This window comes from Rhinolophus sinicus, chromosome 16 (assembly GCF_057876585.1).
Source record: "Rhinolophus sinicus isolate RSI-liver-muscle chromosome 16, RSI-T2T, whole genome shotgun sequence".
NCBI lineage: Eukaryota > Metazoa > Chordata > Mammalia > Chiroptera > Rhinolophidae > Rhinolophus > Rhinolophus sinicus.
In genome coordinates this window covers 44,920,894-44,992,982 of record NC_142516.1, presented here as the reverse complement: position 1 = coordinate 44,992,982, position 72,089 = coordinate 44,920,894, and the positions used below count along the sequence as shown (strand labels likewise).

The following is a 72,089-nucleotide window of genomic DNA, read 5'->3' as shown; positions in this document are numbered from 1 at the left end:
TCGCCTGTGATTGACTAGTATCTCACTCTTTTCTGAGAAATCTAGCATGACAGAAAAGTTGACTGGCTTCCCTAGAAGTAGAATGAAGGTGCTATGTTAGGCTTGCGCTTCCAAACTTTGACAGCAAGAGTGATGCACAAATGTTTCCCCTGGACTGTGTGCTAGTTTGCTATGGCTGCCATAACAAAATAACATAGATTAGATACATTAAACAACAAAAATTTACTTTCTCATAGTTCTGGAGTCTGAAATTCATGATCAAGATGTCAACAGGTTTGCTTTCTTCCGAGGCCTTTCTCCTTGGTAGCAGATGGCAGCCTTCTTGCTGTATCCTTAAAAGATCTTTCCTCTGTGTGTCTCTGTCCCAATCACCTCATCGTATAAGAACACTAGTCATCTTGGCACACCCTAAATGCCTCATTTTATCTTAATTACCTGTTTGAAGGCCTTTTATCCAAATAGTCACATTCTGAGGTACTAGGGGTTAGGACTTCAACATATGAATGTGGGAGGGAGGGGAGTGGGCACAGTTCAGTCCGTAACAGATTATGTGTGAACAATACATACGCACCTGAGATAGTCAGGGTAACTATCTTAGAGTCTGTCAAAAAAAAAGAATGAATTACAGAGATTTTATGGCTGTGTTAAGAATAAGGTTCCAGGCATAATGGAAAAAAAATATTCATCTTTTTGAGGGCATGGATGGTATGAGAATCCCCAGCATTGGAGAACTCCAAAGAACCTATCGAAATGCCCACAAGAAAAAGTCAGAAGCAGAGAACACAAGGCAGAATACAACAGTGCTCGGCAATAAGAACTTCCTTACCACCATTCTCCTCCTTCCTTCTCTCTCACCCTATCCTTCCTGTATCTCAGATTTGACCCCAAAGGGTAAGAAATCTGCATACCAAGTTGGGGAAGGAGGAGATAAAGGGATAAGTTGGGAAAAGAGAGAAATAAGGAGAAAAGACCATGTTCCTACTCTACCAATCTGTAAATTTTTATCTGCCACGTCTCTAATTAGGGGAGGAAAAGTAGTTGTACCTTTGAGGACATATGCGCATTTGATTAACAAGTGGGCTTTGACATTCTAAATGCTGAATTACATTTTAAAAATATAAAGAATTTTTATTCCCTGAGAGTGAAAAAAATTCATCAGTCCATTAGAGTTCTCATGAAGGCTTAGAAGAACTTCTCCCACTAAAGAGGACAGTGGGAGATAAAATATAAAACTGTATATCAATGAGATCTTCTAAGTCTCATTCATTCTATATGCTAGGTGTATTAGTAATCATCCTCTGTAAGTCCAGCAATAGTCCCAGATAATGTTCTGACTGGCTGAGCTGGGATCATGTGCCAAACTTGACACCACAATCCCTAAGCCCAAGAAAGTAAGAGCTCTGGTTGACCAGATTTGAATGAATGCCCATCCCAGAAGTTAAAGGAAGTACATGGGTTTCAACTTTCCCAAACCATATGGATGAAAAAGGAGAAAAGCTGGTTTCCAAAGCACATGCTAAGCTGACAAAACAATGACCAGCAACATATGTACCAGACTCCAGTCACTTCCAACCTGAAAATGCAAGTGACAGGTAGCATGATACCGGGATATGTCCTAGTCTACAAATCAGCCATTCTGGATTCCAGTCATGAGGCAGCCACTAACAAGCTGTGTGACGGCAGCCATCCCACTTAACCTCTCAGAGCCTCAATAACTCTGTCTACGTGATAGGTCTGGACTAAGATGCATACTAGGTCCCTTCCCACTTATAACCCTATGGAAGGTTTAGAAAGACTGTCTGATTCTAGAAGAAAGAGTTTGACTTTGCCGTTGTTTTATTATGATTTCCTACTCAAATCTGTGGTACACAATCTATCACAACCCAAAAAGCCCTGGGAAGTTAATTGAAATGTGGATGACTTACAGAAATTTAATTTCAGTGCTTCTCTTTTATCTCTTGGGTATAATCATGTCATAGGTGCCTACATTTCTTTGTCTCTATAAAAACTTATAAACCAGGAGAAGATCAGATGGGACTTTTATAAGCCCAGCAAAACCACTCTCTTTTTTTATTGCACTACCTGTCTTATGGGAAAATCTTATCTAGTTTCTCCCCTCTAGACTGTGACTCAAAATGATTGAAGAAAAAAATGATAATTCAACAATGGCGAGAATATCCTGCGATCTTTTAATATCCTCTGCACAGTCATTTTCTGCCTATTCTTGCAGTTTGAGATCACAGGATGCTTGACAACCTAATAGCACTTCATGCCAATAAAGTCGAGACTGCCTTTTTGTTTGATGTTCAGATCATGCAATTATCCCAAGGGCAGGTTGTAGCTAAACATTTTCATCTACCCCAGTCATTTCTGCCAGGGAGAGGCTATCACAGACCTCTCAGTTTCAGTTATATACAAAGGTCCAGGATTTGCAAGGTTCAGAACTTTTACTTTTAGAATGCTCAATGTTGTAATTCCTGTTTGGGGGAGGTTTTCTAGCTCTTTAATAATGACCATTTTGCTTCCAATATTTGTTTGGATGAAAGAGCCAGACATGTCCATAGTGTTCCACCTCCATCACCATTCAGACCTTCTTTTAGAGCTTTTGTTCATCTTTTAGATATGAAAGGATTGCAGTCAGAATCTCAGACCCCAAGTAGAGAGCGTTCTGTGGGATGTCCAGGTGGCACTCTCCAACTTGTTCCTTTCATTCTTATGTTGTCCCCACCGACCCTGCTCTATCTATGCTCTGAGTAACGTTAAAAATGGTAGGGGAACAGATGAGAGTTAGGAGGCAGACTTTTGAAGGGAAAACACAACATCCTTTTGGGAGTAATGTTATCCTTCCAGTAGCATCAAGACCTGTATCCTTTACGTGCATCCCTCCCCCGGGTAGAACTAACCCCATACAGCTCTCTTTTGAGATTTATGGGCAATCTGAAGGAGAAATGTCATCCTGCCTCTGTGCATAAGAGCCACCCTCCTTTCTTCTTTTCTTCCTTCCCCAACAGTGAACTGACATTCTTTGCCATAGTTGCTTCTTTGGCAGGCTCTGACTTTAAAAGTACAGTGAGAAAAAGAAGAATTACTGATGCGGAGCGTTTTCTAGGAGCCTAGAGTAATAAAATCAGAAGGTTTCAGGATAATCTTTGTGCCATCACACTTTACCTGTTCAAACTTGAACAAGTCAGTAAATCTCTTAGAAGTTAAGATTTCTTATATATCCAGTGGGATAACAATACCTTTCTAGCTCACTTTGTGAGGTGTTACAAGAATCAAATACAAGCATGTGCATGAAAATGCTATGTACCCTGTTTCCACGAAAATAAGACCTAGCCGGACAATCAGCTCTAATGCATCTTTTGGAGCAAAAATTAGTATAAGACCCGGTATTATATTATATTATTTATATTGTGTTATATTATATACCCGGTCTTATATTAATTTTTGCTCCAAGAGATGCATTAGAGTTGATTGGCCGGCTCGGCATTATTTTCGGGGAAACAATAGTAAAATGCAGCAAAAAATGTGACCCGTAATGAATGATTGAGCAGCTAATGATTTCACTGCTATCTTTTATGAATCACAGATGATGGGCTGAAGACTATACTAACTTAGTTACTTACATGGATTAATTCTTACAACCCACTAAAATTTTCGCTCTTATATTCCCATTTCACTGATAAGATGAAGAATACCCTAGAATGGTTACTCTACCCAAAGTAGCACTATTTATCCACATCAGAGTTAGGAGCTGGCTCTTTGAAGCAAGTTTGTGTGATGCTAAAGTTAGCTCGCTCGTACAAAACCACCATAGTATTTCATGTAAGGATCAGTGTGCCTACCTGTGTTAAGGAGGGTGTACTTCTGACTTGCTTAGCTCATTCTCCAGCTGTAGCCTGTGCAAAGACGAGTGTCTCTGGTTCTCTCTTAGTCTCCCTTTCTTGATCACTGGTTTCCAAACCCTTTCCATCATCCCCAAATTTAGAGGACTGGGAAGAGCAAATGGGAAAACCCAGAGTCATAGCAAATCCAATATATGCGTTTTACATGTAAAACCTGGTTATTGGAAGTGTAACCAGAACCTGCAAAATACCATTGTGTCAGAGTGCAAATTCATTCTATAAGTTTTACTTGAACTCCTAATAAGTACTAAACACTGTGCTGGATCTAGGAATGTAAAAGAAAAGCACAGCATCAAATCTCAGCTTGTTGTTTCTCAATCTAATGTGTGAAACAAGCAAGTAAACAGGGTTAGAGTTGAGAACAATAACTTCTAAGTGAGAGATTAACTAGGTGTGCTATGTGACATGTAGGGAAGGCGACCGACTAGAAGGGGGTAGAGACAAGAGTGTAACAAGAAGCCTTCTGCGTTAAGGTGACCAGTGATTTAAGTCATAAAAAGCATCACCAAAGTTAACTCTGTAATAAATGTCAGTTCCCCCTCTCCCTTCAGCATCTGTGTCTACAATCTCCCTGTGCTTTCATTTCTTATATTTCCAACTCTTACCTGATTTTTTAGCCATCATTTAACTATACAAAGTCTTGACTCTAAATTCTTCCTCCTTTACTCTTTTCCTTAAGACTTGATTTGCCTAAAACATGGCACTCTCTTAATTGTTGGAGGAGATGAGCCCTAATGAAATTCTTTTATCTTTGAAAATGATCTGAGAGTTATTTAAAAGTCTTGAAATGTTATAGAAGTATTCTAATCACTTCACTTGGATGAATAAGATCTTGGACACTCAATTTGTGGAGACCATTGTTTTGGACATCACTGGGCAGAGGATTATTTAGGTGAATCTTTGGCTGGTAGGGCCAATAAACGATAGATGCCAGCTTCTCTCACGTGTCCCTTTGTGAAAATGGGTCCTGAGGAGACATGAAAAAACTCCAGCAGCTGTGTCTTCAGGCGCTACTTGTCACCAAGACCACTGACTTGTGGATGTTTTGCTAGCATAGGTCAATAAGTATATATCAGACTTATCTGAGCAGTCTGGACTTAAATATTACAAAGAGGAGAAAAATAAAATATATTTGAAATCCGATAAACCTCAATGGCTTTTCATTCAACATTAATGAAAAAGGAAAAAATTGTTTTGCTAATAATATTCTGTGTCTTGTGATTGCATGACTGGGCCTAATGCCCAGTTATTATGGTTTATCGGTTAAGAATAAGAGGGATTATATAGTTAAACTGCCTGGCTTTGAATCTTCACACTGCTACTTACTAGCTGTGTAACTTTGTCAACTTAGTTAAATTTTCTGAGCCTCAGTTTCTTCACCTACAAGATGAGGAAAGTAGGACTGGTCTAATATGGCTGTTGAGAGGAAGAAATGAAACACTCATTAAATGCACTTAGAATAGTGCCTGGAGTGTGTGGAGAACTAAGTGCTCAGTAAGGGGTGCTGCTGTTCTGTGGTTTTCTGTGGTGTTCCCTGGTGTTCTGTGGTGTTCCGTGGTATTCTGTGGCAGCTGTGCTTTTCACTCTGCAGGGAGCATCTGGAGTGTGTCTGAATGCTGTAGTGGTCTTCGCCTGGTTCAGCAGGTGGAGGAGTGGAGAAAGAGCCAGGTTCATGTGGGGACAATCTAACTTCTGGATAAGGGAGAAATTCACCAGCCCTTTGGGCAGGGTGAGGATGAGCATGTCAAAAGATCCTGGGAGAGATTTCTGGGTAAAAGATCCTGGGCAGAAATCCCCATGATTTCTACCTCAGGCTTTCTGGGAATGACTCATGAATGGAGACGGATGAAGAAGACACATGGGGTTGAAAACTTCCTGACCCATTTGTGCTTGTCTAAGAACATGAGGTACACTCTTGCACGTGGGGACGCTGCAGCATCCGCTTTCAGGCTTTGCTTCATTTCTAACATGGGTGCTGAAAACTTGGTCCCTTTTAGTGTCTAAAAATTGAATTCAGAACTTGAAGGAGATTTAATTACACCTCCAGAAGTAGGGAAGTGAAGCATTCTGTGTTTCCGCCAACAGCTGCTCCTCCTGCTCACCCAACTTTTATTGCCATTCTTTACTTACACTTGGCTGAGGCACAATAAGACATTTCAACTCTATTCAGATGTTTTTAAACAAAACAAAACAAAACAAAAAACCTCTCTGAATATATCTGTCTTAGGACCTGTCAAGATAATTCCCATTACAAGTGATAAAATGAATTTATGTATTTTACATGTATTATCATTTTGTACACACAACAACTTGGATGAATCTCCAGAGAATTCCGTTGTGTGGAAAAAAGTCCAGTCTCAAAGGTTACATACTGTATGATTCTTGAAATGACAAAATTCTAGAGATGGAGTAGAGATTGTCAGAGGTTAAGGAAGAGGTGAAGGTAGGAGGGACATGAGTGTGACAATAAAAGCAACATGAGGGATTTATGTGATGGTGAGATGCGCTGTGCCTTGGCTGTAATGACATTAATGTTCTGGTTATGATATTGTACTAGAGTTTTATAAGTCGTTACCACTGGGGGAAACTGGGAAAAGTGTAAATGGAGTCTCTTTCTGTTATTTCTTAAAACTACGTGTGTATCTATAATTATTTTAAAATTAAATGTCTACTTGAGAAAAATTCAACTTCATTCAACTTCAATGAATTTATCATTCTTTTAAAAACTTATTCTTGTCTTTTTAATTAAGTTTTTATGGTTTAGCTTAGAATTCAAGATTTCCATGGTCATGCTCCAAACTGCCTATTCAGCTTTATGTCCCAACAAAGCAAGATCTTCACTGTTGACCATATAAACCTAGGGCTTTCCCACGTTTCCTCCTGATTTACAGGCCAGAACATCTTTCCTGCTTCATTTGCACTTGTTGAGGTCCTGCTCTATTTCAGGCTGGGCCCAGTGCTGCTACTCCATGAAATCACTCCAGGGAGAAACCACTTTCCTCCCTCCAAACAATTACAGATTTTGTTTCTATTAATCTTATCATACTCTATGTATTCTATCTTTTATTTCCATGATTTTGTGTATATTTTCATCTCTTCTATTATATTTAAGCATTGTGAAAGCAAGATCTTTCATTTTTACTTGAAGCAAATAACCTCTTATTTGCACAGAACAGTACACTATATTTACACATTTAATACACATTATTTCTTTTGCAGTCCACACTATTTTGTACACAGTAGACTTCCAATAACTGTTAAGTAAATAAATACAATGACGTTTAATTTGTGTAGCTACATTACGGCACTCTTCTTTGCAAATGATTGTAGCTATTCATTTGTATTATTTGAAGGCTTACAAAAAATATCACTTAGAGAGAATTTCCTTTTTTTAGACAAAAGGAATAAATTTCAATAAGTAAAATACATGCAACCAAATGTAACAATGGGTGTTACATAATTTTCCTTTTTTAGACAAAAGGAATAAGACATAATAAAGTACAACAATGGATGTTACATATTTAATCAAAATCAATGAAATGTCCACAGTGCCACATGGAAAACAAGCAGGGGCGCAGAACTAGGAATTAGAATACTGAGGGTATTAGCCAAACTCTGCCAATGGCAATTTAGCGACCTTTCAAGTGTCACTTGATGTCTCCATGCCACTATGAAATGACGTTATTGGGCTAGAAGAACACGAGGTTCTTTTCCAGCTCTGACCGTCTGTGGTTACATGAATGTGGAATGACTGAACATTGAATGCAAATGCTAAGCCATGCGCTTTTAAGTTCACTAATCCTTCCCATTGAATTTATGTGGGCTGTCTCTGAATCAGTCACTGGGTGACCAACGTCATTGTGTGCTCCTGTGTTGCATTTGGAACCAGCCTCTTCTGTTTGTTGTTCACTTAGTTCCACTGTCCCTGACTATTAGCTTAAAGATTAATCATGATGACTGGCAACTCGGGTGAATGGCAATTGAGTTCATTTAATCAGAACTAACTCCACTTTGGTATTAACAGTATTTCAATTTATAAACTCAACTCTAAGCCACGTTTTTGCTCACATTCTTCTCCTTCCTGTTCTTTCTTTGATGGTGAATTTTAAACTTATCTGAAGGAAATTAATAATTTTCTTTTTAATGATTAAAGGGATGGGCAAATCACAATGATGAGGTAGATGATTAAAGGGATGGGCAAATCACAATGATGAGGTAGGGACTCACTGAGATTAGCCTAACAGTTAGGACACTGGAAGACTGAGATAAAGAACATGTAGAAGATACAAAGTCAACGTCAGGAGAAAGATACTTTCTTTGGTGTCTAAAGAAGCTTTATTATTTTTGTTGATATTCTTATCACTAATGCCAAGACATTCATCAGTAGATCAGTAACATGTATTGGGCACTTGTAATATTTTAGGAACTCTGATAAGCATTTTACAAACATTATTTCACTTCACAGAATAACCCAGTTAGATAAATACTGTTATTAATTCCTTTTTACAGATAAAGAAGCTGAAACAGAGAAAGGTTGGGGATCTTGTCCCAAATCTCAAGGCCAGAGAGAGCAAGACTGGGATTTCAAGCCAGATCACTGGACTCTAACAGCCCATGTGATTATGTAGAACATTCCTATTGCTTCAAAACATCAATAGCCACCATTGTCTGTTGAATAACTGCTAAACAATAACGATTTAATAATTGACCTAACATCTTAGTGAGTGGTGAAAACAGGATGTAGACTCTCTGACTTCAAAGGTCAAGCTCTTTCTACCACAATGCTAAAACAAAAGGAAAGTCATTTAAAAATGTTTCTATGTGGCTAAGGGATTTGTAACTAATTAAAATTAAGGCGTCTCCCCAGATGTCATTGGAATGTAGGCAACTTGTTATTAAGGAAAAATATTTAAAGAAGTAAGCTAGGAAGTGAAATGAAGAAGGGCAGTATTGCAATAAGACTAGAGACAGGCACTATCACCCTCAAGGGAACATATAGCATTTCTTCCAAATGGCCCAAGGGAGAAGGCATATTTTTCAGCCTATATAAATCTTCTTATTTGTTTATTATGGCAGATGGTAATTAATAGTCAAATCTTGAAATGAGCTATGCATTCTTTAAAGCTACTCAAACCCCTATTCTCTGATTCCTGTTAACTCAGAAACTCTGAGCTTTCTGTCTCTTAGGTTTCTCTCCAGACCAAGATAGTACTAACCAATCTGACTGAATATTAAGTGTGTTTACAAGTTATATTGCCATTATAAAAGAATAGATAGACAAAAGGAAGCCATGATAAGTAAATGCAATGTACAATCCTAGATTAAGTTTTGGATCATGGGGGAAAATGCCATAAAGGACATTGGTGGGACAATTAGAGAAAATTATATGTGGATTTCATATTAGATATTAGTATTCTGTCAATGTTAAATTTCCTCAATTGTATAATTATACTGCGGTTTTGTGAAAATATTACCTGTTCCTAGAAAAAACTACTTAAGTATTTCAGGGTGAAGGTACATAATGTCCAGAAGTTATTCTCAAAAGTTTGTCTCAAGAAAAAAAGTCTGTATATAAAGAATGGGAGTAATAAAGTCAGTGTGAGAAAATGTTAGAAATTAGTAAATAAAAGATATAGGGGGGTTCTTGTCATTGTTATAGCAGCTTCTCCAAAAGGTCAAAATTATTTTAAAATAAAAAGTTAAAAAAAAAATCAGTTACCAGGCTAAATGTCCTTTATGTCATTTTTGGCATTTATGTCCTTTATGGCATTTTTCTCCCATGATCCAAGAAGAAATGCTTTGTGTTTGCACATTTAGTATATTTTTCTAGGCCTGAGGAATCTTTAAATAAGGACTTGACAAAAAGTCAACAAATTGAAATCCTACAACTCTCTTGAAATCACTTCAGGATAGCGCTATGTCAGCTTTTTATGAACACTTCTTAAAAACTTGTTCATTTAAAAAACAACAAAAATTAAAGACTTGTGAAACTCATCAGCACATGTCACTAAAGTGCAGAATACATTACTATACCTTTGGCATAGATATTTCATTAGACAATAAAGCTGGCTTTCCAGGATTTTAGAATTATTCTGAATGTCTATGGATATGACTATTTTCCCCTGGGATAAACCAACTATCCAGAATCTAAGGGCCAGTTAAGAGACATGACATAGAGCAATCTTAAGCCCCCGCCAAGAATTTTGTGGTCTTGTCTTCAGAGAGAAGAGAGAGAAGCACCATCTCCACTCTCCCACAGAATGTCGAAGTGGAAATTAAGCTTTTTCACTCTCATTTGTGCCTTCACGCAGGATATCTTCCAGAATAGCACAGTCCCAGCATGTTACAAGAGTAAGCTTTCATGCTCTCCTGGCAGTCACTAAATTTTTGTATCCAGAGAATGTAGCTATCATTTCCTATTTTCCTTCCTATATATTCTTTTGCCATCAAAATGGGAAGGTTCAAATGCATCTCCAGAGAATAGAAAAAAATCCCAAAGCAAATCAGCAAATGCAATCTAAGAGAACGTGTGCTTCATGTAAAAACATAACGTGGTTGTTTAATGTACTCTGAAAAAGCCACCCAGATATGAGAGTTTAGTTGATGATACATGTGTACTTCTAAAAGTCCAAGTGAAATTATATGCTCAAGTGTTTACACGCACTGCCCAGGGAAAGAGAATTTTGGGTTCATTATACCCTCCTGAATTATGTGAAGAGATAGCTAAGATTCTCTACTTTGTGTTAGCTCTATTTTCTGTTGGCTGCCATAATTTAAGAAAATATCCCCATGCCCATTTCTCTTTGGCTGTTTCAAAATAAATCTATGCATGTATCCTGAAAAATGTGGGGGAATAAAAAGGACACTAGACGTTTGAGAATCCATATCTGAGTTTTGACATTGCCTCTTCCTGAACAGTTCCTTCCAACTTCTGTGACTTACTTTGGTATTCCTGAAGATGAAAATGCTTTATTATGTGGATACTGAGGACAGTGAGACCACATGTGTGACTGCAGAACTGAATTCTTCACGATAAAATTCCTTATTATTTTCCTATAGTACACAGGCTAATAAGATACCCTTTAACTTTTTAAGGTTATAAGAATTATTGCCTGTATGGCTTTATAAATCGGAGGAAAAGGAATACAAATAATGTCTGCAGGCTCAGGATAAGCCAATGTAAAACAGATACTTCTGTTTAATCCTGTAATGTCTTATTTATATAGTGAAGATTTAATTTTCAAATATTTAAACTTGCTTCTGGCTTTTGTCTTGTTCTGTGTTTCAGCCCTCTTTGTTATATATTTAAAATGTCCTGGTGTGATGCCATTACAATATTAACTTGTCTTCCTATTAATTTATTTATGCATGATTTTAAACACATCTTTAAAAAATGTAGACACTGTCTGGTTTTCAGAAAACACAGCTCTCCTCCATATTTGTATATTTTCCCTTCTCAATGCCCAAAGATCTTTCAGGTCTCCTTAAGACGTTGAGTTCTTCAGTTTTCAAAATAATAATTATGTCCCAAAACTTGCAAGGTAGTCCGGATTGCAAATCTTATAGGTCCACACAATTTTGAGAAACTCCTGTAATCGGAGTTGAAATTATTTCAAGTCTAAAGAGCTCATGAATTTCATTTGTTTGTACATTGCACTCTCCTGCGGTAGCTATTATAATGTCCTAATATCAGTGCCACTGGCGTAAAATGATAAAATTATTTATATAAAAATCTAAATCTGAAAAGAATATTATCCTAAAGATTACTAGGCTTAAATTTTAAGTTGTTGAACTAAGAATATTTTAGAATATGCACAGTGATACACAAAAATTTATTCACTTATTTTGCTTGCTGTGTGGGAGCACACGCAGAAGCTCTTTGTAGGAGGGCGTAAATACGCATGTATGGTCCAGTTAGTTTTACACAGAGCACATTGTTCCAGCTGCGCCCCCTTGATCCCCAGATCTCTCCTCAGAACACTCGGTGTCACCTCACTGCATAGAACAGCATCTTCCAACATGGATTTCTTAGTGTTAATTGGTGTTAAATGAGGGTGGGGGGAAGGCAAGTTCTCTGGTGAAATAGATTTGGGGGGAAAAAAGAAGTGTATTAAACGAAACTAAATGGATTGCAGGACTCCTCAGAGCCTGGAATATGCCAATGTGCAATTGGAACTCCATGAGGGGAAAATATTACATATATAAACTTTTTCCAAAATTGTTTCCAATGTTCCATTAGTGACTATGTTGTGGAACCTCTTTTCCCTTTATTCACTACAATTCAATCATCAATTAAGGTTCACATCCAGACAAATTTCTTTCGTGAGGCCATTTCCAATTCCCCTAGTTAGAGGTCATCTAACTTTGGCACATTACTGCACACACTCTCACAGGTCTTAGAATTCGCATTCCCATTATGTGCCCATTCTTTTTTCTTTCATTCTTGTTTGCTTTATTTTTTGTTTGTTTGTTTGTTTGTTTGAATGGTATTTTTGTTCTCCACTAAATTAAAGCACCTTTAGCTAATGCACCACCCACTCTTCACCTGTTTCCTGTAACACTTAACATAGTGTTCTATTCCAGAACTTTGTAGGAACTCAGTAAATGCTTGCTGAAGGACTGAAACCATTTATCTCAAATATTTGTTACTGATTTCAAGAATACCTCCGGAAAATAAAATGTTTCTTTACCCATTTGAGAATGAATAGATTGTACTTTTGTTTTTAAATGCATCTTTATGCTCAAGTTCATACTGTTTTTGAGTGACAGGGAGAGGAAATCACCATAACCAAAACTTCTACGTAAAAAATTCAAACTTAACAAGAATCATGCAAGGTTGTTTTTATTAAGTTTTATGTTTACATTACAGCTAAGTATTTTAGTCATTACTTCATTTGACTAGCAGACATGACATTCTAGGAAACATTTCAACAAACTCGAAGGCCTTCACAACTACTGGGAACAGAGCACATCTACTCTGCAGTTAGTAGATATGTCAAGTATTTCAAGGGGCCATTAATGGAAAGGAGCTAAGTGACAACTGGTCCTCTTCTATAAAATGATTATTCTGGACAGGTAGCTACAAAGAAAAGCACAAGACTATTACAGAGCTAGAGAGATCTTGCATCTAAATCCATCCTTTTTGTTGCAGATAGGATTTAGGGGTCACATATCAGGAAGTACATGATTCAGTATAAGCTACACGTCAAGAATTCTATGTGTAGTATTAATGCTAATATGATTAGCTTATGTTTAAAAAAAATAAAGAAAAGAAAAATTTTGTATTTAAAACCCACTATAATGTATTAGAGACTATAGGAGACACTTAGCCATTGAGGAATCTTCTCTCCATTCTTGTAGCTTCTTTATGAGTTCTTCTGAGAAATCTTCATTGTGACTGTTTTAACCTCTGTATATTCATGGAGACCATATTCTCCCCTAGAGACAGTGAGGGGAAAAACCCACAGAATTTAACGTAGCAATACAAATGTACTATAGTTCATAATTTGGTACAAGTTTATTCTTGCTTATCTGGCTAGGGACAATGGAAGATACTTCTTGTGTACAGAAGCATTTCAATTTCAAAGAGTCTCTAGCCAACGACAAGATATTTGGTCCTACATAAATCTCCTCGTGGGGAGTTTTTTTTCTTTTTCTTTTTGCTTTTTAAATGATTATCATGTACACTCAGTTGATTTTCACAGGAATTGTCCATTTTTGACATTATTCTACTTGACTATAAGAGAGCTTACCCCCCCCCACACACATCAGCCCAACATGAATTTTATTTCTAGTTTAGCTTAAAATAAATAAGACAGACATAGTGTAAGAGAGAAGTAATAATATATAATCAGTCAAGTAGTACAGAAAAACCAGTAAATTAAATATTAGCTTAGCTATTTACCATGTGTGATTGACCCAGAAGTGACAGGGGGACTAGAAATGACCATGCTTCCATTTCATTCTAATATGCCCTAATAGGGCTTGAAACAAAATCTTTTCTAGCTGTAGTTTTAACAGTATCTTTTGATCCTTGATTCTTAGGGGGAAAAATTTGATCTAGTGTTTCTTTCTTTTTTGTTTGTCTCTTTTGTTTTTAAGAAAGGGAAAGAGTTCATTGGCCTAAATTCAGGCCTTTGGACTTTTTGTGGTTGTTGGGTTTTCAATGCCTGCCATTTGCTTATATAACTCTTAACTCTAACCCAAATGATCAGGAATTAACCCGAGTCAATCAATCAGGACTCTGGTATCTTGTTGTCAGGTTTATTGAGAACTCCTACTAGTTTTGAAAACTGACTGTGGTTTATCCTTTGTTAAAGATAACTAAAAAGATTAAGTTAAGTTATTCTCTGTATTGTTTTGATCAGAGGATTAAATTTCATGTACCTAAGAGTACTCTTAAAATCATAACACTAATGCACATGTAGGCTTACAGAGGAAAAAGATCTTGATCTTTTCTACCCCTCCCTTCTGGTGAGGTAGGCAGGTATGTAGAAGACATCTTTTTCTCCTGGGTAACCTAATCCTCTTACACTGATTATTTTCTTGGGCCATTAAGCTTCTGAAAATGCCTTCGAAAAGCTTCAATGAGCATGGTCTTCAAAGTAATTAAGGGGTTTAGCCTCAGTTGTCTGAAACCCATTAAAGGATAATATTTTAGTATGTACTTTAGCTCACAACGTTAGATAAATTAACCCATGATTTTTGCCGATAGGCTTTGAGTTACATGGACACTTGAAACTCTCAGGACAGTACTGTGTGATTATCGTCATACTCAGGCTGAAGTCAGTCCTGCTTCTTAATGTTCCTATAAATATCCTATGTGTATGCTAGAACACAAAAACATCTGTTTACACGTTTCTGTATCTTACTCGTCTGTGGGTGACGAGTTCTATGCTTCTAAAATCTTCAATGTACCAATAACCTGTAACCTGACTGAAATGCTGATTCTGTTCCAGTAGGTCTGGAGAAAGGTCTGAAACTTGGCATTTCCCACAAACTTCCAGGTCATACCCATGCTTCTCACCCAGGATCCACCCTGTACTAACAAGTTGCATCAGTTTTTCACTCTGGACCCAGACAGGAGCCTTAAATAGGCACAGAGAAAATGTTTGCTGAAGTGACTTGGCAAATATAATCAAGCCAAAAATATTCATGTGAGCTCTCGCTATAAGCCCAGTAGTTGATAAAATTTTCATGCTTCCTTTTTCTAAAAGGGACAGGAGGAAAGAAATATCTGTGGGGTGCTGAGAGCTAGTTAAGTTTGAAATAGCATACTAGTAAAGTCTTTACTCACTTCTGTTAACTTAAGTAAAAATTAGTGTAATTACACAAAGGGAGGAATGTCTGCCATTTAACTCATTCTAGTGTTAGCACCGAGATATGAGATGCAAATCTAGGTTCGGACACTCAGTATTACCACCACATTGGGGTCTACATACTATTATTTTTGGCTCTTTGAGAACTCTGTTCCCAACCGATCAGTTCTGCCTTTCTATCATTGAGGATAAATTGTAATTGAACTCTTGGGTGTTGTTTGAGATTATTGCTTCAGTAATTCTCTTTGAACATCTTGCCAAATGACTTCTTTATTAAATTGGCCAAATTTCATTTCAGGTAGACATCAATAGTAACCTCCATAGATGAAATTTTTTAAGTAAAAAATTACTGTATAACTTTTTCCTTTATGTTTTAAAGAAGGAAATTATCTATGACCATATTCCAGATTTTTAAGAAATACTGAGAGCTGATTCCTGTTTTCTATCCCTCTCCTATTTGATTTCCATATGTCTTGACCTTAAAATTTGATCAAATTGAATCAAACAAAATTGACATGTTTGGTCTGCTTTAGTTATTTCATTCCTCTTGATTATTTTATCTTCAATATTCCTAGGGAAATGTGTTAGATAGCGGGGCCAGGATTGAACTAACTGTCTTTCAGAATAATCTAATCTTTGTTATAGCTTTTTGTACAATGTAATTAGTTCTGCCAAGGGGCTCCCTGATAATGCATATTATAAAGAAAAAGAACTAGGAAAGGAAGAAACTGTTTGTTGAGTTCCCACTTTGTGATAGTTACAATCTGGAGAATGAACATGCAGTATATCATTTTACTCTCATACCCATCTTTAGAAGAATGTTAACACCTCTATCTTGAATAGGAGAAAATAGAGGCTCAAAAGTTATACAACTTGAACCAAGCTGCATGGCTAGCAAGCAATGGAGTCAAGACTCAAATGCAAATCAGTGAATCTCCAATTATGTTTTCTTTACTATGCCATGCACTTTTTATGGGTTGATTGATCTTTTGCCATTCTCTACCTTCTTGACAACATTCTAAAGATATCCATGGCTTTTCATTGCTCCACTAATAAAATGTAATCCAGTTTTTTGAATTCAAAACTTCTCAATTTGTATCCTAGTTAAGTCTGAAATAATATTTTCCATCCACATAAATCTCCACCAGCCAGCCAAATTCTGTGAGGTCTTCTTTTATTTTAACAACTGCCATTAAGTTTTTTTTTTTTAATGCATTGAATTCCCACTGGGTTATAACCATAGATTCTTAAGTATAAAAAAGAGCTCATAGACTTTCTACTTTCTTCTCCCACTCCTATACCCACCACAAATGCTAACCGTGTTGGACTGATGAAAATTGTGAGTTAGAGAAATGCCATAAATGTTATACTCTGGTGGTGCCCAGATTTTTTGTCCTTTGATACTGCGGTCTGCACTTTAACTGCTTCTCTACCACCATGAGGCATGGACTCCCAGTCTGTTACCATTTATTTCACAGTGTGTGTAGGTGCATTATATATCTTTTTACATATTCCTCCTGCCACCACAATTATACGAAGGATGGGACATGGTATCATGTTCCTGGGGCTCCCTGGACCTTATAGACATACAAGTACTTAATAAATGTATACTGAGAAAGAGGATGTATCATTTTTTCATTTCCACTTTTTACTGGCTCTCCAAAGATAGTTGTTTCATTGTAATTTTGCTGATTTATTTAAATGACAAAGAATGTGGCTATTTCATGCATTCATGACCTTTAGAAACTAAGACTTATTTTTACATGCTATGTATAAAATGGGAAGCTTTACGATGTTTGATTTCACAAAGTTTGTATATGACATGTCTTTTTTCTATATGGCTTTTGAAATTTATTGATAAATATAAGAAAATTTTAAGAAATGAAGTACTTAAAATAGATTGAACAAAATTCAGCAAACATATTGCCCCTACTTTCTGTGTGTATGTATGTATATGCACATTTAAAAAATTCTATATACCCTGATCTAAAAAGCACCTGAAGGGCCATGAATGCATTTTAATATACATTCTCAATTTAATCATGACTATAAAACATGTTTTCCATAGTCAAATTTCTCTTTCAGTTTAGATTTAAAACATTTAGGTAATTTAAAATTTTGGATTCTACATCAATGTTTTCAACAATAAAAATCATTTGTCTTACACTGATTTTTTTCTTTTTTTTAGATAAAGACACTTAAATTACCTATTTAAGAGATTTCAAATAACCAGAGTGTTCTTATATTTGTACACTTACAATCACCAATTTGTGGTTTCTAGCTCCTTTCAGGAAATGTTGACAAAATAAATTACTTTCACATATACAGCAAGCAATTCTAAAAGTAAGCAATATTTTAATAACCCATGTTAAGTGCTGAGTATGGTCCCTTATGAATAGTAGGAGCCTAATAAGTTATATTTTCCTTCTGTCATTATCTTTTTGTACTTATGGGGTAAATCCAGCATTTAAAAAGCTATTTAGCAGTATGAATCTCAAGGAAGGAACAGAAGCAAGTTTTAATTCAAATAGTGACTATGGGTTAATGCCCTGGAGTGACAACTATTCTTATTCGGATAAGTATTTTTCTTAATAAAAAGTTATTCTTACAATTCTCGTCCATTTCCAGACATCTTGAATCCACCAAAGGGACTCTGGGCAGATACCACGTTATAGCAATTCACCCTGAAAAGAAAAGAAGTACAATATAGATCACACTTAACCTATGAAATCACTTCTGAATATGGAATTTTAGAAATTCAGAGAGCTATTGAAGAACTCCATTAATTTCAATATACTCATTGTGGTAAAACAAAAAAAATAGCACTATAAATTAGATTGCAAAAGTATATGCATATATACTGCCTAAAACAAATAGAAGGGTACAACTCTGTGTGTGGATACCATTTGGTAGAACATTGTGTCCATCAGAAGTTGTAGCTTGAATTACAAAACCTGGAATAGTCAGTATGCCATAGGAGGAAGGGCATGCTTTGCTAGTGACTAGAGTTTGTTGGCTGGGTGTTCTTTACTGCCTATATTCAATAAGCTTTGTAATTCTCTTGAGCGCTGTGTACTTAGCAGGGTAGAATCAATTTTCTTTCACAAGTGTAATATGTATCATATTACTCAGTTCACTTTTTTTCATTAATTGGTTCAATAACTGCTTAAACTGAGGCCTTGGAAGGAGTTGGATTTCATTATTAATTTGTTTACTCCTTGCCATATTTCTGAACATAGTTACAAAAACATGAATAATTAAAGTTAAAGAAAAAAATTACGATAAAAGATCAAGACAAGGGGGAAAATTTAGAAGGGAGGATATTAAAAGTTGTTTAGCTTTAAATTTCCTTGTGGCCAAAGTGAACAACCATATCTAATCACGTGATTCTCATTATACGTAAGAGGAAAAACATTATTTAAAGGAGAAACAATGTTTTTTAAAAATACTTTTCCTTCCCTTCATTAGATTATAATAGGCAAATAATAATGTGACTTCTAGATAAACTGTATTGTGCTTGGAAGAGTTCGGTTATTAATTTGATCCTGAGATAATATTCAGACATGTTTCTCAGTTACAGCACTTACTAACCAATTCCCAGAGTTCCGTATTTTCACTGGACCACAGAATTCTTATCCAGCCTCTCCTTCTGGAGTTCCTTCAATGAACTTACATTTTCAAAAGACAACTTGTCTCAGCTTTGTTTAACTGCGTTTTCAACTGTAAATCGAATCATTACTTTAAAATTATAGGTCAAACCCCCAAAACTCTGGAATTCAATAGTTTTCTTGATAACACCAAACCCCGACCATATCTGGGATAATGCCAGAATATTATTATGTTTGAGGATATACAGTAATAAGAATATGGTTGCCTCTGTTTTAATAGTAGAGAAATTCCTGACGGAGATTCACACGCTATTGGGTGGAATGATAAGCAGCTCATAACAAGCTTCTTAATCAAGCAGGCATATAACATTCTGTTATTCCAAAGTCAAAAACCTGAAACTTGTCTTTGTTAAAAAGCACAGAAAATGAGTTGGCCTTTTTGACTCTACACTGGAAATGAAACTATTTTGGTGTAACTAAACTGAGGACTGAGAAATATTCAATTAAGTTCAAAATGAGCAGCCTTGCTAATTGATTCTCTTTCTATGATTTTTTCTTGTTTTAAAGGGAGGTGCTATGCCCACAAACCCTGGTTCTCCCCCTTAGAACCTGGATGATACTAGGAAAGTTACCTAGCTTCTCTAAGCATATGTTTCCTCCTCTGTAAAATGGGTATGATAATATTTAATAGGGTCGTTTCAAAGTGTAAGTAAGATGATGTATAGAATGTGCTTCATATAGTGCTTGGTATGTAGTAAGTATTAAATAGAGATAATATACACACATACAATAGCAATGCTGAATTTTATTAATAATTTTATTATAGGATAAGTCTACATTAATTACTAGCCATACTGATTAAGAAGAATTCACTTCATTTTATTTGAGAGTCTCTGAAAGAAAATACCCCATTATAGAAAGAATCAGGCTTTTGAGCAGTGTTCTCAGTACTGGTTGTATATTAGAATCATGTGGGAGCTTTGAAAAATACTCTAAAAGAGCTACACCCGGACTCAATCACAGAGACTGGTATAATTGGTAGGTATAATGTACAGGACATCCTCCGCAACCCCCAATCAGTTTATATACATACTATGTTTAAAGCTCCTCAGATGACTCTAATGTACAGCCAGGGTTGAGAATCATGGCTTTAGAATCTGAAATAGGTCTGAATCTCAGCTGTCATATATTGTGTGATCTTGATCAACTACTTAACCTTGCTGAGCTTCCATGTTTTTCATTGGTAAATTTGACATAATTAAACAGTTGTAAGGTAAAATAAGATAATGAACGTAAAGAATGTAGCTCAGTGCCTTGCGTAGAGTACATATTAACTAAATGAGGACTCTCCTGTTGGTTAGGAAGACAGATTCTGGACCTATCAAGAAGAGTGAAGATAGCTTGGCTGTCTCTTAAGGATAAATACTTTTCAATGTTTAAGAAATTTTTAACTGGAACTGATGTGACATTATCAGGAAGGGAAATAGTCTTGGGCTGTTGCAAGGTCTGAGGGCATAACGTGAGGTTTAACAGGACAAAAACTACCAACAAAACAGTCCAGGGACTGGGGGCTAAGTGGGGATAAAACAGCTTGAAAGGCACATCCTCAGCATTTATATCCTCTAAATTAAAGCGAAATGTCAGACAGAAAAAGTCGAGAACCATATGATTTCACTGACATGTGGGATGTAAAACTGAAAGCAACAAAGGAATAAGGTAAATAAATAAAGAATCAAAAACTCAGACACAGACAATAGTTTAGTGGTTACCAGAGGGTAGGAGGGAAAGGGGTGGTAGATGAGGGTAAAGGGGATCAAATATATGGTGATGGAAGGAGAATTGACTCTGTGTGGTGAACACACAATGTGATATACAGACGATGTATTACAGAATTGTACACCTGAAACCTATGTAACTTTACTAACCACTGTCAACCCCAATAAACTTTTTTTAAAAAAGCATTAAAAACAGAGATATAAACCACATCAAAAATGAGAGGGACATACTCCTCAAAACTCAATATGTTTTTCCAAATTAAGACCTTCAGACATCTCTAATAATCCCAGAATAAGAAGCTGATGTAAGAATTAAATGTCTGCATACATAAAGGCACCAAATAAATAGTCTTATTATCTAATTTACTTAATAAAAATACAACTTTTATTTCCCTTGTGTATAGCATAGTACCAAGTACCTAGAAATTACTTAGTAACACTTATATTGTATTATCTAGACATCAATAGAATATTTTGGGCAAGCAATAGGAGGAGGCTGGAAAGAGTTAAAGAAAATACCCTTCTAAAATTCTTCCAATATATAAGGATATTTTTGTTTTTGTTTGTTTGTTTTTTAAGGTAGCAATCACATCAGGCCAGGTGATTCCAAATGAAAAATCGACGTCTGAAAAGGTTCAAAGTAACCTGTTAATGCAGTTACCATTGAAAAGGCAATATTTGTAGGTTTGACTTACCACACTGTCCCGGCCTGCAGCGCAGAGGAGACTGTGATGGCTTTATCAACATCTTTGGTAAAGATACCTGCTGATAAGCCGTAGAAAGTATTGTTTGCTCTCTTGATTACCTCATCTAAAGATTTAAACTTCAAGATTTGCTGCACTGGTCCAAATATCTATACCACAAGAAATGAATGAAATAAATCAAAATAATAGGTTAAAACTAAGTATTTTAAATAACATTGTAGTTTTCTTTCTCCTACAAACTAAAATTAATTAAGATTTTGCTTCTCATCTTAAACCTATGTGTAAGAATCAAAACGATAGCTGCTGGAATGCTAGGTTAAGACGTGTTAAATTCTTTTTGGAACAAGATGGGATACAAATAAATAAGACAATATTCATTTTCTAGAATTGGAATTCATTTTCCAAGAAGTTAATGATTATTCACGAAATCATTAACTACAGAGTTGCTTTTCCATTTAGGAACATTTTAAATTCTCTCCCTAGTTTTCCTCGTTTTCCAAGTCATTACATAAACAGCAAACCCAAGAAAGCAATGCTTGTTCTACTGGATAAATGAATAGGCAATGACTGATACTAATAATTATGTTTTAAATATCAGTTTACCATCACTTGAAATATCAACTATGATATTGGAGTTAGATATTTTCACAATCAGCCACGTTAGGTAAAACCATATGATTTTTGTTCACATTCTTCTCTTCAGCCAAATCTTATTCAACTCACAATACCAAAGAGAATAATTCATTTCTGTAAGACCTTAAATCCTCATCCATTCTGTACTAACCAAGGCATGAGCGTATTGGCAATGACTGTAACCACAGGTTAGGAAACAAAAATCACAATTTGTTCATTCCAGTCTAAACACTTTCTCTTTACTAAACTCTCTCATTAGTGCAACCCTATCCGTATCTTGTCCCCTGACTAGAGAAAAACAACTGTTTTTCTCTTAAAAATTAAGCTCCTATAATATTTTTCCATAAAACATGTATTAAAATTAAATGAAAGGAGGGCTCCTTCGAGTGTTGCCAGAATTTGTGGGTAATGTAAGTTCTAGGAGGCAAAAATCAGAAAAGAGAAATTGTTTTCTGGTGTTCATCATTAATCTAAATGTAGGACTAGGCATCTACCATTCAATAGAGGCTGAGTGTGAATCCTAAGGTTGTAAATCTAATCATGATATTGTAACCTGGGAATCACAGATATAGCAGCTACTGCAAATAAATGTATTAATACCTTACATAATTTTAACTGAACATAGTACATGACTCCGGGCTCCTACTTTGAAGTAGCACACAAGCTGTTCTATGAATATTGCAGGAACAGAATAAATGTTTCCTTGATTGAAGATTTTCCCCCTAGTCCTTTGTATCTGATATAACCAAGATAAGCAAGAATAACATCTTGAATCAAGACAAATATTTGTCATTAAATACAAAAATTATAACTCAGCTGGGGCTGAACCGATGTGGAGAAACTAAGTTGTTTGGTTATACATATGCATTTGCTTTTTTTGTTTTCCTATTTGTTTCCTCTTCACAAATCTGATTCTGCATTTTTCCCCTAATTTGGTGACGTTTTGTGGGGTAAAGAAAATAACACACCCAGATTCTCTGTCATTTCACAGACGTGAAATACAAGTTTATTGAATGAAAGGATTCTGATTCAGTATATTTGAATCATTAGTGCCTTTTTATTGTAGTATATTATATAATACCTTCATAGCCCAAAGCCAGTGAATCTAGCTCTGGATTTATTAAAAGCCTTCAGGGGCCATGAGGTAGATTATTTGTAATTCTTAGATGCAAAGTAAACTTTCCTAGTTATGTGTCATATCTATGAATTACATTCTTCTTGATGTTAATTAATTTGTGCTCGCTGAATATTTAACTGCAATATATTTGTCTAGAACAATTAGGAAGTGCAACAACTGAAAAATGTAGGCCCAAGAGACTGTGGAGGGTGATGAATAATATAGAGGATGAATACTATCTTCAAATATATAGGTGGCTTTTATGTGGAAAAAGGCCATAGGGCAGATATGGGAACAGCAAATAGAACATACGTGGAAGGATTCCTAGGCACATAGATGCAGAACTTTCTAATGCCTAGCATTGTCCAAACATGGAAATACCTAAGAAATGGGAGTTACCTTTTGCTGATATTGTTTTAAAAGACGCTGACTGGCCGTTGGTCAGTAGCAAATTGATAGATATAATAGGGGTTGAAGAGGTGGTCTTAAGTGATCCTTCTAGCTTTATGATGCTGTAATTCTGAAACAGTAGGATATCTCTCAAGCTCTTTGGATCTCATTGACCTCTCCTATAAATTTGACTTTTGGCCTAAATTATCCATAACGTTCCTTCTAGCACTGACATTCTGTCAGCTTTTAACAGAATGGTTGCCACATGTTCCATGGGATTCTGCAATGTTAGGTTATGGTGGAATTGAGTGAAGAATGAAGTTAATATGAGCAACAGTTGGTCATGTAGAAAGAGTGGGGAATAATCATGAGACTTATGCTATACTGCCAAACTGCCTTTAACTAAACATGTGACCTAATTACTTTACTTCTTTGGGCCTTAGGTTTCTCATTTACTATTTAGGATGATAACAAGAATATTTGTAAATCATAGTTGGCTCTGTGGATCAAAGGAAAACTCAAGATACAAAAAAGTTTTAAAAAGCTTGATATTTTATATTTACAAGGGTAATAGAACACGTAGGAGCTGAGGACAACTACCATGTCTTTATACCACATGATCACCTCCATTGATGCAAAAAAAACATATGAAGAAATCCAAACCCTTTCAACAAATTAGGAATAAAAAGGGACTTTCTACACCTGATTAAGGACATATATGAAAATCTCAGAGCTGACGTCATATTTAATAGTAAAGACTGAATGTTTTTTCCCTAAGATAGGAAACAAAGCAAAGATGTGCATTCTTATTCTTCTTATTCAACATATTGCTGGAATTCTAATAAGTGAAAATGTCAAGAAAAGGAAATACAAGGCATACAGATAAGAAAGGAAGGAATAAAACTGCCCCTATTAGTAGATGATATGAATGTCTACATAGAAATTCCCAAGGAAATTCCAAAAACCTCTTAGAATAAGTGAGTTCAGTGATGTCACAGGATACTAAAAGTACACAAAAATCAATGATATTTGTATATACTAGCAACAAATATGTGCATACTGAAATTAGAAATACCATTTACAATCACTCAAAAATACTTAGGTATAATAAAAAATATGTATAGGACATATATATTGAAAACTACAAAATGCTGATGAAAGAAATCAAAGAAGATATAAATAAATAAAGAGACCTACCATGTTCAATGACTGGGAGATTCAACACAATTACTATGTTAATTCTCCCCAAATTGATAGATATGTTTAACATAATTCCTCTCAAAATTCCCACAAGATTTTTTTTACATATATGGACAAGGTTATTCTAAAATGTATATGGAAAAGCAAAGGAACTAGGGTAGCTAAAATAATTTTGAAAAAGAAGAATAAAGAGGGAGGACTTGGTCTTCCCAATTTCAAGACTTATATAGTTACCATAATCAAAAGAGCATTGACAAAGAAATAGGCATATAGATCAATGGAATGGTGTAGAGGACCCAGAAATTGTTACATATATTTACAACTCAATTTTGACAAAGTTGCAAAAGTAATGGAATGGAAGAAAAATTGTGTTTTAAACAAATGATGTTGGAACAATTGGACATCCATAGGCAAAAAGCCAAAAACAAAACAAACCTTGACTTAAGTCTTATACCTTATATAAAAATTAACCTAATATAGATCATATACTTCAGTGTAAACCATAGACTCTAAAAGTTTTTAGAAAAAACACACAGGACAAAAAAGTCTTTGGATCTAGGGGTAAACAAAGAGTTCATGGAGCTGACACCAAAAACACTACCCATAAAACAACAAAAAAGGATAAACTGGACTTCCTCAAAGTTAAAAACTTTTGTTCTGAGGAAGATCCTGTTAAGAAGATGAAATGACATGCTACACAATGGGAGAAAATATTTGCAAACCATATATCAAACAAAAGACTAGTATCTAGGATATATATACTGAACTCTCAAAACTCAACACTAAAAAGTAAACAATCCAATTAGAACATGGGCAAAAGACATGAAGAGACATTTCATCAAGGAAGATATGTATCAGATGTCAAATAAGCAAACACAGGAAAGATGTTCAACATCATTAGCCGTAGGAGAGATGTAAGTTTAAACCACAATGAGCTATCACATCAGAATGGCTAAAGTAAATAAAAAATAGTCACAACATATTAATAAGGAGTCTGAGAAACTAGATCACTCGTATATTGCTAATGGGAATGTATCTTTCAGCCACTCTGGAAAACAGTTTGGCAGTTTCTTAAAAAACGGCATTTATCATATGACCCTTGGTAAATTGTACTGCCAGGCATTTATCCCAGAGAAATGAAGACTTACATTCACACAAAAACCTGTACTCTACTTATTACAGTAGCATTATTCATAGAAGACGCAAACTGGAAACAACCCAAAAGTTCTTCAATGGGTGAATGGTTAAACAAACTGTGGTACGTCCATACTATGGAATACTACTCAGCAGTAAAAAGGTGCAGAGTATCTTTACATGCAACAACCTAGATGAATCTATAGAGAATTATGTTGAGTGAAAAAAAGCCAATCCTAATTACATGAAGTATGATTTCACTTATTTAACATTCTTGAAATGACAAAATTATAAAAATGGAGAAGAGATTCTTGGTTAAGGGAAAGCCAAGGTGGGGTAGGAGGGACATGGATTTGGCTATTAAAGGGAAATATGAGGGATTCATGAGGTGATAAAATGTTCTGTTTCTTGATCATATTAATGTCAACGTACTTGCTATAATACTATAGTTTTGCAAGATGTTGCCATTGAAGGAAACTGGGTAAAGAGTAAATGGGATTTTTCTGTATTATTTCTTACAACAGCAACTAATTCTACAATTATCTCAAAATAAAAAAAAGTTTAATTAACAAAACTGCAGATCATTTTACAATTGTTTTCAAATATACTATTTCCAAAGAAGAAAAAGCACATTGAAGATATGACTTTCTTTGCCATTATTTTAAATCTGTGAATGAAGTACCTAGAAATCATTAAGTATCTTGATTTGTGTTTGGCTGAGTATTCTTGGCCGGCCCAATGAATACCTTACTATTTTTAGTCTTGATCAGAACTTTAAACCTTTACCAATAACAGAAATGAAGAGTAACATTTATTGAGAAAGATGTTGAAGAGCTCAGAATTTTAAAGGGACACTGTGTACACACAGGCAGGCAAAATATGGCAACAAAGGAAACAGAACAGAATGAAGCCATTTACCTCCTCTTTGGCAATGCGCATCTCATCTGTAACATTAGAGAAAACTGTGGGCTGGATAAAGTAGCCTTTATTTCCCCATGGACCTCCACCACATTCCAGTTTGGCCCCTTCTTTCTTCCCACTTTCAATGAGTTCAAGTATTTTTTGATATTGTTCCTTATCAATCTATTTGAAAAGTACCACAAGAAAAGGAAAAAAAAAATTAGCAATTTGTAAAGATAACATACATTGCCCAGCCTGTTAATGAGAGCTTCAGAATGCTAGGGTAGTATTATTAAGTCAAATAATCAACACAGCTGACAAAGGCTCAGGTTATTCTTCAAGTATATTTTATTTTCATAATTTTCATGGAAAGAAACCTTAAAGACAGAGATTTTTACTTAGTGTTTGTTTTACAGTTATGTAAGAAAAACATATTGGCACTGAAAACACATATCTTTTCACATGACTGTCATTTAATTATGCTGGAAGAAATGTCTGTCAATCAAACACACTTACCTGGAAACTACCGGGGGTGCCAAAAAATGTATGCACATGACTTGTATTCATCTTTTGTTATTGGTATATATTGAGTATTACAATTTTAATACAGTCTTTTCCTTGCTTAAAATGTGTATACATTTTTTGGCACACTCTATATAGTCCTAACTGAAATTCAAAGAGCGATAGGAGAAAAAGAGAACTTTGAGTCTAGGTTGAATTAGATATGGCATTTGGAAAGCAGATGCTTTGAGACTTTAGGAAGACTCCTAGATCTCCATTTGGTTCTTTTCATTCCTCATCATCTCCACTGGCCGGGTTCATGCTGACCACAGCCTGTCATTGTCCCCAGTTCAGGTCCCCCGTGCGGTGGTCAGTAGGTCTGGTTTCAATTTCTGGCCTGTCTTGATTGTTACTATCGTACTTCATTAAATGGGCTGCATTTAAATATGTGACAAGAATGACAGAACTTAAAAGATTTCTTAAATAATATTGTTGTAAAGAAGGAAAATGAGTTCAGAGTTTTGGTTAGGTACACCAGGAGCACATACCTCTCTCCATACACTTGGATCGGGGCTACCTGTTCCTATGGTAGCGGCCGCAATTCCTAACTTGAGGTGTTGAAGGGTTCAGTGACTTTTGGACTAAAAACTACTGGTGAAGACTGTTTTGTCTCAGGTGTGGCTAAGGTTAAATTTTAAAGGAAAATCTTCAGAGATTGAGGAATTAAGGTTAGGGCCTCTTGCCAGTTTAATTTGTCTCTTCTTGCTACTTAAAAAGTGTTGTACTTTATTTTTTTCTTTGACTCTGCAATCTCCCCCATCTTCCAAAGCCCCATAAAAGGTTTCATAAAGGTCTAACTGCACACAACCCAGCAACCATAGCCAATTAGATTTAGGGCTATTTGAAAAAAGAAACCATTTTTCTAACATTGGCACTGTATTTGGCACAATGTTACTCAATGCTCTTCAATGCACAATATTTAATTGACTATTCTGAAGAGAAAGTATTCTTTCATTTCCAGCAAATTAAGGAAGTTGTAGTGTTGGTTTAATAAGAGGTGATAGTGCAATGACTGCATAGTATTTAATACAACCAGACTAAGCGGTGAGGTTAGGTAGTTCTGCTTCGTTAAGGTAGTTTCTTTGTCAATAAGTAGTCAAGGATCCAGGTACCTCCACGCAAAGCTTCTCTGGCCTACTCCAATATATTAATCTGACTATATCTCTAAAAACCATGATTTTTTTGGGATTTTATCTTATGATGTGTTTCCTGAGTCAGAAAATTCCCCTGCCTGTGCCCAGAGAGGATATTTGGCGACAATCGGATCCCTGCATCTGCACTAGGAGATAGAGGCTGAAAGGATTTGTTTGTTTGTTGGAAAATTTAGATGGTCACTAACTTTTAAAATATAGGAATTTATATTTTAGTGTCTGGCTAATGACACTGTGGTTCTACAACCAGCAGCTCCAGCACTGTGTTATAGCATGGCAGATGGTGGACCCTGAGAAGATACCCACTAAGAAGGGCTCCTAGTGGCTAATTGAACTCAAATTTAAAAAACAGAGCCCAACAGTTGTTTCTACACAGAAGCCTCTCACCTAAACTGTGCTTCAGAGAGGAGCCTGCACTGAACTGTCTGCCTGCATTGTGTTCCTACCATCTGAGCCAGGAGTTCCTGGTATTTTATTTCAACCAATAGGACTGAAACTTTCCCTGTCCAATTGGAGCTGCACAGCTATATTTCCATCAGTATCTTCACCAACCAATCAGAGCAGCTCCATTCTGACCAGTCAGGACAGTACCTTTTAGACCAATCAAACTGTGAGGATTTGGAGTCAATTTGCATGAGGACAGACCAATCAGGAACCAGGGGCAGGGACTTCTGTCTATATAAGTCAGCCCACCTCTGGCTCAGTTAGCCCACCTTCCCTTTCCACCAAAGACTGAAGATTGCGTTTCCCTGGCTGGAGCTGAAATTGAAACACAGAAGAAGTCTTGCCTGAAACACTGAAGAAGCCTCGCCAGAGCAGAGCAGGCAGAGTGGAGCAGACTGGCCTGTACGGAGCAGAGCAGAGTAGAGCTGGAGAGGGGCTCACCTGAGGGCTGCCTCGCCCCAGGTCTGCTTCATAGCCAGGCTATTCCACAGCCAGGCTCTTCTCATATCGCACTATATCACAATTGAGCTGTTTGCACTTAATAAAGTTTCCCTCTTCACCACACCCCAAGCTGAGTATTCCTGTTGGTGTTGAATTGGTATCAATACTATTGGAAGACAGGCCCCACCCTAGACTTACTGCATCAGAATTTGTATTTTAACAAGATCCTCAGATGATTCAAGTGCACAGGAAAGACTGAGAGAACATTGCATTAGAGTTTAGGACTAGTGAGTGAAATTTTCAGTTATACTTAGGGACATATTCAGTTTGGTCTAGATAACTTTGATTCACCACAAAAATAAATCTTCAGAAGGTTTCAGACTGACCATATCTGAACGTGGTCCTCAGGAACTTCTCAGTAATGCTAGGATATAGCAGGGGCTCTTTATAGTATGATAGGCCATGAGCCTATCTGTGAAATGTAGTAGCTCATGATGTTGCAACAGTCTCAAAGTGTACACTTTGATGTGTTTGAATTGTGCAAATTATTAATAATTTCCAAGTGGATAGAGAACTGTATATGAGTATAGAAATCAAGAGGTATGCAGATTGAAGAAAACAAGAAATTAACTAACATATTTGTTATTTTTCCTTACATCTTTAATTCCCAACACGATACATAAAATATTCTTAGATAGAAAAACTGGACAACACAAAAATAGAAAGTTTTCTTTACTATTGGGACTTAGATTGTATTTTTTAATCAGCAAACTGATACAGTATTGCCACCTAGGAAGATACATATATGGGAAGTAATCTTATTCAATAAAAAGGGGACACTTTATTCTTGTCACTTGAGAAGCCTATTCCTTCTATTGTATACTCACCTGTGGGCCTTGATTGACTCCTGGGGTCAGAGGATTTCCAAGAACATACTTTTTAGCCCGTTCAACACTTCTTCGAACAAACTCATCATAGATTGATTCTTCCACAAAAAGCCGGGATGCAGCTATACAACATTGGCCTTGGTGGTAGAATAACCCGATGTGTGCAAATTCAACGGCACTGTCCACTGCAAAGAAGACATTCATGTTAAAGAAGAAATGTTTTCTACAGATGATATATATATATTTCTCAATAAAGTGTTGCAGAAAAATCATGAGTTATGTACTCAGACATTGATTCAATATATTCCACCTCTTATCAGCCAGGTGACAAATTAAACTTTCTGATCCTTTATTTGCTATGGAAATGACAGGAACAAATAGTAGAATCTGAATAAATGTGGTTATTACAAGTTTAACCTGGGCATTACTAAGAATGTGAAGAGTGTTATAATATGAAATCTCACTGGAAGTGATTTTTATAAATATCTCCATTTATAATTAGTGAGGTGACTACGAGTATCTCAGGCCTCAGATTTTAACAAAATGACAAAGAAAATATAAAATATCCGTTGCATTAAATAACTTCAAAACATTCTTAGATACCTTGATCAATAAGAAAAGTCATATTTCTGAAAAACAAAATCCAAACTAATATTCAGAATCACTCACCCACCTTACTATCCTGTTCTAGGAAAAACATTTCGAACTCTATCTATTGTGTGGCATATTATTTCATGTATGCTTATAAATTTTTCTCATCTATGTATTTGAGTTGGTAGAATGAGCTTTAAAAGGAAGAAATAAGTTGTTCATTAGTAGATCCTAAACAAACAGAGAACTGCATTTTAATTTTCTAAATGCTGAAAAATTAATTCAAGATTATAGCAATTGGGTATTGTTACATGTATTCTGTGAATTAATCATTATGCTTAAGTTTTAATGGTTCAGTAAATCAGGATTGTTGCCATGTTTGTAGAACATATAATAAGGTAGGGTGCTCTAAAAATTTTAGTTAAAATCACAATACAATATAGGCCAATTCCATGAACCATTTGTGTTTAAAGCTTCAGACCAATAATGCAGCTGTTAAAGAGTTAGATAAATGATCATGTATTTTTGCCAACTGACTCCCATTTAGGAAATAATTGTGGGATTCTACTTGATATTTTAAAATGGAGTCACATCATAATTATAGATTTAATATATGCAAATTCAACTATACTTGCTAGGAAAAAGAAAGAAATTACTTAAATAGTAGGTGTCATTTTCTTCTGGCCATATCAAATAAAAATGACTACATGACCCAAAATGAAGGGCAAATGTGAAACTTGATTTTGCCTCAGCTGGTCTCAGTCCAGTATGTCTGCGGTTATCTCACTATTCTTAATGTAAGTTAAAAGTAACATATATTATGGCCCCTAAATGTAAAAGTTAGTTTGCCTAGAGTTCAGCTGGGAAAATAGTAATCTATTCCAAACTGGAAAGAAATAGTGTTTGTGTTAGACTTATCTAGATGTTATAACTTTAGTACAGTTTAAGAGATTTTCAAGAGTAACGCTGGGTTCTGAATAAAGCCTTACACTTTGATGTTAGAAGCAAACCCTCTTGTAAACTTCAAGTTTGCTGTATGGCATTACCAGGCACCAAAACGGTGAAGTTAACAGAGTGACTTCTACTCACAGTCGGCATCAGCAAACACAATGCAAGGGCTCTTTCCACCGAGCTCCAGGGTCACCCTCTTCAGATTGCTTTTCCCAGCAGCTTCTTTGATCATTTTGCCAACCTGAAATGGAGCATTACAAAAGAGGAGGCTTAGTCTATTCTCAGGAAAGCAGGTTTATTTAGCATTTTTAATTTATATGAAGTGCGGGACATACCGTGTTTCCCCAAAAATAAGACCTAGCCAGACAATCAGCACTAATGCATCTTTTGGAGCAAAAATTAATATAAGACCGGGTATTATATTATATTAATTATATTATATTATATTATATTATATTATATTATATTATATTATATCATATTATATTATTATAAAGACCCGGTCTTACATTATAGTAAAATAAGACCATGTCTTATATTAATTTTTGCTCCAAAAGACACATTAGCGCTGATTATCCAGCTAGGTCTTATTTTCGGGGAAACACGGTAGTTAAGTTTCATTCGGGAGAAACATTAAACAGCATTTTTCATGATCTGGCACCTTCAAACATCAAAGGCTCCTCTGTCCAAGCATAATCACATGGTGAATCAGAAAAATGCTCATAAGAACAGAGATATAGAATATGAAAGCCGGCAAATAGACACATGAAAAAATGCTCAACATTACTAATCATCAGAGAAATGCAAATAAAAACCACAATGAGATATCACCTCATCCCAGTTAAAACGGCGATCATCAACAAGACAAATAGTAACAAGTGTTGGAGGCGCTGTGGAGAAAAAGGAACCCTCATACACTGTTGGTGGGAATGCAGCTTGGTGCAGCCACTATGGAAGGAAGTGTGGAGGTTCCTCAAAAAATTAAGAATAGAATTACCATATGACCCAGCAATCCCTCTCCTGGGTATCTACCCAAAAAATCTGAAAACATTTATCCATAAATACATGTGTGCTCCAATGTTCATTGCAGCTTTATTTATAGTGTTCAAGACATAGAAACAACCAAAATGTCCTTCGGTAGATGAATGGATAAAGAAGTTGTGGTATATGTACACATGGAATACTACTCGGTGTTAAGAAAAGATGAAATAGTACCACTTGGGACAACATGGATGGATTTTGAGATTATAATGAATGCTAAGTGAAATAAGTCAGACAGAAAAAGTCGAGAACTATATGATTTCACTGATATATGGTATATAAAACTGAAAACAAAAGAACAAGACAAACATGAAAATGTTTGAACAAAATGAAAGAACAAAAACTCATAGACATAGACAATAGTTTACCAGAGGGTAAGGGAGAGGGGCTCTAGAAGAGGTTAAACAGAGTCTAATATATGGTGATGGAACAAGAACTGACTCTGGGTGGTGAACACACAATGTGAGATACAGGTAATGTATTCAGATTTGTACACCTGAGATTTATGTAACTTTACTAACAATTGTCACCCCAATAAACTTTAATTGAAAAAAAACTAACAACAACAACAAAAGAATATGAAAGCTAGTCTTGATGTACATGGCTAGAGAGGAAGTTATTTTTCATTTTAAGCAGAGCATCATCTTTCTACTGATTGGTTTGACATATCTTGCTCCAACCATAACTTATCTATGTGACTTTTCATCCCTCTACTGAAATCCAGAAAATTCTATCCAGACTAACTGGCACATTTACTCCCCCCCCCCCCCCCCCCCCGAATCCTATCTCTTTCTTTTCCTCACTAGATGCAAACCTCACCTGGGCTGCCTCCAATCCTACCCTTTGAATCCTTCCCTGATGACTCTAGGTGGCCATGACCCTTTCTTCCTCTGACCGCCCATGGAACCTTCATGAAAACTCTTTCCAAGCCTCCCTCAGATTGTATTATTTGCATGGATATCAATTTCCCAAAGAGATGTCTCCTCCTTGGTAGCCATGACGATATTCTGTCACTGCATACCTTTTCTTAGCACTATCACAGTGGGCTCACTTAACTATTGATTGACTGACAGACCTCTCTCTCCCCTACTCCCTCTCCCCCTCCACACCTTTGAACAGTGGAGTTAGAAGAAAGAAATTGGATCTGTGCTCAGTTAGCTGGAATCCTACTGTTCTGGTTTCTTCTTTAATGCTAGTTGCCTCTCTTCAGAGAAAGACATTGTTTTCCTTTTTTTTGGATCACTTCCCATCAAGATTATTTTCTGTAGTTGTTTTTGTTTTCCATCTCTAAAACCCGGTCTGTTTTTTAACTATTCTTCTTTACTTTTTTTAAAAAAATTAAAGTCTTAATGCATTAAAATGAGCTTATATATTTTTTTTAAAAGATGATTTATTGTATCTTGCTTTTAAAAAATTCTTTTATTCTCTGGATTTTTTTTCCTACTTGACACCTCAGATTTTAATAAAAAGTTCCTATCCCAACTGAACAAAGGGTGAGTAGATGCTTGCTGAATATGTATTTAGATTTTACGTAGTTACTGAACTGACTGCTGCTGTGCATTATAGAGCAGAACATTAATTAATCTACTAATGTTTTCATCTTATTTAAAGGTTTCATAGGACTAAGTCAAATCCCTATGATTAATAAAAAATAAAATAAAAGTAGACTTGCAGAGGGGAAACCCTGCCTGAAATTTCTCTTGTATTCCATTTTCTTTTAACAACATATTTCTTATGACCACTTTTAAAAACTGAATTTTCAGTTAAGGCAATTAAGAATTTTCTGTTTCCTAGAAATTATTCCTTGTTTTTCATCCTCTGACCTCTCCAAATTCTTTCTGCATGCTATTTTTTTTTCTTTTCTGTTTATTTTTCTTAGAAACATTTACTGAGAAACTTTATTAAAGTAGATAATTTTTCTCTTGGGTAGGGATGTAAGATTAGAGGCATTTTTCTAAAAGCTATAGGTGTCAAAAGTATGAAGAATGTTAGAAGTATGAGTGAGGTAGAAAGGTTACACTTTCCTTAGTGACAATCAGACAGCAAATAACAGGTTTGCTTGAGTTTTTCCCAAAATCTAGCTAAAGCCAAAACAAGGAAACATCAATATTTGTCCTATGATTTTGTTCCCTTAGTTTGAAAAAAGGTTAATATATTTTCCCAAAGAGGTCTACAATGAAGAAAAGATAGGAACTATTGATTATGGTAAACAGTGTGTACCATGATACTGTAGCATCATCACATGGGGCAGAAGTAGCAAATGCTTGTGAAAATGTCTGAGCTTATTTTATCCTGACAAGTATGGGTTGGATTCTGCTTTAAATTAATCTAATGGGACATTAAAATTCATACCTTACTAGAAGCATTTTTAGAGTGGGGTTCATTGCTGCAATGACCGGAAGAAATATAACCCATTGTTCTTTCATGGCATTTGGCAAGTTCCCTACTATCTGTCAAGTAACAAACCTGAAGCTAAAAGAGAACTCAGAAAGATTGATTTTTTTTCTGTGAGTTTATAAAAATCATCTTAGTCACACTTAATTTTTTCATACTTATTTCGAAGTAGTTACTGTACTGGTTTCTGGAGATAACAATGAATAAGATAGTCTTTGAAGATAGTCAGCAAAAGAGCGAGATACACAAGAAAGCAATGAACATGCACTATCATAATTACACATCATGGATAATAGTAACACAGACAGGGAGTTTTAAAATTCAGGATGCTCCTGGGACTGCAGAAAAAGCCAGAGAGGTAACATGTGGTGGGAGCCATGTTATAGATGGTATGGTCACATATGATCAAAAGCCTGGAGGGATGAAAAGATACATGGAATGATCAGGAAGTAATTACATCTTCCCTCACAACATCTGAACTACAGAACACACATAATAACTCTGATATTTATTAAGTAGCATGCTAAAAGTCTCATTACTCATTAGCTCATTCAATTTTATTCTGTACAACTCAGTAAGGTAGATACTATTATTTCCATTTTACAAATGAAGAAACTCAAATTCAGCAAGGGTTATCTTAACATTTGGAAGATACACTGCTAAGTCAGAAGATACACTGCTAAGTAGAGTCAGAATTTGAACCCAAATATGTCCTGGTCTTCTAATCTCAAGGTTTCTTTGTTGGTAGGTAAAGTGTCCTTGGATTCTATAGGGGCTCAGGGATGAGTCAAGGCAAACAGGCAGTGATGCTGGTGATGGGATCAGGGAGCAATAGAGCCCAGGTGCAGATGAACTGAAAAATGAGTAGGCATGGGATCTAGAGCAGGAAATGTATATGGAATCCCTGTTGGGGAAGGTCAAGAATGCTAGGCTGAGAAATTTGTGCCTTCCTGCCTTTACCTCCTCAACCATGACTTCGACCTGTGATTTCACCATTTTTTAATTCATTGCCATGTCTTGAACATTCCCGATTGTTTTGTCCACAGAATCCTGAATATGGGATTGGCTTCCCCCTACCTCAATTAGAAGTTTGCAGATGCAAACTTTTTCTACTCTGTATCTATGAAAAACAAGAAAAATATACACTATTTACCTCATTTAAAAAATATCAATAAAAATAAAATTTGATTTTCCACTATTTTAGTGCTCTATGCAAATGGGTTTTTTTTTGTTTTGTTTTTTAATTGGAATGGCTAATTAGGAGTATAGAATAATCCAATAAGTCTTTCCTCACTATCTAGAATGTTCTTCCTGCTCCTCAATCTCCAGGGAATTTTTTAAAGAAAGTAACCATTCTTCAAAAACCAGAGCAAGTTCTAGCACCCATTTAGAATCATTATTCCTTTCTGTGAACTTCCTTCCAGCACTTCATACATATCTTAGTATCTTATCACATCCTGCCTTGTTTGTTTTTCTTGTCAGCAGCTTTACATGAAGGTGTGATTCTCAATTTTCATTCTCTATACTGTATGCCTGTAAAAGGCATGCATTATATTTTGCCTTAAACATCTAATAATGTCACATAGTGTAATAAAATGAGTAAGAGTGCTTTTTGGGTTTTCTTTGTTTGTTTGTTTTCGCTTCATACAGCATGATTTCACCACTTTTCCTTTGTTTGCAATAAAAAGTCATCTCAATAGGTGGGAATCCATTCTCTCAAATTCCACCTTCCAGGCTGCTCTCTCTTCCTCTCCCCCATGCCTCTTCTTGCTGTGCCCACAGCTGGGGCCTTGCTCTTTAACCCTCTAGAAGGCTCAGCTGGAGCCACAGAGGCAGAAAAGGTAGGCTGGGCCAGCAGTAACATCTGGGGAAGCTGAGCGGCTGGCTCCCTTTCACAATGTTCAGGGAAGAGAGAGCCCCTAATAAGGTGCTATGGGTGAGGCTCAGCTATTTAATTTTTATAATCCACAGGATAAAATTACATTCACTCATACAAATCATTGTAGCCTAATTTATATTTTCTATCATAAACTGTACTAATCATATGACAAGGTCTAATCGGTCATATTTTCTCATCAGGGAAAGTAATGAACACACCGAAAACCATTTACGCCAGTCCTTCTGAGTTGGTAATAGGTATTTCGTTTCATCTCAATTACATCTGCTTATGTTCTATAAACACATTTGAGGGCTAGAATGAGGAACAACAAAAAGAACTTTTGTTTTAAGGAAATGTTGGCTTAAAAACAGTTACATAAAACATGCTTCTGACAGCTGGAGACGCAGACATTCTTAACTACTGGACGGAATAAATGTTGTTACCTCTGTAGATCCTGTGAAGGCCACTTTGTCTATATCCATGTGAGAAGAAATGGCTGCCCCTGCAGTAGGCCCATAACCAGGGACAATGTTCACTACTCCAGGAGGAAACCCTGCCTAAAAGATACAAAGTGAAAAAGTTACAACAGAACTGAAAATTTAATTCTATTTTAAAAAGAGATGAGTATGGGATCAAAGCTGCCTCTTTATTCTAACCTTATGAGTTTCTCTACCAAGAAAGACTCCCGGGGCGGCTGGTTGGCTCAGTGGTTGTAGTGCAGTGCTCATAACACCAAGATCACTGGTTCGATTCTCACATGGGCCAGTGAGCTGCCCCCCCACCCCCACCCCACAATTAGATTGTAAACAACAACTTGACATGGAGCTGATGGGTCCTGGAAAAATACTGTTTTCCAATATTCTCCAATAAAAACAAAATAAAAAAATAAAAAGATTCACATAAGTGTTTTTATTATTGTTATTGTTATCAATTTCATTGGTTAGCCACTTATTAGGTTGGTGCAAAATTAATTGAGGTTTTTGCCTTTTTGCCTGTTTTTAACCTTTTAAACTGCAATTACTTTTACACCAACCTAATAAAAAAACCTCAAGAGTTGCATTGTTGAGGGACCATTTCTACTTAGGGTAAGGGCATGCTTGACTTTTGTAGATCCTTGCTCCAGTGATGGCTGCCTCAAATTTCATACTAGTAACTGAGAAGATAGTATATGCAAATGTTTGGTAAATTACTTACATAGAAGGACAGCAATGTGCTTCGTATCCCATCAACAAAAATAAGAAGCTAAAGTGATCCCACATTTTAATTCCTAGCTGTTGATTGTTCAGAGCATACCAACTAGGTTGTAAATTTCCATTGGTGTTAATTAATCAGTAAAATGTTAGGTAAGAACCATCATTCATTCTTGATTAAGCTTCACAGATTGATGTCATTCTTAGTTAAAGAATTATCAGGTAGAAAACAGTGTGGCAACTGATATGAGCACATTACAGTTTCATGTTATTTGCATCAGTGACTCATTTTGACATCTCTTTCGACATTTTTTTTTTTTTTTTTAATTTGAAGTTAAGAGTATGTTTAAGATATAGGTTTGGTGTTCCTAAATTTAAGTTTCTGGTGACTAAAGCTTGTTTTTAAAGTTTTGGTAAGATATGAAGGGCAGAGGACAGTAAATTACAAGCAAAAAGATATTGACACAATCCGGATAGTTGATGAAAATAAATTTCATGTGTTCTTTTGACAATTTTTGAACATGAAGGTAAGCAGAGGAAACCACGATAGAAAAGAGAATATCAACATATCCCCTAATGGGTAGATGTGTTTACAAACTATGTGGTCCAATATTACAAGCAAGTAAATAGGCACAGAGGCCTCCAACCTAGAGACTAGTTTAAACAAATTTGCAGAACCTCCAGGCCATTCATGGCAGTTTTAAACAAAATTTACATTTCAACATTTGAAAGAAAGCTATATCAATTTTAACATGAATTTGTATTCATAAGCGTTGGGTTCAAGAAACAAAAAGTCGTGATAAGGTCACTGTTTGACATGAAACCCTTGAGCCTGGCTGGCTTCCTGTCTCCATTTGGGCAGAGATTCATTTAGGTGGACTGCCAGCCGGCAGCCATGCTAAATGTGTCTTCACCACTGGACAGGAGCCATTCTACTGGCAGACAGTCTACTTTTACAGTAGGACCACATGAGGTCTTCCTGTTGTAAAGTAGGATTCCTGCATACGGTGCATATTTTCATTTAGGAAACTTACCTCTTTTATTAAGGATGCCACATGAAGAGCAGTGAGAGGAGTTTGCTCTGCCGGTTTGACAACCACTGTGTTTCCACAGCTAAGAGCAGGCCCTATCTTCCAAATGAACATAACCAATGGGAAATTCCACTAGAAAGCAATAAAGAACAATAGAGTTTTTGTTAGCTAACGGCCAAAGTCACTAATCTAACTTCTACATTATACACTCCCTGTAGATGTTAAATAATAATTGTAGTAGTGTTGTTTAATCATCTGGTATATTTTAATTAAGTTCACTGCAAAAAGCAACTTATAAATGTTAAGGAGCTCCATATAAACTAGATATAGCATGTTTCCTCGAAAATAAGACCTAGCCAGACAATCAGATCTAATGCGTCTTTTGGAACAAAAATTAATATAAGACCCATTCTTATTTTACTATAATATGAGACTGGGTCTATAATATAATATAATATAATATAATATAATATAATATAATATAATATAATATAATATAATATAATATAATATAATACTGGGTCTTATACCAATTTTTGCTCCAAAAGACCCATTAGAGCTGATTGTCTGGCTAGGTCTTATTTTTGGGGAAACATGGTAGGAGATGAACAGGAGTGAGCCACGATATTTTATCAGATGCTATTATTTTGAGCTCTTTTTCGTCAGCAGGAAAAAAAAAAAATCACTACATGGTATGGAAATCAAGGCTTACTATTAAACATTTTATAAATGATCTGTGTTTAAAAAGTGTCATTAGTCCTCCCTTCCTGTTGACCATCTATTGTTACTATTTACCTAATGATATTACTTAGTAACATTTATTTCTAAGACAAATATCTTGTTAAAATAAAGACAAAGAAGTCTAGGGTCTGAAAAACAACAGCTTTGTTCAAATTTCAGCTCAACCACTGACCAGCCATGTGAACTCAGACAAGTTCCATGCTTTCTAAGCATAATTTCATTATCTATAAGTGCTAATACAAGTCTTCTCTACCTCAGAAGGTTGTCCTGGGGATTCATGGAGAAAGTGGGCCAAATGCTTAACACAGGGATTGGTTCACCATAGGCGTGCAATAAATATTAGCTATTATCAGTATTCAAAATTGTGTAGTTTTTAATGGATTTATTGAAATTTTTGAATTAATGGGAAATTTCATTCAAAATGGTGATATGTATACATTTCAATCTTTTTGGAAGAGAATATGTCATTGCCCTTTCTCAGCTAAGGACTTTGGGACACTTTACCATCTTTTTATTTGGCCTTTTTGAATGTCAGTTACAGTGAAATCATTTAGATAACTTCCTATTTGTTGGGCCAAAAAGAAATTCTTCATGATTCTGCTTAAAATACTACCTTGTCTAAGAAGAATTTGAAGTATCAAAGCCTCTTAACTAAAGAGAGTATATTTCATACAGTGCTCCAATAGTTTCTTCCATTTTAAATAAAACATTTCATTCAGGATTTGAAACTCTGTTTACTACTATTCTCTATGATGAGAAGTCTCAATGAGGAGATAAAAAGTGTGGGAGAATGGTAGGCCATACTACATTTCACTAAAATGGTAACCTGCAGTAGATGGGCCAGGAACGACCATTTAATATGTGTGTGTGTGTGTGTGTGTGTGTGTGTGTGTGTGTGTGTGTGTATATATATATATATATATATATATATATATATATATGTAAACATATGTATGTAAATATATATGTAAATATACATATATGGGACTTAAAATTAGTATATAATATAGCATTTCAAAAATGACCCATAGAGTAAAAGGTCAAGATTTGTTGATGCTGAAATGCTGAAACACACTCAAGAGATATGCCAGGATATAGATAGGTTTCTGGAGTATCTAATTCATATCCAAGGAGTTCAATCATAGGAAGACTCAACTTCAACAGTTACTATATTTGCTCCACATTTAGCAACTATCTAAGTATTCATTTGTGCTGAAAAGAGCTTCATTACCAAGTGAAATAGAATTAGAACTCATTTTCTTTTTAGGATTGAAAATTATATAGGAGACCAACTTACAGGAATGATTTGACCACACACACCAATAGGCTCATGTCTTGTATAAGTAAAAAAATTTCCATCTGGAAAATAAAACACACAATCATTTATAGACAAATTCACTTGACATTTACAGAATGGTGGGTTTGGTGCTGATGTGGGAAGAAGGTGTAGACAATAATTTAAAGAAAAAGAAAATATCTCCAACTATTTACAAAATGAAAAATTGAGCCCTCAAATAGTAATCTGAAATGAGAGGAACCACAGAACCGAATTAGGTCAAAGCCAAATTGGAAAATGTCTGAAAGATATTTAATTCTATCTCTCATCATATAGGAGGACTGTTTTCTAAATCATCCTTATTCTCAAATTTACCTTTCTTTCATAAGAAAGGAAATAAAAGGTGTGTGGCTAAGAAAAAAACAGTCAGAATTCTTTTTCTGGCAACTCTAGGTTCTACCAGTAAAGGTAGAATTTTTTTTAGGTAATATAACTTAAACAATAGTAAAATTGAAAAAAAATAAAAGTAGATTAAAAAATATCTCCCGCCGAACAATAAACCTTTCCTACTGGCTTGTTCTAAAATGTTCTCTTTTTGCCTACCAAACAACAAAGCAAACTCTCTTAATCCATGAAAAAAATGCCAGAAGCAAAAGCATTTATTTTCAATCTGGATTTGATTGATTCATATGCCTCAGAGTTTGATGTGGTCATCCTAAGGGTTACCTTGTGCTTTGTGCTCTATTCTGTTCTAGTTCCCACAAAAGATTTTGGCTATCATAGTGAGAAGGCGCCTTATCAAAATTTATGTGTATTTCAAATGGCTTCTCCCATTTTGTCAAAGGGTAAAGTAAGAGTTTCTAAAATAGCCACATTTCTTGGTATTACCATGGTCTCATTCTCCTCTTTTAACTTCCTGGCTCTCACTTCTAACTGCTGGATGCTCTAATGACATTGGAAATGCCCATCAGGGCCAGTCCTGGAGGGTGTTGTATTTCTATAGTCAGTAAGTTTATACAAATTAAATGCTACCCATAATGTTTTCCAAAATGACACTTTTTTTATATTCCTATTCCATTTTGTGCATACTCTACTAAAATACTGAAACACATACACATTCACTCACACAAATTCTTAAATTGTGCTATAAACACAGCCCCAGCTTGCTTTGAAGTTACTTGAAACAAATCAATGTGAATTGGTTTGTTTAATTAATCTGCTGTAACTATACTGAGTTAGACCAGGCACGGATGCCATAACTGATTCACACTGGAACATTCGAAGAGGCTTAAATAATTACAATTTAGAAAAGGTATAAATGCCACTATAGGAATAAAACCCAAATAAATAATTTCAGAGGCCAGCTTTGAAAAGTTTGGGCCCTTAGAGAAACAACTGTTGTAAGTCAGTAATTCAAGCATAAGAATGTTCTTTAATGTTTTCTGAAGTATCCATAGGGTTATCTTCTGCATGATTGTGCTGAAACATTGTTAAACGCCAGTTGATGAATCTTAGCTGTTCAGAACTGCATTGTCTCAAAGTCAAGAAGAAAATAATTTGCCTTATTTGGTTGACGTCTTTATAAGGGAGAGTTTGGAATTAGTCAGCTCTACAGTAACCTTCTCCCCACTACCTCCACCCCTGGTGGTTTCTCAAAGCTACTTACCAATAGGTATTGTGCAGCCCTGGATCTTGTCAGCCCACCCTGCACAGTAGCGTAGTGTCTTTATGCAGCCTCCTAAATCCATCAGATATGCATTGGAAAATAGTTTCCCACCATTCATTGACTCCATTGTCTGAAAAGACATTAAACCTCAAATCTAAACTTCTGTAAATGTTTACATTAAAAACACATCGTTCATATTTTGAATAATCATATGCTAGAGAATTTTGAAAATAGAAGAAATTTTGTAAGTCATTTTGTTTAACCTCTTCTTTTAAAAAAGGAGACTTAAAAAAGTTGAAATGATTTGTTGATTTACCTAAGGTCACATAGCAAGAACCCAGTAGAAAGGTTAGTAAAATTCTGGTTTCTAAACCCTAGTACTCCTCCCTTGTTCTGTATGTCCTCCAGCTAACAAACTTTCTAGGAATTGGTAACAGTTTGATATACGCACAGCTAGTGAGAGTGACACCTAATCAGTTCAGAGTTCCAACAGGATTTCACTTGCATAATAAAATTTTGGGTGACAATTTAGTGTCAGGGACTATTAATAACGCCTGAATAATCATTTTTAATTTTTGCATTCCATGTCCGTATAACCAATCAATTCACACAAACTTAAGTGACCCATGAATCTTTCATCCATGAGTTTCTTCAGCAGAATTTTTAATTGTGAAACTCCCAGTTTTGCTACTATTGTCATAATTATGGTTGGAATAGTCAAGCTGTAAAGTTCGACATTTTCTAGCCTAGTGCCCTAACCATTACAGGCTGACTTCTCTCCTCTTTGCTTCATTTCTAAAGCAGAAGTTTAATGAGCTCTTTGGGACCTAGTGGTCCGGTGGGGCAGGAATGTACAGGTGACAAACTAACTGTTTCTCATCTGTTATGCAGTCTTCTGTCTCTGTGATACTATACACCATCTCAAAATTTCATTAAACATGATTTTTGTATGCCTGCTCTTTTTTCTTCCTTAGGATCTTACGCTGACGGAGACCGTCAACACTCTATAATCCACAAATGAGATAAGTAAGAGAGGCCAAGTTTTGCCAAATTCTGCTTTCTTCCTACAGGACATTTAGTTAGTGTAGTTTTATTGTATATATCTTCTAATTCTATCTTTTTATACATTTCAATTACACTAAATCTTTGAGTAATAAATGGTCCTTTGATGAACTATAATTGCTAGTGTTGATTTTTTAAAAATGTAGGCCTCTTTGTTACTACTGCTAGTTTAAGATTCTAAAAATAATAAAATTTGCTCTGAAACCTGATCCTGGTATTAGTTTGTGTTAAATTGGCTTCACTATAATGCCTAATTGAGAAGAAAATAAGGACATAGCCTCCCCCATTCATTTTATGTGCTGACTCATTTAATTGCTGAAATGTTTTTTAAAAAGCAGTCTACATAAACATACAATTTTAATAAACATGAATGATTGGATTTTTTCTTTATTCCTCACCTGTTTCACCTGTAAAAAGAACATAATTTAATCAAGACCATTGTAAACATATTCATTTCAGGAAGGGAAAAAAATGGCCATTTATTAAGTATCTTGGAGGTCTAGATTAGGAGACACAAGATTTATTTTAGAGAGAGATTCTGGTCACCTTTAACAAACTCTATGGGATTTTCTACTCAAAAAGGTCAGTGGCCAAGTGATTTAGGGAAACCCAGTATATTAGTCTAGGATATTCACATTGCCTGCTACCTTGTTAAACCCTCCAAGAAATTCTCGAGTAAATGAAAAAAAATTGTTCAATTTGGTTTAACTCCGGGTTTGCCAAAGTTTAGACTGTATCCTTGGAGTATACTCTATTCTTGGAGTAGAAATTAACATCATCCAGAACAGAGTGCAGATTATTATCTAAGAATAAACTCAGTGATAATGTTAACTGTTTCCTTTGTAGAGAGAATGTAATAATCACACACACACAAAAACACACACACACAAAAGTGCCAATCCAAAACAATGAATGCTTTCTAGAGATCTCACTACGTTCCCAGTTTGGTTAATACTCACTGCCAGCAGCAGACGATCTCTTTCAATTAGATCAGCCAACTTGTACAGTAGGCGTCCCCTCTCTGAAGCATCCATAGTACGCCATGGAGAGCCAATCTGAAAAGCCTGACGTGCGGCCTTCACTGCCTTGTTAATATCCTCCTGTAAGTTACAGGCAATTCAATTCAGTAGGCTAAACATATTAGCAAATCCAGTGTCAGTAACCCTATAAAATAGACTAAAACTCCTCATAAGCAGGCACTGTGTCTTCATTAGCCCGAAATCTAGCACACTGTATCAACTCAACTGCTGTACACTGGAATTTCAGTGTAATTCTGCCGAATCTTTAGAATGATGAGTCCCCCACACATAGCACATGCTTGTTTTCCTACAATATAAATATTATATTTTAATAGTTGCTATCATTTGAGTGCTTGCCATATGTCAAGTAAGGTTATAATTACTTTACACATATTAAGTCATTTCATGCTCAACAATTTTATGAGACAAATACATTCCCCAGTTTACAGACGAAGAAACTGAAACAAAGAGAGGAGATTTGCCCAAGGTCAATAGCTGAAAGTGGCTGAACTGAGTTTTAAACGGAGCCAGTCTGACCGTCATGCCTTTGCTCTCCACCATTACATTACAGTGCGTGGGTGACTGGGTTACAGAGAGTTCCAGAGAAAGCTCAAGATCTTAAACCGTGAAGGTCTTCTTTAATCTCTGGTGACTCTATGGCCTGTGCTCTCTCATGAAGAACCTATTGAAGGATGCATAAAAACTTTGCTTTGCTGTTGAAGAGTAAACATTTAAAACACGTGGTTTATTCCTTTTGTGCAGAAGGAGGAAGGCATAGAGGTGGGGGAACTGGTATAGAGAAGGGTCAGTATGTGACAACCTCTCATTTTGCAGCTGGGTACAAAGAGGTCCTTTTCAATCCCTAACTAGGTATAGAACTCAGTTTCTTCTTGTCAACAAGATACTGCATAAAATTAGTTTACTTCAAGGAAAAGCCAAATAATGAAGTAATTCCACACTCAGTCTAGCCTCTTTGTCTTCACATGTGTTGCCTTCACTCACACTCTTCTTTCTGAGTAGGGTTTAATCCTCCTGTTCTTTCCTAGTCCACCTCAGATACTTACTTTCCCCTGGCCCCTCCATTTCCTACGGATCCCTATTCAGAACTCTTCTGAGTTCCTACAGAATATACCTACTACAAAAATCATCACCTCTGCCATTACTACTTCATGTGTTTCTCCCCCCCCCCCATCAAATCAGTTGCAAGCACCTTAAAGGCATATATTGTTCCAATATTTTCTGATATATAGAACCTGCCACTACCTGGAGCTACATAAGCTCCACCATTCATGGCTACAGCCCAGGCCATTTTGTTGCAACTTTTTGCAGGAGATATACTTTCCTTTGAGAATTTGAGGGAGAAAAATCATCCTATAATTTTTTTTTTTTTTAAAGCTGCCCACAATTAAACTGAAACACATTCAAGGATGACACCTCCCTACTGGGAGGTATGGATCTCAGACTAATATCTCCTGCTTTAGGCTATATTCAATTAATAAGTTCCAAATTTACAAGTCTGCAAATTAAAATATGAGCCAATACCCTATTTTTACAGTATTTATCACCACACTAAGATGATCTGGGACGAGAGTGAAATTTTAGAAGCATAATCTGGTCTGATTATGTGATAATATTTAGACTACAAGCAAATATATATATATATATATATATATATATATATATATATATATGGTCATATTTGGGCATTCAGTTAATCACACTCATGCCTATATGTGGAAATTGTTTTATACCATAGATTCTAAGCTTTTCCAAGTTACATTTGGAGAGGACTTTTGGAAAAATAAAGCAAACCATAAGAATCTGCAATTGCCGGCATGATATGGGGATACCATAGCTTATAAAATATATGCAGTGCTGTGTTTAAACAGGTCTGTGTGACACAGCTTTCATTTGGCTCCTTCTGCTCAGTGTTTCATTGGCCTTAGCTAAATATGGTTTATCATAGGCATTCTGGCCTCTCAAAAGGATATGGAAAAACTGGCTTCAAGACAAGTAACTCTGCCATAGAGAAAATACATCCCTGGAGAATGCTGCTATAAATATAGATGTTCTTGTGGTTAGGTCTTTGATGCTCCTACTTTTCTCACATCTTATATTTTATCATGCAGTCACAGAAATAGAGTAATGGTAGTTAATATATACCTCGAGAATAAAACAACCCAGGTTTGAATTCTGGTTTCTCATCTATTAGCTATGTAAGTTTTGAGGCATCTATCCATCTATACAAAGATTTGCTAAACTATTCTGTAGCATTCTTATCATCAAGCTGCCAATGATAAAATATACTGTTGTAAGGAGACTGCCCTTATGAAAATTCCAGTAGAATCGAAGAGATATACAATAAAATAATTACACCAATACATTATTACAAAATGTAAAGAATATTCTGAAGCAAAATACATTGTGATGTGACTTCTCTGAGCTTCAGTTTGTTTTGTTTTGTTTTTATCTTTAAAATAGGGATAAGTAACCTCACAGAGGTTGTGTTGAAGATTAAACAAGGTAACATTTGAAACACATTTCCGTATGACAGCCATTAGGTTGAGTGTTCATTAAATGATGGCAATTGCTACTGTAGTTGTAGCAGTCAAAATAACCTTAAAATAACTCTCAGCAGTTCGAGTACATTTTAATCTGTCTTTTCAGTTTTCATGGCCCTGTATTATTTCAGGCTGTTATTGTCTCATCTGGTTGCCAGCCTTCCCAAGTCCATTCTTTTCTCTCCCAAACTGTCTTGCCTATTACTACCAGGCTAATCTCCTACAAATACTTTTATCTTACCACTTTCCCTTTCAAATAATTGCAACTGCCCCCCTTTTGCTTTCAGTCCTAAGGCCAAATTCTTCTTTCCGATTTTCAAGGCCCAACTTTTTGGGGCCTCACCTTACCGACTCAAACTTGTGTTCACATTTTTTTCTCTTCTACCTGGCCCAAGTCCTCACCTTCACTTTTATAATTCTCCTTGCCTTGCATGTTCTACCAACACACCCCATTTACTTTAAAAATCTTCCATATTCTTTAAGATCCAGCAGAAATCTCACAACCTACCTAAAACCATGCCCGACTAATCCAGCTTGATATAGAAACTAGTTAAGAGCCTGCTGAGCTCCAGCACTAAGCTAAACCCATTGTAAGCTCACAGTTACTACTATAGTTAGGCATCACGGACATGAACTCCACCATGAAATCCATCAACCCAAATTTGATCCCACTGCTAACTCCAAAATCCAGTGTTATAGCTCTGCAAGACTATACTGATAATGGTCTTCTTTACAATGAATATTTATTGCTATCTATATTATAAACTAACATTTCTTACTGTTCTGGGCCTATAATAGGCAGTTAATAAATATTTAATAATTTTGTTAACTATCTTGTAAACTCATCATGTTATATTGATTTTATATAAGGGTGCTCCATAGATAAATAATTTACTTATATTGGCATTTAAATAATAAATCATATTTTAATTGGTTTCATTATATAACAAAACTTTTATATTAATCAAAACTATTATGTATAAGGGTTTCTTTTTTAATTCCAGGACTAGCATTTCCAAGATCATAATTTTTGAATTAACTGGAACACAGTATGGTACACTAAGTCAGATTTGCTACCATCAATAACACTTGTGCTGCATAGGGTTTAAAATGCTCCTTTTTTTGAAGGAACGAAAGCTGAACGTGTAAAGATAATTCAAATGATGATGAAATATCAAATGCTTCATGAGCAAATAAAGGAAGGACTGAACTCTTCTATCTCTCCTAGACTGTGCAATTTCCATATTAAATTCATTCAGATTTGCAGAAAATAGTTATCAGGCTAGTTTTACATTTACACCTGTCATAGTCCCTTATTTTAATGGACATTTACTTTTATCCCTAGCAATTATTTGTTTTGTCATGCTTTAGTATTAAAAGCAGTTTTCAGGATTAGTCAATATAGCCTAAAAGAGCCACTGAAGTGAAAAGAAAACAGTTCCCACCCACATCTGTGCTTTGCTTTGTAACCTCCATTTGTTCTCTCCCCTCCTCCCTCCTTTATAATACCATTGAAAGGCGGTATATAGCCCATGGTTAGCTCCATTCTACTCATCAATTAAATCCTTAAAACCTCTTGGCTCATTATCTAAAGAGCCAGTTCCAGAATATTAGGTTTACTATGACTCTGTAATTTACCTTTTGCTAAGCAATGTTAGAAGTTATTATACTTCTTTGTTGGCAAAAGTGAAAACAGCAAAGATTTTTTTTTAAAGTTAGTAGATCATTCCAAAAAAGAATATGATGACAAGATTCCCTGGAGCATTTGAGATATTGCTCCCTGCATATGTCATCAGTTTGGCTCAAATAAACTCTTATGAAAATTTGAAAAAAAAAGAATACAATGACAAGAGTGCTGGATGTTAAGAAAACCTTTTACACCATAAGCAACTTGACGTGAGTGATCAATTATCCAGCCAACTTGATTAGCATCCCGAACTGATTTGAAGCTTTGCTGGACATTAATGAGTGTCCTTGATCTACACTGGGCCGGATTTCCTGCTCTCCTCTGAGTAGGAGTAATGGTCAATAAAGACAGAGCAAATAAATGAGAAATATTTCTAAAGCTCAGGAACGATCGTCAGCTCACCCTTACTACACTTGAGGAAGAAAGTAAATCCCACCAACGAAGCCAAGAAGACCTCAGATTGCCTGACAAGATTTCTACTAGAACTACAGGTGCACGTTTGTTTCACTGATGAAACTCTACCCTGAAGCCAGTGGCAAAGTGAGATATCTCAGGCCCCAGAGCTAAAGCTTCAAGAATTTTTTTCTTTTGTTAATTGCCAACAGCAAACAGCTCTGCAGCCTCCCTTCCAAGCAGCACTAGTACCTTTGGATAGAAAGAGTAGGCAGCTGTCAGAGGCTCAACTGTTTTCCTCACCTTGACCTTTATTGCTTTTCCCACCTTCCCAGGGTTGACAGAGCCACTCAAGCAACTAGACGGCCATTGGAAGTAATGTAGTACTGTACAGATCTCTAGAAGTCTCTGATAAAAACGAGCTCTCTTTGTTGATGTGAAGAATATGTTTTTCTCCTATTTTGGAGAATGGCTCATAGGACAGACTTATGGGTCTCCTAGAATACGTTGCCAGGGGGTCAGCTGTGTTTCTCTCCCCGAGTTTGGTCTTATAATATTTCTCATAGGTGCAGAGTGATTATCACAGCAGTTTCCAATCATCAACTTTTTCAGCTGTCAATGTCCTTGTCCCTTATTAACTTCTGACACCTGAGAAGGGATCCAACTTACGGTTTAATACTTAGATCAATGGTTTTCAAAGTGTATTCCCCAACACTCACTCCAACCAGCAACAGCAGTATTACCTGAGAAATTGTCAGAAATGCAAATTCTCTGGCCCCAATCTAGAATTATTGAACGAAATTCCTGGGTTGAGGGGGGTGAGGGCCAGCAGTCTGTGTTTTTACACGCTTTTCAGGAAGTTCTGATGTATGCAAAATTTCAAGAATTACTGCCTTAGTCAATAATTAATTTCATACTAGATTTCTAAGGGGAGGTGTAGGGTATATGGAAACTGAAAGCTTGATGGAGGAGAAGATTATTTTGTTTATCCATTATCTTTAATATATACTTGTAGTATTGATCTCTACAAGAAGCGTATTGTGTCAGACAAATTAATCAATAGCTATATAACACACGGGTTATAACATAGGCAAATACAAGTCTATAATGACACAGAAGACAGCAATTCTAACTGGGAAGGAGAGAGAAGCCTTTAAAGAAGTGTAACACCCAGTAATGATTGAAGCTTTGTTATATGCCGGGCACTGTTAAAACACTTTACATATTATTAACCTTCCCCAAGTTTTTCCCATCTGCCCATTTTACAAAAAAGGAACAGGAGCTCAAAGACGGTAAATACAAATGGGAGATTTCTCTAGTCTTACTGCAGATGATAATTTAAACTAGATCCTGAGGACCTAGTGATTGCCAGGAACGTGTGATTGCTCCAGTGTGATTGCTTCAGCCGCAGTGGCACAGAGGCAGTGACTTGCAGCTGATGCTTGGGGGGTGATACTGAACACAATGAAGTTGGGACTCTTATGTTGATGGGGTGGCCTGGGATGGAGGCTAGAAACAAGGGTGTTTCCCAGAACCAGGGAGTAGCCCTTGAAGCCATGGATAAACTCTGGTATACACAGAAAAAAGTGAAATCCGAAAGCAGGTGATGGGTCTCCATTCCATTCTGTTTCTACTTCTCTAGTTGTTGACCCCTCTGGCTAAACTGCATTCTCACACCTCAGGGCATGGGGCTTATTTCGTCTGATAATACAGCAATCTGAATTCAGAGCCTTCCTTAAACCTCACAGAGCCCCTGAGACCTATCATTAATCTTGGAATAGATCTGCAAGTTTAATACCTTGAGATTAGAGATCTCACTGATTGATGGGAAGGTAATGAAAGAATGGTGTTTGGACAGGAACATGTGATCGCTATAATGAACTATAAACATAGTGTCACGAATGTTATTACCCATGGGTTTTTCTGAGTTCATCTCCCAGTAGTCTGTTCACGCAGGGAAAAAAAAAAATAAAAAAGTTTTACCTTTTTCTATCTTATATGACAGAGATTTAAGGCTTGACAACATCTGGACAACTAAAGACCAGAATCATTTTACATTAGACTGTGAAACATATATAACTTTTAAGGTGTGTGTTCAAATAAAAATGCTGAAAGCTTTTACTCTCCTCACTTCCCAGGCTATTAACTATTACTCCATCTTACTTTAATAATAATTACAAGGTAAGGCAGTAGTTCTGCCAGTCACAGGTTCTGGGGTCAAAGGACAGCATTTGAATGCTGATTTCATTATTAGCAATGTCACCTTGAGTAAATTACTCAGCCTTTCTATTCTGCTATTGCATCATCATTTGTAAAAAGGGGCTAAAAATAATGCCTCCCCAGGTTGCTTTCAGGATTAAATTAAAACAACATTTAGAACAAAAACAAATTACTAAATAAAAGTTGGTTTTTGTTGCTGTTGGTATTGTTAGGAAACAACAACACTTTTAATTTGTAATTCAATTTGACTCATTTTCAAATTCAATTTTTAAAGGGACCAATGATTTTTAATGGAATAACTTGGGGTATGTTATTCTAAAAGTCTTATATTAAGCTTTCTTTTAGTTTCATTTTGCCACTTAAGAAGAACAATTTTATATGAATAAACGATTTCTCTACTTTTAAAATCTATGATCAATAATTTCATATGCAGTTTGTTGGTACAAGAAATCTAGACACGATTTCAATTGAAAAACAAGCAAGAAAAAATAATATGGAAAAATCACCACCACACCCAGAAGCAGAGGCCCATCAACATTATATGACTACTGAGTGCCCTTTATGTACCAAGAAAAATTTCCCAGGTGGCCCCAGAAACCTTATTTTCATGACATGTCTACTTGAATCTGGAATGGAGTTTGGGAGCTCAGAAGGGTGAGAAACAAGGAAACCTGGCATAAAATGGAACCAGTACCCACCTTATCTCCTTCTTCCACCTCACAGAGTTTCTCCTCAGTTGCAGGATTAAAGACAGGAAATTTCTTGCCACTCACCGAATTATGCCATTCATTGTTTATGAAAATCTATAGAAAGGGAGAGAAAGTAGGTAAAAAAGGCATTTAAATATGCAGCAAATTTGCGATCTTTTTTTAATAAACTTACTAAAGCATTATAGAATGCCTAAGTGAAGCCATTGTTACAACCCTATCTCCTTCCTGTATCCCCCTGCTCAACACACACAAGATTTTGTTTTTGGTTGTTTAAAAGACATTTTACACACACATGCATGTGTGAACACACACACACACACACAAATAAACAATACTTTTGAATTACACTAAGGTAGGAGGTCATTTCAACACTGGAAAATATAGACTGGAGAAAACAATCTAGAAAAAGATGCTTTTAGCTGAAATAACTATGAAGGTGAGGCAAAAACAGAGGCTTTAGTAGTCTTGATTTTTATGAAACATTGTCTCTAATTTCCACTTCAGATCCTGAACATGCTAATGTTGGACTACTGGTGATAACAGTATCATGAGTGACTGTTTTCTGATCCTTTACTTACTGTTTTAAAGGTAGTGGTGGTTGGGGGAGCTAATTAAATGAAGTTCTCTTTGAAAACATTGGCTGGTGCCATTTTTCTAACTGATTTTTTAAAGCATAAGGGTTTCGTTCTCCTTTTAAAAGATTATCTGAAATGTGTTTGTCCACAAATGAAATCAGGTACTAGATTTCTTAGTGGTATCGCTAAGAAAAAAACACACATCTAAAGAAACAGAAGGGTCTAGAAATATGGAATTATGTTCCGTGTACACAATAAAAGAATCAAAATATTAAAAAGTGTTATTGTGTCATTTAAAAAGTCTGAGTTTCAACTTTTGCAGCCCTAAATTTGAATTTCATTATGGCATCTAATAGAGTTTTCATATCTCGTGCATCTTTTACTAGTAAGAATGAAAATATTCTCTGGGTGGTGAACAGACAATGGGATTTATAGATGATGTAATACAGAATTGTACACCTGAAATCTATGTAATTTTACTAACAATTGTCACCCCAATAAATTAAAAAAAGAATGAAAATATTTGATAAAGCCCAATTAAGTACTCCTTTTGTGATGAATAAGTTATGCTCTGTTTCAGACAAAAGCTAGAATTTCCTCTCTCTTTTCCTCCCATTGTTTCTTGTTTATTCTGCTTTTGCTTATTCATTATGGAAATATAAAAATAATCATAAGTACAGTATTGAATGTTATATAATCCAACTTTTTGTTAGATTTATTTTTACAACATTAACTAGTCTAATTTTAAATCACAGGTAGTCAGTATATGTAGTTTTAAATGCAGGGTGACATATACACTGGATTTATAATATATATCTTAATTCAGACACCTCCCCTTACTTGATATTTAAAGGTAAGTTATTAATAGTGCAACCCTGAGGGAAAATGGATTCAAATACTGCCCTCCAAGGTTTAAATCAGTTGTTATGCTAAATACAAATCGTTTAGCTATTAAAAATTCCCCAGTGACAGTTATCAAAATTATACATTGTTAGTTTAATTAATTATATTGTGTATATTTGAATAAAAGCAGTCTTTTAAATTAACCAGAGTTGCACTAACTTAGCTATTCTATTATGCAGTGTTCATAATATAGCTTAAAATCTTGTCAAAATAATGAAATGAAAATTACCATGTATCACTAACTGCTTAAGTATAATTAATTCTATATACTGTGATTTATCAGAATATTTAGACAGCCTGGTCTCCTATACTCCTATTGTAAAATTTGTCAGTTTTTCTAAAAGTCATTTTTAAATATCTGCCTTCCCTCCTAGGCTGTAAACTCTATAAGATAAGGTTAAGGACTGTCTGTGTCAGGTTTTCTGGTTTATCCTCAATGTTCAACACAATCCCAGCCCTCAAGTGATTTTAACCTCAGTATTCTTGAATAAATAACTTAAAATTGAATCTAAGAACTTACAATCCAGTAGCTACACATGACTAAGACCTGTAATATTCTGCACATGGAAACACTATGATATTTGTGCTTTGTTAAAAAACAAGGGGAAGGAGAAGCTTCTTTATTTGCCTATTCGCACCAATACAATTATTCATATAACAAAACAGCATGAACCTATGTATTTGGAGGAATTGAAAAGAATTGCAGTGCTAGTTTGGAATTGACAGGAAAATGATGTGAGCTGAATAAATAAAGGGGGAGGGTGTGCAAGCAGTTCAGATGAAGAGAATAGGTGTGCAAAGATACATATATTGAGGTACAGGAAAGATAGAAGTATCAAGAAAATCCTTGTTTCTCTGATAGAGAAATGGGATACAAACGAGAATCTTAAAATTCCTATTATCCTTCACGAAGAAAAGGTTGGCATCTTAGTTCAGCTTGAAGAAAGGTAAATTCAGATTAAAGAACTGACTCACCCAACATGTTAGAGTAAATCAGCATTTCAGCTATCAGAAACACATTTTATGGAATCCTGTAATTACTCTTAAAAGTATTTTCTTTTATGCGTCACTAGCCCTTACCTCTTTGTACTTTTCCCAAGGGATGTCTGGGAAACACCTTAATCAATGTGTCACAAGTTCAGCTCACTGTCATCTCTAGCTTTATGCTTCTCTTAACTCAGACTAAAGTTCTAAAGCTTGCTCATGCACATTCTCTCTCTCTCTCTCTCTCTCTCTCTCTCTCTCTCTCTCTCTCTCTCTCTCTCTCTCTCATACACACACACACACACTTTCCCTCTCCTGTTAATGACACACAATCCCTAGTCATCCTTTTGTACATATGACTTTGTTCTATACTATTATAAAGAACCTCTCTGCATCTATGAGTCTCTTTCTATTTCGTTTGTTTATTTTGTTCTTTAGACTCACAGACGCAGAGAACAAACTGCGGGTTGCCAGATGGGAGTGGATTTGGGGGGCAGGGTAAATAAGGTGAAAGGATTAAGAAGTGCAAATTGGTAGTTACGAAATAGTCACGGTGATGTAAAGTACAGCATAAGGAATATAGTCAATAATGTTGCAACAACTATGTATAGTGCCAGGTGGGTACTAGACTAATCAGGTGGATAACTTCTTAAATTACACAAATGTCTAACCATTATGCTGTACACTTGAAACTAATATAAAATAATATTGAATGTCAACTGTGATCGAAAGATTTAAAAAAAAGAAAAGAAGTAAAAACAAAAAAGAACCTCTCCTTGTTTTTCCTGCCCCCCACGTCCACCTAATTGAAATTTAATTTTCACTCTGTTATCATAATCTTCCTAAATCATCCCAGTTCAGATTTTAACCCCTTCTCAGAACACTTAGGTGGTTTTCCATTCACAAACTCCTTAGCATGATAACAAGGTGGCTTATGATCTGGCTTTTCTAACCTTTTGTTCTATTATTTCCTCAGTTTACCTTTGTTTCAGCCTCATTCTACTGCCTCAAACACCATGCCCTCTGCTCCACACCTTTTATTCATGCTGTTTAGACTGGAGTTTCACTATTTTCTTCTACTCATACTTCAAACTCTCCCTTAAAATGTCATTGACTCATGAAGATTTCACTAGTCGGTCCAATTGGATTTAACCTCTTTTTTTCTCTTTTCTAACATAGTAGTTTAGTATCCTACTATTAAATTGCTTATTATGTTCTGTTTTGTATTCAAGTTAGAATTTACATATCAGCTCACCAAATTGCAAACAAAAATCTAAAGACATCATGGTACTTGCCCTAGATTTTTTAGTCAGCCTTGCAAAACTTGTATCACATTCATTCCCAAAGTTCTAATTCTCCCTTTCCTCTGCTCTAATGATAGTATTACCTCTCTAGACTTTATGTCTTTGAAAGAGCACAAGTCTCACCCTGTCAAAGACATACCCAGAATTCCATCCTTCCACAGTATAATTTCACCAAAAATCTAATAAGAACAAGATATAGAATTAATTATATTTTGTTAGGCCTGTGGTGTGAGGACTTATAAGAACTTTAATATCATAACTTGTGGCCCAAAATTTGGATTCTTGCAGCATGAGCTCTGAAGCTGCTTACAGAGCATAACTTTGCCCTTTTGGATTCCAGAACTGCCTGCAGAGCCAGCAGTCCCCCCACCCTCCAGTGCTCATTGTACTGTTTGATAAATTGTACTCCTTGCAGCATTGATAAATAATGCTCCCTGTACTATGATTGCGTGATCAAAGGCAGCTTTTTTGTTCTACAGGCCTGGGCTGAAACTAGGACTTGAAAAATGCCTAATCATATATTACGCATTGTTCCCACCTCACAACTCCACTTGCTCGATCACTGAGTCAGCCAACCATTGAAAGTCCAGTGGCCCCCACCAATCAGAAAACAAATGATGTAAGTTAATAATCTTGTTTCCCCTAGCAACCCATCTCTTTGATCATCGACTCCTTGCAACTTTTGCCTTTATAAATCCTGCTCTATCCCCTCCGTTTTGGAACGTATTCTCAGTTCATACTGAGGACTACACTTCCTGGTTTGCAAATCGTTATACAAATAAACTCTCTTTAAATTTCTTTTTAAAAGATATCTCCAGATTTTTGTTTACAGGTGAAACTTTCCAGCTCCTACTTGAGTCCTCCTAGGTCTGTGATAATTCAAAGTTCCAAGTTCTCAATAATATACTCTTGACATATTACAGTTTATTTTGCTCACTTCATAAGTCTCTTTTGGTGAAAGAACCATCACAATATGTATTTACCATCTAGTTTCATGTCAGACTCCTGTATGTAAGCTGCACATAACACTTCCCTCTCAGATTAAAGCCAGTGAATATTTTGTAAATGAGCATTCATCTAAAAGAATACAAGTTTATCTGGCAGCCTTTAGGCAACTGATGAGATCAGTCCTAGATGATCTCAAATTCTCAGCAGCTGCTCTGCATTATTCACTTTTAACCTTTAATATGGAAGAATATGGTGAGCTCAACTCTTATTTGAATTTGTGCTTATATTGACATAAACCAAAATGGTCACTTTTATTTTCAGGAAACTGTCACATAATGAGTAAATACTGTCTCATTATTTGGAAGATACTGAAGGAAAATGTGAGATGAATTAGCCATGACTGCTACTCTCAAGGGGCTTATAATCTAAGAAGAGAGTGTATTTATATCAAGATCAGCCAGTAAAGAATTGAAGGTTGTAGAGTAAAATGACCAAAGCAGTGCTCTAGTCAATAAACTGCACAGTGGAACTCATGGGAGAAAGGGACCTGGGCGCAAAGATTGCATCCTTGAAGGATAGAATTTGATTGGTGGGAAAAGGAAAACAATGGGCAAAGGGGAGGAACAGTGTTGGCATATTTGTAACACAGTGAAGAGATCAGCCCCGAACAGAGAGTTCTAGTGGAAAGAAGTCATAAATAGTAAGTTCCCACAATGACAATGAAGCCACTTTGTGGTGGTCTTTATCCCCAGCGTGAGAAGTTTAGACTCTATCCTGATATAACGAGGGAGTTACAGGATCAAATGAATGTTTTTAGAAAGACTGATTTTAACTCCCCCAAATGGATTTAAAGTAGAGTGACCAGAGTCCAGATATTCGTTGAAACCATTTTAACGTTCCAGGCATGAAATCATAGGGCTTTAGAGTACAGTGACATAGCAGTACAGTCTGCAAGTTATGAATTATATACACTCTTCCCCAAACACAGGCCTTTCAGCATAGAAACAAAACTCAGCACACATAATGATATGATCAGGGTTGCTATAAAGATCAGGAATTGCCTCATCCTTTTCCTTCCCCTGAGCTATGGAGAATATATTGGTATGAACTACTTTAATGATTTTTTTTTCTGTTTTAAATTTATAAGCTTTACATTTGACATTTGCTTCCATCTAACTGTGAGACCAAATGTCCTTGAATAAAAATTCTTCCTGTGGTTATTATGTAAAATGGTTCCAGTAGTCTCCCCCTCATCTTGCAGGCGTTACTTTCCAAAACCCTCAGTGGATGTCTGAAACCATGGAGAATACCAAACCTATATACATATACCATGTTTTTTCCTATACATACATACCTATGATAAAGTTTAATTTGTGAGTTAGGCATCATAAGAGATCAGCAACTAATAATGAAATAGAACAACTATAACAATATACTATAATAAGTTATGTAAATGTGGCATTATTAAGTAAAATAAGGTTTATTTGAACACAAGCATTACGATACCCTGACAGTCGACCTGTTAACCCAGCTGGCTAGTAAGTGACTAATGGGCTGGGGGAGCATGTACAGTGTGGATGGAGACCCTGGACAAAAAATGATTCATGACTTGGACAGCACAGAGTGGGACAATGCGAGATTTCATTACACTACTAGAATGGCATGAAATTTAAAACTTATAATTGTTTATTTCTGGAATTTTCCATTTAATATTTTTGGATGACGGTTGACTATGGGTAACTGAAACCACAGAAAACAAAACCACAGATAAGGGGGGACTACTGTAGGCTAACAAATATTTATTATAATATAATAATTCTGACACCTAGTTTAGTGCTATCGAAATGATCTATCATTTCCCTCCCTTTGCTCATTTTCCATTTGTTGTTGGCCTTCAGAAAGTTGAGAAAAAGGGATCAGGCTAGAAAAGAAAGAAAAAATTATTGGGTCCTATTTAACCATTATGTTAACTATATTCTAATTATGAGTTTTGGACTCAGGATAATATTGAATAATATATATGTACAGTAGACCTCAACTTAAAGTTCACAGTATTGATTGGAAATTATAGACACCTATGCATACTCTTGGACTTCAAGTGCTTCTTATATAGGGAAACAATCAATGGCAATGTTGAGGCAACATAAATGTTGATTTTTACTCTTTAAATGTTTGGTATGTCAGATTTTAAGGGATGCATCATATGACCTTTGTCTTAAAAGAATGGCCATTTTCTGAAAGCAGTTTAGTGTCCAAGTCATAATTTTTTTAAAAAGCCTTTCCAGACTAAAAGTTATTATGTCTTAATGTGTTTGACATAAAATTACAACTCTAAATAAATAAGTGCTTTCCTCGAAATATTTCTGGCGTGGGTCAAGCTAAATTTGACTAATAGGCAGAATAAAACTTATTGGCCTTATATGTTGATATAAGATTTTGGAATATGTTGGTTTAAAGGGGAGAGAGCCCCTGACTCCTTCCAAAGATTGTCAGGGCCCTGAATTCCAATGACCTCTGCAGGGCTAGAACTAGCCTAGTGGCTCTGGATCCTATAAGGGAAGCCAGTGCTTTCTTGGTGGCAGAGAGATTTAACAGATCACATTTTCAATACACAAAGTAGTTCTTTTAAGACAGGCCAAGGGCGAGGAAGGGTGATGAGATCCCCTTTTAAGTCACCTGTGTGAATTTCCAAACCTGAAAGCCCAGAGTGATGGCTGTTGTTGTAAATGTATAGGAAGTGATGGGTTGTAAATGTGTAAACCTTTTCTCAGTTTTAGCCACCTAAAACAAAACAAAACAAAACAAAACAAAACAAAACAAAAATAAAACAAAACACTTTGGAAGGGGGCCAGAAAGAATGAGATGGGGGATGAATAAGAAGAGAGAGACCGAACAAAATTCAGGTGGGGATGTTAACCATTTAAAAGAATCAAAGTTAGATCTCTGGCAACTACTTTCAACCCAAACCCTGAGGCAGCAAAGCAAAATGCTGAGATTCAAAGTAAAAACAATCTAAAAGGAAATTGAGGAGGAAGTAAGAGATTGCAGGAAAATATTTAACTGCAGTAAAAGGAATGAAAACAAAACAAGAAAGTGACCCAAACAAAAGTAGGAGATATAAAATGTTCCTTTCATTTTTGTTTTGTATTGTAATCTGACTTCAGCAACAGGAATGTATACTCTTTTTTTTCCTCATTGTTGTTGGAAAAAACCTTCAGCCTTTTTAACTCAGGGAAAAAGATAAGCATTTCTGTTTTGAGCCACACCTTCACTATGTACCGCAGATAACAAAAATACTTGTCAGCAACTCCATATGTCATACACACTCTTTATCAAAGAGGTATTGATGTACAAGCACCAGAAAGTTCTGTATAAGTTTAATATTTAACAATATCAAGACCCAACAATAAAATACTTGCACATAAGCCTTCTTCCTTCTAAAGTAAGTGCAAAATGTAGAGCATAATTCAGTTGTTTGTTATTTGTATTCCTTTGACTTCTAAAAAAGTATTGGGAAAGCAGTGAAAATAGTCCAATAATGGGACCTAGGATGGAGAGGTAGTAGTGCAGGCAAAGTTTTAGGATCTGTGATACTTGTGTAGATTCCCAGCAAACAAATTTCCTTTAACAATTCCAACTTTACAATAAAGGTATCAGGTAGAGATATTATAATATCAAAAATCAAATATTAGTGACACTTCATACATCTTGTAATGACGTCTCTGTTTATGGGAGTTTTTGATACATACACAGGCACACCGGCACACACAAGCACATACGTACTCCAAATACATCACTGTGAGGAAATCGAGGTTTATGTAAATATTTACTTTTCCAATTTGTTTATTGTAGTAGTTTTTAATTAAATGTTTAATTATGAAGCAATTATTGTTCATGTTCTTTTGAACTTGGCTCTGTCTCTGTTGCCACTGATATCTGATAAATGTGTAGTGTATCTGGCCACAATTATAACAGCATCATGAGAAACCTTAATCACCATCACAAGCCAGATAATTGCTATTTTGAAACAACTATATCACCATTTTATCAATAAGATTTCTTTAATGCTGATCTGTCTCATATCATCCCACAGATTACCCATGCCACCTCAGGACATTGCCTTAACTTTGGGTTGCTCTTCTATTGAGTTGTTTCTTGTACCCTTTAAGAGTTTTTCTCACTCAGTCCTCTCTTTCTGGCAAGTGGTTAACAATAAATTCATCAGAAGTCCAGTTTAAAGAAATCATGTGAACACGAGAGTCCTTGTAAAATGGGGATAATACCTTCTCCTAGGGCATGTGCAACTTAATTTAGTATTTGTGTTGATTAGATTTCTCAAAGCCAGGCAGGTGCCAGACTACAAAACAATTTGCCGAGACTGTAGTCCTCAGAGATGAGCTAAAATATGGCATTTGTAGTGAAAGTTTATCTCCCAGGAGCAAAATTTATGGTGGGTTCTGTCACTGGTGTGTGGCCACGATCTGATTCCTGTTGGATTTGGACACTTTCGAAGGGGAAGGTAAGTGTTTCTGCCTGACTGAGTGTGAGTAAGTTTCTGGAGGAAACAGGAAATCAGGTCCCAAAGGAACTAGATGGTGGTCACTGTGGATAAAATTATAAGGTTGACCCAAAACTTTTAGACCGTTGTTTCTGGTCAACAGGCCACACTTGTGTAGCATAAGCAAAACCTGGAATGGTTAGAAATGCAAAATCTCATACCTCACCTCAGGCCTACAGAATCAGAATCTGCATTTCAACAAGATCCCTAAATGACTTACTTGCACATTCAAATTCAAGAAGTACTACTCCAGAATAACTTCTCTGTAGCAGTCCACATGTTTTGGGATCTGGTGCCCAAATCATCCCTCTTTTCTCATGAATCAAATTTCAACTCTCTCAATCAGAGTAAGGAATGAATGATACAAATTTAGTAATAGGTGTGAAAGCACTTGTTAGAGACAATCCAGTGGGATTCAAGTACTACTGTTTTTAATGTTTAGGGGGAAAAACAGAATCATATGGAAAAGTATCAGATTTGAAAGGAGAAAATTCAGAATCTAGTTCTTTCTGTCTTTACCGCTAAAGAGCTGCCTGACTCTGAGCAAGTCACTTAAGATCTCTGAGCTCAGGTGTCTCAGCTCTAAAATGGGACACTAGTAACATCTTTCTTAGTTCCTTTCCAGTGATTAATTATGAACCTTAAATGAGATCAACAGATGAAAGCAGTTTCAAACTATGACAGGCAATACAAGAATTTGTTTCACTTATATTGAATAATTTTAGAATTCTAGGAGTCATCTTGGAAAGGGGAGGGTTTAAAAGAGCCCGGACCAAGGAGCTAATAAGTGCCGGGGCACTTTCCACAAATTACCTCACTTAATTCTCACAGCCTCTTTTCAAGGTAGTTATTATTAGTCCCAATTTACAAACAGGTGAACTGAAACTCAAGGAGGGTTAGAAGCTTGGCCAAAATCATTGAATAAGTAGAAGAGCTGGAAGTCGAGGTTGGGTTTTTCTTGTTAAGCCACCGCACCTTGCAGCCGTCAGCTATTTGTTCACTGCTTCCAAAGTCGAAAACAAACAAAAGCTGCTTCAGTCAGAAGGGAGTTAAAGAGACTTCCCAAATGAATGCAGGGCCACTGCACAATCAGCTTTGTCTTGAACATAAGTCGTGTCCTGTTTTAAGCATCCCTCAGTGGCTTCCCTTAAATAAATGTGGTCGTAGCCTCTGTCTCCAGGCTCGTCTCATCCATTCTCTCCTTCCCTCATTTTACTCCAGTTGTATTAGCGATTGGTAGTTCTTTGAACACACCAAGCTCTTCTTCACATGTTCTGTGCATGAGTTGCTACCTCTAGATCTTTGTTCTTTCTCCACCCTCCACAGCCACCTTACGTTTTGCATCCCTCAGGCTCACCTTCACTGTCCCTTCCTTTTAAAGTCCTTTCCTAAAATCTCATCAAAAGTAAGCTCTTCCCCTTATAGTCTCTCAGCTTTATGTTTTCTTCTTTTAACATTTTCCATAATTTGTTATTAAAGTATCCACTCACTTGTTTATTTTCTTGCCCACACCACCCCAGTCTTCACCTTTCAGGAATAGAAGATCCATGAGGCAGGAATCTCTTAGCTTTCCTGTAAGACCTAGCACAGGGCAGTCATTCAACGACTTGTTAAATAAAGGGAAGGGAAATGGGAGAAATGAGTGAAGAGGATGGTTATTTTAAAATGTATGTGGCTTGAATTTGTTTTAAGAATTTAAAAGGCGATAATGCTGCCTAGTTTGTAGTATTCAATGAATCATAATGCTTCTCTATCGAAAACACATCTTTTGGATGAAAGCTCCTGTTTCAAAAACTTCAGAACGACTTGCATTATTTAGCATGTTTTGGGAAAGAAAGCATTCTTATTTATTTCTTCCTCTTGGTGGCCTGGGAACAGCTGAGCAGCAGGTGATAAGGCTCATGGTCATGTCCCCTCCAGTAATTAGGAATGGACGAATGAAAGTCAGAATAAAGAAGGACAGAACAGGATTCTAGCAACTCCATGTCCCAAAGTAGTGATACTGACCTTAGAGAAGTCACTTGGTGTGAGGGCTCAGACTGCTAGCACTCAGTCTAGCTTTGTCACTTACTAGCTATGTGACTTTAGGCAAGTTATTTAGCCACTCTGTTCTTCAGTTTCCTCATTTACAAAACAGAAATAGTAAGCTCCTTATAAGGTTAATGTGAGGAGTAAATAAAATTATTATACAGAACTTAAAAACAGTCATTGGCACAGAATAAACATGATGAATTTTAGTTATAATTATTTCCTGTTGTGTGTGCATGCATATGTGTGTGTTTGCACATACCTATATGTTTGTGTGAAATGTCATGAGTAGATAATCTTTTCTAGTAAACAAATTATTATTCAGTGAGTTAAGTTTAAGTGTGAAGCTGAACATTTTGGGGTTTGAATCCTGAGAAAACTTGTCTTCTTGAATTTCCTATTTGTCTTTTTTTTTTCTTTTTTTTTTTTTTTTAAGGTAAAAAATAGTGTTATGAAGGGAAAATGGAAAACAAAGTCACCAAATCCTATAAGAGAAAATTCTTGATCCCTGAAATCCTGGATAAACCCTTGGAACTTCACTCCAATGCGATCCTTGTCAGGTGGGGCATGACTGTGCAAGAAAGAGGGACAGAAAAACTAGAAGAGAATGAGATGAGAGGAGCACTTGTGGGAAACAGGTCTAGGAAAGGCTGAGTAAAAGGAGATTCTTGAAAATTGGAAAGAATTCAGAAAAACAAATAGGACTAGAATAGCTAATGCTAATCAGTCATTTCCCATGTGCCAGGTACAATTTCAAGTGTTTTATATGCATTAAACTCATTTAATGCTTTCATCCACCTTAGGAAATTGGTACCTTTATTATTCCCATTTTACACATAAAGAAACTGAGGCAGAGAGAAGTGATGTAGTTTGCCCAATGATCACATAACTTTCAAAGAAGCTCTTCATTTAAAGGCTCAATAAAACAGATGAGTTGGCAGATGTATGATTCATTTAGAGTTGGAAAGGGGACAAATGAGGATAGAGATGGGATCCGAGTTTATGTGGATTTATAATGATGTTATTGAGGTTTTAAATTCTAAAAACCTTTGTATCATTTTAGAAAGTAATTCTTAAGTCTGATCTCTGTTTTATCCACCCCAACAAAAAAATAATCAGACTGTACTAGAGAGTAAGTCATAAAAGATAGGCAACAATGACTTCTTTTGTTTGGGTGAAAAGCAGTCTCAAGCTTGAGAGTATGTAATTCTACCATAGTTGTAATAATTTTTTGTTACTCAACCCTGCTAGTCTCTTCCCTCCACCTTGCCCCAAGGACCAATATACTTCTAGTGATAATAAAGAAGAACATTAACAGAGTAAGAGAAAAATAATACAGAGGTTAGGTGCTGGCCAGAGAAGGTAATTCCTCAGGCACTATAAAATCCTTGTTTACTTGCTTTGCAACCAGGAAACTTAGTTAATAACTGTTATTTTCCAACTCCTCTTGCAAGTGCAAATCCAATACAATTCTTCAGTGGGGCACAGTAAAAAAATGCAAAGGCATTTGAAAAAGCTCACCCATTTAGATTTAATTACATACATAACTGGTGTCCTCCCAAGTGTAAAAATGCTGTAACCAATAAATCAGACAATAAAATGCTATCTGAGCAGAACAGATTTATAGAGAAGATGTGTGAGCAATCAAAATTCACTGACTTGCATTGAATAGTCTTATCCAGAAAAGTTTTTAAATGAAAGAGGAAATAAATATTATTCTTTGAATCTTGCTTTCTTTTGGATGCTTAAGTCAGTCAGGTTCCCTAAGTGTTCTTGTGTAAGGACTTTAACGAGAACAGAAGATTTCAATCTTAGAAACTTCTCTCTGTGTTAAAGGATCACTAGATCTGTGTTTGTATGTTAGATTTTAACCATCTCATTTTTCTATAATAGTACTGTTTCTTACACACTTAATTATTAACTACTAAATAAGCTTAAGTAGAAAATATTTCACATTAAAGCTTTCTTGAGATACACATACAAGGAAAACTGCAAACTCCTGCAAAGCCAAATTTTTAAAAATGTAACGTTCAGACGACTAAATATCTTTCCAGGTAGTATCATAAGGAAAAAATTTAAAAAGACCCTTTGTAACAATAGTAGTGGGATAATTCAGTCATTGCCAACGATGTGAATCTTTATGAAATGCACTTTTCAATGTGCCTGTTTGGATTGAAATTTCTTGTGAATGACCAACTTGGAATAAGAAAGTTGGGAAGGCTAAAGTCTTGTCATCTTTTGGGCATACTTTTGCCAAGTGTATGTTGTTGGATGGCATGGACTCACCACATTTTTATGTTTCCATTTGGAATACAATTAAATGGAAAACATGTTTTCCCTTCTAATAAAACCTTGTGAAAATAATACATTAGTACACTTTATAGCTGCTGGTCAACCATCTTAAAGGAAAAATCTGATCTCTGCAGATACTTTCCTAAGGAAAAGAGCCAGTCAGCTGAGCAACTTCTTTATTTTTTGTGCATATGAAAATAAAAATATAACCAATTTTAGGATTACAAAACCATCCGTGGTTAAGTAAGGGATATACAAGTGATAGCAAAGTTCTTAGTCTATCCTTAAATTGTAATGCTCTTGATTTTTCATTGGCTAATTCAGAAAGCAAAATGGCTCTCCCTGAGTTAAAATAGTTCCTTTCTTACCTTACTTTCTCCATCACACCATAAAGCAAACTTTAAGTGAGTTTGTTAGACCAGTTTTGTTTTGTTTATTTTATTTATTTGGGGTTCTAGGTTCTGACAGGAAAGCAGGTATATAACAGTGTAAAACAGGCAAAGTTCAGAGATACTCTTAGCTGACTCAAACAAAATCCATTTCCTCATTCAACCTAGCTGTGGATTTTTAAGTCTGGGTCAGGCTCCTGCTCTTGTTTCTCCATTTATTTATCAGTTAACAATTATACAACTGCTCCAATGGCAACAAACATGGCTGATAAAATAAATAAGAATGCTTTCTTTCCCCAGATATGCTAAATACTGCCAAATCTATTTGACGTCCTTGATACAGAAGCTTTCATCCAATATTCAGATTTAGGTCCTTTAATTTTGACATTTATTAAACATATAGAAAGATCGTGTTACTTCAGCACATCAGCATGCTCGGTTTGTCTGTTTTTAAAATCATTTCCCACTTGTTTGGCTCTTTCTAGTAAGTTTCTCTAGCAAGTATCTGCCTCTTTTATCATACATTCTGGGCTATGCTGACCTTAATAGAACTGCTTAGTAAAATCCACTGACTCCTGGCACAAGAACCTTTCACACAGAAGAGAATGCCTTTCACTTAAAAATATTTTTAAGAAATAAATTTATGAAAAGTTGCCAGATGAGATTTAGAATTCATTATGTGATCAAGGCACTAAACCCAGAACTGCATTTTGCAAGCCTTTTATTTTTGTATTTACAAAGGGCTCTTCACACAAGTTTACTTAAATTGACCTTTATGCTTTATATAAATGTAATTTTTAAAAAACCTGAGGCAAAGCAGTAAATAGAAATTCTACTAACCTTGGTGTATTGAAACTTCAAGTTGGTCAGTGGGCCAGGTAAGTCTGGCATGCCTGAGGACGACATTTCTGGTTCAGCTCCTAAAATACAGGTGACAGGCTCAGCGATTTAGTTCTGATAGAGCACTTGGTTTTATTTGTTCCTTTTTATCCACACGGGCTAAGGTTTATTTGCATACTGGGATATGATTGGATGAACAAACTGGGAGCAAAAAGAAAACGACACTACTTATTTGTAACACCTAGTGCAGGAAGCCCTTGACTTTAAAGTTAAATCCTTAAGAAACCAGTGCTCCAGCACTGAAGCTGCATCTGGAGACAGGGCACTATTTGCAGACGAATTAATTTACAAAGCCGAAACCTGTGATAAGGGTACACAGCGCAGCTGTTCTGGCCACTAAGGCCAGTTATTATTTTTTTGGCTTTTCATGCTTCTGTGAAACTTTTCATTCTCCGACAGACTTGGAATCAGAGAATTTGAGAATTGAAAAAGAGTCTAAATGGGCGCTTGTTCTCAGTAGAAGCTGGTGAGGAGAGGACCCTGGCCAGGTGTCTTCAGGACTATGCTGTCAGGGAAACAGGGTGCTGTGGGGGGAAAGAAAGACCCTTTATCGAGCCCCTACCCCAAGTCAGCTATAAAAAACATCATACCAATCAACTGTATTATTTTAAGTGTGGCTAGGTAGACGTACTGAAATTTCAGAAGCTCTAAATGATCTTTACTTTATCTATGGGAACAGAAAAGTCAGCAGGATTTTTAGGGAACTCAGTGCACTGTAACACACAGTCACCACAGTAGCAATATGGCAATATCGTCTGTCAAAACTCATTTAAAATGAAAGTAACCCCTGGTTTTGTAAGTTGGCTGTATTTGTCAATCATTGACACAGGCAATTTACAGAGTGAATTTAAACAGGACTCTCAAGTAACTTAAATTCTTAAAATTAGATTAATATTTTAAGCTGGGAACATTCAAAAAGGACAAATTTTAACTGTAGTACTCCCATATTAAGGACAATACTTTATTATATTGAAGCTATAGCAAAAGTTGCAGTAAGAACAAGGTAGAAAACTTTGGATGCTCTTAATTCTAATCACTAAGAATTAAGAACACTTTTTTTTTCCCCCAGTGAAAATTGCCAGCTTCCCCAGATATGGGAGTTAGGTAGGGAAATGAAGGCTTATTGAATGGTTACTCCAAATCAGGTTCTGGAGGTGGCTTTCTCTTTCCATCCTTACTTGGTTCCCAATTTTACAGACAGAGAGTAAGTTGCTTGCTTATGATCTAGTAACTGCAAGACAAGAATTTCATTTCCCAGAGAATTTGCTGTTTTGATTCTCAAAGTGAATAGTCACCCTCACAGGCAATTAAATTTTGCCATTTATTCATCTAAGACAGAAGTCAGAAAACTTTCTGTGAAGTGGGACAGATAATATTTTCTGCTTTCTGGGCCAGGTGGTTTCAGTTGTAGCTTACTTGACTCCACATGAAAGGAATTATTGACAATAAATACATGAATGGGTGTAGGTGTTTTCCAATACAATTTTATTGACAAAAACAGGAGGCAGGCCAGATCTGGCTCACGGTCCAGCCCCCTCGACTCTAAGGCAACTGTCCTCAAGGTCCTTCCCTTCCCTGTGCCTCATCCTTAAAGACCAGATAGAACATTCTGTGTTATGTCAACATTTTTTCTCTCTTTCTCTTTCCCTCTCTTGCTCTCAATTTTTTTCTCTGTGGAAAACGGAATTGTTTTCTTTTTTAAAAATGTGTTTTGAGTTAAATGCACAATTGCACCACAGCTGTTACATAACTTGCGGATTGGTGCTCCAGCCATGCCCAGACAGCTGTGTTTTGCTGCTTTCTTCTGCTCTCAGCATAGCAGTTCTTTGTGGATTCAAACACTGGTTTATTTGATGTCCAGGCAGTGAAAGCTTGAAGCTTCATAACACACTTGGAATGTCATCTCACTACTTTTATGTGTTCACTCTTGGTGATATTTTATTGAATAATTACATAAGAACAGGTCTCTTTATATCAGACATTACTGAATGTAGGTAAAAGGAGCAGCTTTGGGAACAGGTTACCACACCTACCCATTTAATTTCAACAAATATTTACCAAGTATCTTTTATGGGTAAAGCATTGTGATTAGACTATCAGGACACTTTAACCTTAATCTTACTCAAAGGGCAGATCTTTCCTGCCCAGAAACCACAGGGCCTGAGATCTCTATTTTTGAGGTAAGTTTTGTTCTGCTTTTAGAACTTGTCTTGAAGAATACCGTTTCCCAAAAAATAAGACCTAGCCGGAAATCAGCTCTAATGCGTTTTTTGGAGCAAAAATTAATATAAGACCCGGTCTTATATAATATTATATGAGACTGAGTCTTATATATAGTAAAATAAGACCACATATTATATTATATTATATTATATTATATTATATTATATTATATTATATTATATTATATTATATTATATTATATTATATTATATTATATTATATTATATTATATTATATTATATAAGACCCGGTCTTATATTAATTTTTGCTCCAAAAGACGCTGATTTCCGGCTAGTCTTATTTTCAGGGAAACACTGTAGTATCTTCCTGGGAATGGTTGCATGTGTAAAAGGCTTTATTTGACCTCTTCCTAGCCTTACAGGGGGAAAGTGGCTTTGATAAGAGCAAGGTGCCAAGGAGGCACACCTCAAGACTGGACCTAGGGTTGTGTATTTTTATTGTACACCAGTGTTATGCCACAGAGGAGGGGCTGGAACTTTAACTTGGGAGTAATAGGCAAAGGACATTTAATCTAACCTTTCCTTCTTTCTAACCTAACTGGTTTCCTTCATGGAACAAGATCATTTCGCACACACACACGTGCCTGTGCAATGGTAAAAGCATAGTTTATTTTTTCTTGAATCTGACTTCTTCCAGTCCTTTGTGAAAACTGTCATTATACCAAGAAACATATAGACCATGACTTCAACCATTGCTGAATCTACTCTCTCATTTTACAACGAATCTTTCCAGATCTCCATTCATGCCTCTGTCACTGAAAAGATAACCCTCTACCCATGTGAGTAACTGAAATAAAAACCATTCAAATTTGTTAACAAACTTAATTGTATGGTGAAATACAATTAGCTTCTTTTCACATTTTCTAATTCCAAAATCCAGTATCAATTTTTTTAGAGATAAGCCTCTTTTGCTCAGTGACACTCTCCCTTCCCCCAGCTCTTCAGTGTTGCCTTAAGCATGGCTGGGTGAGTCTGCCAGTTGGTTAACCCAGGAATGGACATATCCCTTTGTTTTTGATTACTGCAATTTTAGCAGACAGCACATTGCTTGTATGCCTATTTGGGTTTTAATAATTTAGAAAATGTGGATCTTGTGTGGGGTGAGAGAATCTGTGCTTGACTGGCAAGCTGGTGTTAAAAATGGAGGTGAAAGGCAGCATTTGAGTATGTGAATATATGTGTCTGTGGGCTAATTTCTGTTCATCTGCAATTCTCCAATTAGCAAAATTTCTTCACCTCTAATTTCTCCAGCTTTTCACATATCCTATCATTGTCTTCTCTTTGTCTTGCATTTACTATCTTATACGATAAAATCAGGACATAATTAGTGATGTCGCTAAAAGAAACAGTAGATTAAAGCCTCTATAATTATTTTAGTTCAAATAGGTTTTTGTTAAACTTTATGGGCCAAAGCTGTTTCTTGAAACTGGGTCTACTGCTGGAACTTGAAGTAATTTTGCATAAGTAGTGTTCACAGTGTGTTTGTTTCCTCAAAGTGGAGAGAGAAATTAAAGACACTAAAGACATTTTTGAGGCAATCTGATTATAGATTATATTGAGATTTTTATGATTTTCCCCATATATATATATATATATATATATATTTTTTTTATAGTTGTCTTATTCACAGATTAAACAGCAATGTGCTTAGCAACTTGATGAGATTGAGTGCTTGCATAGCACTCAGTTTAGTTTTCATAGAAATAACTATCCTTTTCCTTCTAGTAAATCTATAATTTAAATAAGATTTAATTCAATCATGTCATTGAAATACCAGGTTCATGTGAATGATCAGGATTTAGAGCAAAGAGATTTGACTATTGGTAAACAGAGGAAACTGTGCCCTACGCTAAGCCATAGACATGAGTATAGTACTAACGTTTTTTCGCTTTTCAGTAGTTTTTTTATTTTTTAAAACCTTGTTGAAGTCAAACATACCATACACAGAAAACTGCAAGAATCATAGTGTACATCTCAATAAATAGTCATAAAATGAACAAAACAAAATTACCACCACTCAGGTCAAGGACTAGAACAATATCGTCACCCCATGACCCACTGTGCACATCCTTCCTGTGACTATCCCCTTCTTCCTCACCCCAAATTACCAATATCCTCACTTTTAGTGCCATGCATTCTTTTTCCCTGATTTTGAACTTGCTGTAACAAATCATAGATGTTTTTACAAAGGAAATTAGAGGTGCAAGTTAATATGGCAAGTGAGTTAAATTGTGGTTGGAGGAGAAGAAAATTTCACAGAGGGTACGCTCCACCCCAATATATCCCAGTAAATGTAAATAATACATGCAAAAAAAATGAGCACTTTCAGGAGCAGAGAGACACTTTTTCATCCCAATCAAAATACTTATAAAAGCCCTTTTTCAT

The 72,089-nt window shown here is 35.9% G+C and overlaps 1 protein-coding gene across 1 annotated transcript; it reads right to left on the bottom strand.

Moving 5' to 3' along the window:
• Positions 1 to 12,731: 12,731 nt before the first annotated feature.
• ALDH1A1 (aldehyde dehydrogenase 1 family member A1) lies at positions 12,732 to 67,559 on the bottom strand. Its single transcript, XM_019736692.3, has 13 exons — positions 67,402 to 67,559; positions 52,569 to 52,673; positions 44,950 to 45,090; positions 42,929 to 43,058; positions 41,284 to 41,345; positions 39,249 to 39,377; positions 37,468 to 37,581; positions 31,849 to 31,951; positions 30,169 to 30,353; positions 26,703 to 26,867; positions 21,302 to 21,459; positions 17,833 to 17,907; positions 12,732 to 13,343 (listed from the first exon to the last, which is right to left on the bottom strand). The coding sequence occupies exons 1-13, from the start codon at positions 67,465 to 67,467 to the stop codon at positions 13,271 to 13,273; spliced, it is 1,506 nt and encodes a 501-aa protein (XP_019592251.1). The 5' UTR covers positions 67,468 to 67,559; the 3' UTR covers positions 12,732 to 13,270.
• Positions 67,560 to 72,089: the final 4,530 nt, after the last annotated feature.

Excerpts from the sequence above, each read along its gene's own strand:
- ALDH1A1 (XM_019736692.3), bottom strand. The coding sequence starts at position 67,467 with ATGTCGTCCTCAGGCATGCCAGACTTACCTGGCCCACTGACCAACTTG. Across the intron at positions 37,582-39,248 it reads TGGCATCCTTAATAAAAGAG|GCAGGGTTTCCTCCTGGAGT; the intron begins GTAAGTTTCCTA and ends TGTATCTTTTAG. Across the intron at positions 17,908-21,301 it reads CTGCAGGCCGGGACAGTGTG|GGTGAATTGCTATAACGTGG; the intron begins GTAAGTCAAACC and ends TTTTCTTTTCAG.